The 60,471-nt window shown below is 47.0% G+C and overlaps 3 protein-coding genes and 1 pseudogene across 6 annotated transcripts; 2 read left to right on the top strand and 2 right to left on the bottom strand.

Annotated features, from left to right (window-relative positions):
- Positions 1-16,366: 16,366 nt before the first annotated feature.
- Positions 16,367-22,244, bottom strand: LOC147967522 (plasma membrane ATPase 2-like). Of its 3 annotated transcripts, none has more exons than XM_087525325.1 (12): positions 21,651-22,244; positions 21,521-21,553; positions 21,356-21,437; positions 21,199-21,268; positions 20,885-21,111; positions 20,571-20,797; positions 20,323-20,483; positions 19,212-19,303; positions 18,725-19,100; positions 18,092-18,404; positions 16,889-17,624; positions 16,367-16,810 (listed from the first exon to the last, which is right to left on the bottom strand). In XM_087525325.1, exons 1-5 carry the CDS (start codon positions 21,831-21,833, stop codon positions 20,973-20,975), a joined length of 507 nt encoding a protein of 168 aa, XP_087381451.1. In that variant the 5' UTR covers positions 21,834-22,244; the 3' UTR covers positions 16,367-16,810; positions 16,889-17,624; positions 18,092-18,404; positions 18,725-19,100; positions 19,212-19,303; positions 20,323-20,483; positions 20,571-20,797; positions 20,885-20,972. The 3 variants fall into 3 exon arrangements, with proteins under 3 accessions (XP_087381451.1, XP_087381452.1, XP_087381453.1); XM_087525326.1 differs by having other exon boundaries at positions 19,217-19,303; XM_087525327.1 differs by lacking the exon at positions 21,521-21,553.
- Positions 22,245-22,792: 548 nt separating this feature from the next.
- On the bottom strand, positions 22,793-30,751 carry LOC125506994 (ABC transporter G family member 48). 2 transcript variants are annotated; one of them, XM_048671699.2, is made up of 19 exons: positions 30,190-30,751; positions 28,704-28,786; positions 28,471-28,555; positions 28,076-28,366; positions 27,903-27,993; positions 26,898-27,798; positions 26,660-26,820; positions 26,464-26,567; positions 26,168-26,333; positions 26,008-26,076; positions 25,825-25,925; positions 25,375-25,707; positions 24,965-25,255; positions 24,789-24,872; positions 24,531-24,664; positions 24,135-24,362; positions 23,870-24,041; positions 23,470-23,724; positions 22,793-23,380 (listed from the first exon to the last, which is right to left on the bottom strand). In XM_048671699.2, the coding sequence occupies exons 1-19, from the start codon at positions 30,676-30,678 to the stop codon at positions 23,111-23,113; spliced, it is 4,308 nt and encodes a 1,435-aa protein (XP_048527656.2). In that variant the 5' UTR covers positions 30,679-30,751; the 3' UTR covers positions 22,793-23,110. The 2 variants fall into 2 exon arrangements, with proteins under 2 accessions (XP_048527656.2, XP_048527657.2); XM_048671700.2 differs by lacking the exon at positions 30,190-30,751 and adding an exon at positions 29,032-29,408.
- An 11,357-nt stretch (positions 30,752-42,108) lies between these two features.
- LOC147967521 (uncharacterized) lies at positions 42,109-46,293 on the top strand (annotated as a pseudogene).
- Positions 46,294-56,532: 10,239 nt separating this feature from the next.
- LOC147967520 (uncharacterized) lies at positions 56,533-57,897 on the top strand. The gene is made up of 2 exons (XM_087523169.1): positions 56,533-56,945; positions 57,477-57,897. Exons 1-2 carry the CDS (start codon positions 56,533-56,535, stop codon positions 57,895-57,897), a joined length of 834 nt encoding a protein of 277 aa, XP_087379295.1.
- The last annotated feature ends 2,574 nt before the right edge of the window (positions 57,898-60,471 follow it).

Genomic DNA, 60,471 nt, shown 5'->3' with positions numbered 1-60,471 from the left:
GCATGCACGTATGGTGAACCGTTATGTGATGAAGTCGGAGCATGATTTATTTATTGATTGCCTTCCTTATGAGTGGCGGTCGAGGACGAGCGATGGTCTTTTCCTACCAATCTATCCCCCTAGGAGCATGCGCGTAGTACTTTGTTTTAATAACTAATAGATTTTTGCAATAAGTATGTGAGTTCTTTATGACTAATGTTGAGTCCATGGATTATATGCACTCTCACCCTTCCATCATTGCTAGCCTCTCTAGTACCGCGCAACTTTCGCCGGTACCATAAAACCACCATATACCTTCCTCAAAACAGTCACCATACCTACCTATTATGGCATTTCCATAGCCATTTCGAGATATATTGCCATGCAACTTTTCACCGTTCCATTTACTATGACACGCTCCATCATTGTCATATTGCTTTGCATGATCATGCAGTGACATCGTATTTGTGGCAAAGCCACCATTCATAATTCTTCCATACATGTCACTCTTGAGTCATTGCACATCCCAGTACACCGCCGGAGGCATTCATATAGAGTCATATTTTGTTCTAACTATCGAGTTGTAATTCTTGAGTTCACTAGTGCAGAACAGGGCAATAGCACCGGTTCGTAAGGCCCTTTAGTGCCGGTTTCGGAACCGGCACTAACATTTCGGCACTAAAGGCCCCCCCTTTAGTACCGGTTCAGCACGAACCGGTGCTAAACGGCAACCACGTGGCACGAGCCAGCTCCGGGGGCCGGGAGACCTTTAGTACCGGTTGGTAACACCAACCGGTACTAAAATGTTTGGGGGATTTTTGGTTTTATGATTTCTTTTTCATTTAATTTTGTGTTTTCCATTTTAATTCTTTTTCGTTTGCTGGTATTTTACGGTACTACACATTGTACACGTTATGCATATATATATATATAAATAGAATTTCTAGTAGAACCAATCATATATATATATATCATCAATGTCTCACAAACCACCATATTAATTTACACATACACACATGTATAGCTATATACAATTTCTCCTACATATGCATGTTGCCTTCGGAGCCAGTGGCATTAGCCTAATTGGTGCCTTCGGAGCACGATGACAATTGGAAGTGGTTCATGACATGTTCGATGGGGGCGGTAGCGGGTAATAGTATTCTCCCTTCGGATTTATGACCTGGTCGAGCAAAAATCCCGCTATTTCCTCTTGAAGTGCTTCTACGCGCTCCGTTTCTAGGAGCTTGTCCCGCACCTCTTTGAACTGTTAAGAAGGAGATCAATATGCATGTGTATTAGTTGTGTGACTAGATATTGATAATGGTGTAAAAATTGTGAATAGTGTTCTGACAAGCGTACCCATTCCTGTCTTTGAGATCTGCTCCTTTCGGACGCCATCATGCGAATGTTCTCGCAAACGCAGTATGCACACAGATTAGTCCCCTGCGCCTGCTTCAGGGCCTTTATTACGAGAATGGAATTTAATTTGATCAGATAATAATTAATCAAGCATGATAATTAAAGAGATGGCAGCTAGCTAGCTAGCTAGTACTACTTAATTACTTACCTTGGATCGAAACCATTTCAGCTGTGGTTTCCATTCGCCTTCCGTGACGCTGATGAACCTTGCCCAAGCCCTGCCCGCCGACAAAGAAAATGAATAAAGGGGTTATTAAATAGTTCATATCATGAAATGACGAACTAAATAGGCCGAGATATATAGTTAATAATGATTGAAATTACCTGTTGACTATCCCATACAAGATGTTGTAGTCACTATTTGCTTTGAGTAGCGAGTCCAGTATTTCAACTGTTCCGGCGTCAACTTTAATGATACACAAGATCCAGTGAAATCTGCATGCACACACGTTTGCATGTCTTAATTAAGCGGGCATATGTAAGCAAAAACATGTAGCTAGCTAGTAGGCAAAACAGAGAATTTGTAGTACAAGAAAGTGTGACTCACTCGAAGTTGTAAGGAAGTAGTATATCTTCATTGTATTTGAGGCACTTCAAAAACTCTAGCATGTTGTCCTCTACCTGCTTTTCATAATACTTGCTCATTTTCCATGTGTATTGATTAACCGTGTTTGGGTCAATGAACCCAATGCCATAGCGTCCACCTTTTCTCATTTCATACATCTTCATCCTGCATAATACCACAAAAAAGAATATAGTGAGGATAATTACAGGTAATGATTGATCAAAAGGATCACTACAGCTAGCTTGAGACTTAAATTACAGAAAGAAATCACTTACAGACAATAGCAACTGACGATAGATTTGTCGAGTGCGTCTTGATTGTATAACTGAAACAGTTCAGAATACTCAACGGCCACAGCTTTCTCATGGTAGTAATGATCCTTCTTGACATACACCATGAGGGACTCTCGATCGGATCTCTTGGTAATGTCCATGTACCATTGATGCAATTCATACATTCTCGTTGGGAGCTTCTTGACATCTTCTGGCTTGACTAAAGGTTGGCCTCGGACATATTTCCATTTTATTTCCTCCTCTGTAATCACAGGCATGTCCTCGATCTCGAGGAGTTGTCCAACAGTGATCTTGAGTTCTTCAGCCTGCATTATATGCTCCTGGGTTATTACCACATCGCCCACCTCGGGAACGTAAACTGTTTGGCCACAATAATATTGGGCGCGTGTACTGTCACGTGTTGTCGGCACAACAAGCGGGGGGGTCGATTGCGCCGCCTGTTCTCCCAGCTGGGCAACGGTTTTCCCGCATTTTTCGACAGTTGCTTGTTGTTTGCTCGAGCTCGAGCTCGCCTCCTTCTGTAGACGTTGTCGATGTAACTTCCTGATGTGGCGCTCATAGTCTGTGTCAACAGGCTTAGGAGCTGGTGGTTGAGCCATACGAATGAAGTGGTCAACTACTTTCAGAGGCACTTTCTCCCTTGGCGGCGGTGGCGGTTTCGGTCCAAAATGGGCGTCGACTTCTGCCCGCACTATGGCATTGGTTTGCTCCTCGGTCCTGTCGTAAGCCCTCACAGGAAGAGGAGTAGTGAGGTTTGGACCATATTTATATCGCTTGCCTCCGCCTGTACTTCCTGTACTATGACCTTGACTGGTACCGCTACGCACCATAGCTGCGGGGTGTCTCTTCTGCGATTGCTGAGGCGGCGGAGACGGCTGACGGGGCTGAGTTGGACGAGGAGGAGTGGCCTGAAGCTGTGCCGGACTTGGAGGAGGAGTGGACGTCTGACGCTGTGTCGGACTTGGAGGAGGAGTGGCTTGACACTTTGCCGGACTTGGAGGAGGAGGAGTGGCCTCACGCGTTGGTGGACTTGGAGGAGCGGGAGTCTGCTGACTCGGTGGCGGACTTCGACGAGGAGTCGGGTGACGCGGTGTCGGTGGCCTTCGAAAAATGATGCAATCCTTTCTCCATAGGATGATACGATGTTTGGCATCTCCGAGTGTGTGCTCCTCATCACCTCCAGGAATTTCAAGCTCTAGCCCCGAATATTGGTCCACCACCTCATCAACCAAGACACGAGCATAGCCCGCTGGAATCGGGTTGCAATGGAAGGTTGCCTCGGGGGAATTTGAAAAAGCAACGGTGTCCGCCACCTTCATGGATATGTTCTTCATTTTGAAGTGTAGCTCGCAGTTAGTGTTCTCCGTGATGTCATCCACGGGGTATCTATCCAGCACTACTGCGTCGCCCGGGGCGGAACCCACGCTGCTTCTCGGCATGGATGGGGCGGTGGTATCCAATGCGAGATCATCCGCTAGCTGCTGCAGCTACTGAGACCCCCTTTGCTGGCTAAGTGAGTCGATCTGCTCCTGCTGCCGCTGGAATTTAGCTGCCAATTCCGCTTGACTTGCTTCTAGGCCTTGAAGGCGTTCATAGTCAACCTTCCTTTGCTCCTCCTCCATCTTCCTCTTCTTCTCCTCCGCAATCTTCTTTCTCGCACGGGTTCTGTAGTCGGCGTTCCAGTCCGAAAACCCCTCATACCACGGAATAGCGCCCTTGCCTCGTGTTCTTCCCAGGTGTTCAGGATTTCCCAGGGCACGCGTAAGCTCGTCGTTCTCTCTGTTGGGCTGGAACACCCCCGATCGAGCCTCTTCTATTGCAACAAGTAGCGCATCGTCGGCTCCGTTCAGACATGCCTTCGTCGAAACATTGCCTGTCTTCGGGTCCAACTCCCCCTCATGCGCATAGAACCAAGTCCTGCACCTGGGGGGCCAGCTCTTACTAACCGGAGTGACACCTGCATCCTCCATCTCTTTCTCAGACTTATCCCACTTAGGCATTGCCACCGCGTAGCCACCTGGCCCCAGCTTATGGAACTTATCCTTTTTTTCGGCATTCTTCTTATTTATTCTCGACCGTTCCTTAGCTAATTCTGAATCCTTGAATTTCACGAAATCGTCCCAATGAGCACTTTGATTCTCTAGTATCCCCTCGAACACTGGAGTCTTCCTTCCTCCCTTGACGTACTTCTCCCACGTCATTCTCTTGTGGTTCTTGAATGCAACCGCCATCTTCCTAAAAGCAGCGTCCTTGACTTTCCGCACGTCTGCTTCTGTGAAATTATCTGGTAAGGTGAAATGTTCCATGAGAGTATCCCAAAGCAGATTTTTTTGATTCTCGTCGACAAAAGTAACATCTGGACGTGGATTTGCTGGCTTTCTCCATTCTTGAAGGGAGATCGGGAGCTGGTCCTTCACAATAACTCCGCACTGACGAACAAACTTGTCCGCAATCTTCTTAGGCGCTAATGGTTCGCCATTAGGTCTGATTGCCTCGATATTGTACTTTACGCCCTCCTTCAACTTTTTGTTCGGGCCTCGTTTCGTCCTTTTGCCTGAAGATTTGCTCGATCCGGATGGCTGAAAGAAGAAAGATCGATTCGTTAATATATCTTCAACTCATTTAAAACATGCGATGATCACCAGATTCCTGCTTATATAAATATATATACCTCGCCGGTGTTTGTTGTTTCAGGATCAACATGTTCTTCGTCGTAGTTCATGACTTCATCTTCTCGGTCGTCGCGATCGAATATCATATCACCCTCTCCGGTGTTGTTTAGAAATTCGGAGCCGTCAAAATCTTCTTCATTCTGATCATCATCTGGCCCGCGTATGATATCGAGCATGGTCTGTTCTCTCTCTCTGTCGGTATTGTCCGCCATAGCTTTTATTTAACTATGCCAAAAGAAATATAAAACAATTTAGTATAATCTCGAATAATAGATATAATATCGAATACATCGTCTCGAATAATAGATATAATCTCGAATACATCATCTTGAATAATAGATATAATATTGAATACATCACTAGCTAGCTAGCTAGCAAGCTAATAAAGATCAAATAGTACATAGTAATCTAGGCCACTCGCGGTTCCTGAGGTGCGGGCGGTGGACACCCAAAGAGAAGGAACCATCACTGGATCATAGCTCGGGTGATCTCCCCAAAGAACCTACCAGGTATTGGAGAACCTGACGTCCATAGCAGCCATGTAGCGATGGACGTGATCGTCCTCCTCCGTGACACGGCGACGTACCACCTCCGGCGGGGCCGGCTCCCTCCGCACCGAAAGTGGCCCACGTGAATGCCACCAAAGGAGATGAGGGTCGACGACGGGACCCGGGGCCGGGTTCCTCACCAAGCGTCGCGCCCCTGAAGGTAGCACCTCCCAGTGCCAGCCCGGCGGAGCCCAGTCCCGGACATGGGTCCTCTGAAGCAGGACGTCGTCGCGGACGTGTCGACGGCGAGGATGCGGGCCGGGCATCGTCGACAACAAAATACTATATGCCGCAAAAGTAAAGTAACATTTTTTAAATGATGGATTGTGATGATTTCATATATGCAAATTCTAAATTTTATAACTAAAAATATAAGAAACTAAAAAAACATCGATCATCGTCTAACAATTTGAAATTAATCTGATTCATCTAGCTAGCTAAAACTAACATTTCCAAAATTTCTAACATTTCTATATAACTAACATTTCTATAACATTTGACATTATATATATTATAACTAACATTTCTACATACTATTTGACATTAATCTAATCTAATTAATTAATTCATCTAAAACTTTGTATGAAAAATAGAAAAACAGAAAAAACTAAAAGCTAAAAACAGAAAAATTGTGTGTGTGTGCGCGTCTAGTGTGTGTGTAGTGTGTGTGTGTGTGTGTGCATGTAGTGTGTGTGTGCGCGCGCGCGTGTGTGTGCGCTACGGTCGGCGCCGGTGCCGGCGCCGGTGTGCACTATGATCGATTGGAGGGAGGAGAGGGGCCGGGGGAGGGGCTCACAGCGCGCGCGGGCAAGGTCGAGGCGACGGCGAGGGCGAGGGCGAGGTCGATCCAAAGGCGACGGCGACGGCGAAGCGAGGGGATCGGCGACCGGGACGGCGACGGGGGTGCCGCGGAGTCGACGGGGACGACGCGACGAGGACGGGGGCGTTGCGGAGTCGACGGGGCGGCGCGACGGGGGCGGCGACGGCGCGGGACGGGGCGGCGATAGAGAGAAGTGGGAGATGAGAAACTGAAAATTTTCGAAGTGTTTCTTATATAGGGGACACCTTTAGTACCGGTTGGAGCCACCAACCGGTACTAAAGGCCTGTTTTGGCCAGGCCAAGCGGGGGGGGGGGGGGGGGGAGCACCCCCCTTTAGTACCGTTTCCTGGCTCCAACCAGTGCTAAAGGCCCCCCCTTTAGTACCGGTTGGTGCCACGACCCGGTACTAAAGGGGGTGCGCTGCCAGGCGAGGGGCGCAGAAGTTTAGTCCCACCTCGCTAGCCGAAGGGCGCTCACACCTGCTTATAAGCCCCGCCGCCGCTGCTGTCTCGAGCTCCTCTCTAAAGCAGGCCTTCTGGGCCTACCTCTGCTACTCTGCCCTGTGGGGCCTATTGGGCTTGCGAGCCTGCATCCTGGCCCAACAACAGGTTGGGTTTCTAGTCGTATGCAGGCCGCTGTGGCCCGGTAGGTGGACTTTTTTCATTTAGTTTTTTCTTTTCTGCTTTATTTATTTTGTTTTATTTATTTTTAGTTGTTTTTTGCTGTATTTAGAGTTTCTTTGTGAATATTTTTGATAGTTTTTAGAAACTTTCAGTTAGTGCCGGTAGTTTTTAAATTTGAATAGTTTAAATTTTGAATTATTTGAAATTTGTGTGAATCACTAGTTTGTGAATAACTTAACTTTAAAAATACATTTTCCAGTGATTCTTTTTTCTTATGTTTAGTATTAGTGTGTTTTATCATTATATTCAATTTGGTAATGCTTAAGTTATTTAAAAATGAAATGCCTTTGTAACGGATGAGTTTTCGTCCGAAACCCTGATACTTCGAAACAGATTGTCCATTTTGTACACGAAGTGTATCCAGTTTTTGCGGTAACCCTCTCTACTTTTTTGCACATGCTATGTGGGTGCAATTATGATACCATGCCAACTTTCATCCTTTTCTGAGTTCATTTGAAATGCTTTTCAATTTCAGGGTCATTTAGCTGAAAAAATCAATAAATGCATGAAAGAATTTGCTTGCACATAAAATTTCTTCGCGTTTCAAATGCCAAAACACATAACTAGCTACCCTAACTATTACAGAGATTCCCTCCTGGGTGTGAAACACAGAAGAAAGTGATGATAGCTAAGCCGATCACATCCCAGATCTTTGGGTGTGAAACTTTTTCTTCGCGTGTGTCCCTTTGCGTCGTAGCCATGGAAAATCTTCATCATTTAACGGGATGCTCGGGTCAATATTCACTGTGAATGGAGCAATTTCATTAAACTTTTCATAATCTTCTGACTTGTCTGTCTTGTCATCCACTCCCACGATGTTTCTCTTCCCAGAAAGAACTATGTGCCGCTTTGACTCATCGTACGATGCATTCGCTTCCTTATCTTTTCTTTTTCTTGGCTTGGTAGACATGTCCTTCGCATAGAAAACCTGTGCCACATCATTGGCTAGGACGAATGGTTCGTCTGCATACGCAAGATTGTTGAGATCCACTGTTGTCATTCCGTACTACGGGTCTTCCGTTACCCCGCCTCGTGTCATATTGACCCATTTGCACCGAAACAAAGGGACCTTCAAACCACGTCGATAGTCAAGTTCCCATATGTCCTGTATATAACCATAATATGTTTCCTTTCCCGTCTTGGTTTCTGCATCAAAGCGGACACCACTATTTTGGTTGGTGCTCTTCTTATCTTGGGCGATCGTGTAAAATGTATTACCATTTATCTCGTACCCTTTGAAAGTCATTATATTCGAAGATGGTAAATGGGACAGCAAGTACATGTCATCTTCAATAGAGGTGTCATGCATGGTACGTGCTTGCAACCAGCTGGCGAAACTCCTGGTTTGTTCACGTGTAATCCAGTCATCAGACCGCTCCGGGTGTTTGGAGCGTAGCAAATTCTTGTGTTCATCCATATACGGAGCCACCAAGGCGGAATTCTGTAGAACTGTGTAGTGTGCTTCAGTGAGAGAATGTCCGTCCATACATATTATTTGTTCCCCTCCTAGCGTGCCTTTTCCATCCAGTCTGCCCTTATGCCGCGATTCAGGAACACCAATCGGCTTAAGGTCAGGAATAAAGTCAATACAAAACTCAATGACCTCCTCATTTTGACGGCCCTTGGAGATGCTTCCTTCTGGCCTAGCACGGTTATGAACATATTTCTTTAAGACTCCCATGAACCTCTCAAAGGGGAACATATTGTGTAGAAATACAGGACCCAAAACGTTAATCTCTTCGCATAGGTGAACTAGGACGTGCGTCATGATGTTGAAGAAGGATGGTGGGAACACCAACTCGAAACTGACAAGACATTGCACCAAATCATTCTGTAACCTTGGTATGATTTCTGGATCGATTACCTTCTGAGAGATTGCATTGAGAAATGCACATAGCTTCACAATGGCTAATCGAACGTTTTCCGGTAGAAGCCCCCTCAATGCAACCGGAAGCAGTTGCGTCATAATCACGTGGCAGTCATGAGACTTTAGGTTCTGGAACTTTTTCTCTGCCATGTTTATTATTCCCTTTATATTCGACGAGAAGCCAGACGGTACCTTAATACTGAGCAGGCATTCAAAGAAGATTTCCTTCTCTTCTTTGGTAAGAGCGTAGCTTGCATGACCCTGATGTATGCCATCTTTTCCGTGCATACGTTGCTGGTCCTCCCGTGCCTCAGGTGTATCTTTTGTCTTCCCATACACGCCCAAGAAGCCAAGCAGGGTCACACAAAGATTCTTCATCACGTGCATCACGTCGATTGCAGAGCGGACCTCGAGGTCTTTCCAATAGGGCAGGTCCCAAAATATAGATTTCTTCTTCCACATGGGTGCGCGTCCGTCAGCGTCATTCGGAATAGGTTGTCCACCAGGACCCTTTCCAAAGACCACCTTTAAATCCTTGACCATATCATGTACATCAGCACCAGTATGGTGGCGAGGCTTCGTCCGGTGATCTGCCTCACCTTTGAAATGCTTGCCTTTCTTTCTTACGGGATGCCTGCTCGAAAGAAATCGACGATGTCCCAGGTACACATTCTTCTTACAATTAGCCAAATATATACTGTCGGTATCGTCCAAATAGTGCGTGCATGCGCGGTATCCCTTGTTTGTCTGTCCTGAAAGGTTACTGAGAGCAGGCCAATCATTGATGGTCACGAACAACAACGCCTTTAGGTCAAATTCTTCCCCCATGTGCTCATCCCACTCACGTACACCTGTTCCATTCCGCAGTTGTAAGAGTTCTTCAACTAATGGCCTTAGGTACACATCAATGTCGTTGCCAGGTTGCTTAGGGCCTTGGATGAGCACTGGCATCATAATGAACTTCCGCTTCATGCACAACCAAGGAGGAAGGTTATACAAACATAGAGTCACAGGCCAGGTGCTATGGTTGCTGCTCTGCTCCCCAAAAGGATTAATGCCATCTGCGCTTAGACCAAACCATACGCTCCTTGCGTCATCTGCAAACTCCTTCCCGTACTTTCTTTCGATTTTTCTCCACTGCGACCCGTCAGCGGGTACTCTCAACTTTCCGTCTTTCTTACGGTCTTCTCTGTGCCATCGCATCGCCTTGGCATGCTCTTTGTTTTGGAACAAACGTTTCAACTGTGGTATTATAGGAGCATACCACATCACCTTGGCAGGAATCTTCTTCCTGGGGCGCCGGCCCTCGACATCACCAGGGTCATCGCGGCAGATCTTATAGCGCAATGCACCACATACCGGGCAAGCGTTCAAATCCTCGTACTCACCGCGGTAGAGGATGCAATCATTAGGGCATGCATGTATCTTCTGCACCTCTAACCCTAGAGGGCAGACAACCTTCTTTGCTTCGTACATACTCTCGGACAATTCGTTGTCCTTTGGAAGCATATCCTTTATCATTACCAGCAACTTTCCAAATCCCTTGTCAGATATACCATTCTCTGCCTTCCATTGCAGCAATTCTAGTGTGGTGCCCAGCTTTTTCTTGTCACCTACGCAATTCGGGTACAACAATTTTTTGTGATCCTCTAACATGCGCTGCAACTTCTTCTTCTCCAAATCACTTGCGCAGTTTCTCTTTGCATCGGCAATGGCCCGACCTAGATCATCAACGGGCTCATCTGATGCCTCTTCTTCAGCTTCTTCCCGCATTGCCGGCTCAGCTTCTTCCCGCATTACCGGCTCAGCTTCTTCCCCCATTGTTGTATCATCGTATTCAGGGAACCCATGGCCAGGATAGCTGTCGTCGTCCTCTTCTTCTTCATTGTCTTCCATCATAACCCCTCTTTCTCCGTGCTTGGTCCAAACATTATAATGGGGCATGAAACCGGTCTTAAACAGGTGGACGTGAATGGTTCTTGACGTAGAGTAATTGTGACCATTCTTACAGCGAGCACATGGACAAGGCATAAAACCATCCGCCCGCTTGTTTACCTCAGCCGCAAGCAGAAAAGTACGCACGCCCTCAACGAACTGGGGAGAGCATCGGTCATCGTACATCCATTGCCGGCTCATCTTCATTACACAACACCGAATAGACCAAATTAATACAAGTTCATACAACACTTAAATGCAACAAACAAATAACTCTCTAGCTAAAGCATTTAAATGCAACAACAAATACGATCAAGATCGCAACTAAGGTAATAATGGATCCAACAGCATAATGATACCAAGCCTCAGTATCGATGGCATATTTTCTAATCTTTCTAATCTTCAAGCGCATTTTCTCCATCTTGATCTTGTGATCATCGACGACATCGGCAACATGCAACTCCAATTCCATCTTCTCCCCCTCAATTCTTTTCAATTTTTCTTTCAAGTACTCGTTTTCTCTTTCAACTAAATTTAACCTCTCGGCAATAGGGTCGGTTGGAATTTCAGGTTCAGATACCTCCTAGAAAAATTTTCTATGTCAACTTGATGGGCATAATTTGTCATAAACACGAAATGCAACTAGTTTTAAAAGAGAATATACATACCACATCCGAATCATAACAAGGACTAGGGCCGACGGGGACGGATATCAAAACCATGGCACTATATGTATAACAAACAACGTACGGGTAAGATAATTATACGAGTAACTATATATCCAAATCACACACATCAATTTTTATATAAAATTTCATGAACAAGAGGCTCACCACAAGGTGGTGCCGGCGACGGGACGGTGCGGGCGATCGACGGTGGCTACGATGGAGATTTAGAAGGCACTAAGTAAACCACACCTACATATGCAAACTAAGTGTTATTTTTGACCTCAAATTGCATATAAATCAAATACTAGCACATATATATATATATCCTCCCAAATTACTAAACTCACAAATTAATCACTATATAAACCAATGCAAGAGCTAATCTAGCAATGAGAGATGAAAGGCCAAAGTTGCTAACCTTTGTGATCATTTGAATGGATGAGGGCCTTCAAATCTTGACAAATTTTGGGCAAATTTTGTGATGAACTCGAGAGGAAGAAGGGAAGAACATAGGAGAGGGCCGGAGAGGGGAAAGGGGGAAGAACAGAGTGCTGGTGGACGAAGGGTTTATATAGGACGACCTTTAGTACCGGTTCGTGGCACGAACCGGTACTAAAGGTGCTGGAGGGGCCCCACTCTGATAACATCCTGCCACCACTCTCATTAGTACCGGTTCGTGGCACGAACCGGTGCTAAAGGTTCACCACGAACCGGTACTAATGAAAGCGGCCCGGCTAGCCGTTGGAACCGGCACTAATGTATACATTAGTGCCGGCTCAAATACAAACCGGCACTAATGTGCTTCACGATTGACCCTTTTTCTACTAGTGGTTGTAAGTAAATAAAAGTGTGATGATCATCATTATTAGAGCATTGTCCCAATGAGGAAAGGATGATGGAGACTATGATTCCCCCATAAGTCGGGATGAGACTCCGGACGAAAAAAAGAGAAAAAAAAAGAGGCCATAAAAAAGGAGAAAAGGCCGAAATAAAAAAATAAAAAAAGAGAGAAAAAGAGATAAAGGGGCAATGCTACTATCATTTTACCACACTTGTGCTTCAAAGTAATACCATGATCTTCATGATAGAGAGTCTCCTATACTGTCACTTTCATATACTAGCTAGTGGGAATCTTTCATTATAGAACTTGGATTGTATATTCCAATGATGGGCTTCCTCAAAATGCCCTAGGTCTTCATGAGCAAGCGAGTTGGATGCACACCCACTAGTTTCTTTTGTTGAGCTTTCATACATTTATAGCTCTAGTGCATCCATTGCATGTCAATCCCTACTCACTCACATTGATATCTATTGATGGGCATCTCCATAGCCCGTTGATACGCCTAGTTGATGTGAGACTATCTTCCCCTTTTTGTCTTCTCCACAACCACCATTCTATTCCACCATAGTGCTATATCCATGGCTCACGCTCATGTATTGCGTGAAGATTGAAAAAGTTTGAGAACACCAAAAGTATGAAACAATTGCTTGGCTTGTCATCGGGGTTGTGCATGATTTAAATATGTTGTGTGGTGAAGATGGAGCATAGCCAGACTATATGATTTTGTAGGGATAGCTTTCTTTGGCCATGTTATTTTGAGAAGACATGATTGCTTTGTTAGTATGCTTGAAGTATTATTATGTCAATATTAAACTTTTGTCTTGAATCTTATGGATCTGAATATTCTTGCCACAATAAACAGAACTACATGGATAAATATGTTAGGTAGCATTCCACATCAAAAATTCTGTTTTTATCATTTACCTACTCGAGGACGAGCAGGAATTAATCTTGGGGATTCTGATACGTCTCCAACGTATCTATAATTTTTTATTGTTCCATGCTATTATATTATCTGTTTTGGATGTTTATGGGCTTTATTATATACTTTTATATATTTTTTTGGGACTAACCTATTAACCCAGAGCCTAGTGCCAGTTTCTGTTTTTTCCTTGTTTTAGAGTATCGCAGAAAAGGAAAATCAAACGGAGTCCAATTGACCTGAAACTTCACGGAACTTATTTTTGGACCAGAAGAAGCCCACGGAGTATCGGAGTTGGACCAGGAGAGTCCCGGGCTGCCCACGAGGGTGGAGGGCGCGCCCCTCTGCCTCGTGGACAGCCGGAGGTCCACCGACGTACTTCTTCCTCCCATATATACCCATATACCCTAAAAACTTCGGGGAGCACAATAGATCGGGAGTTCCGCCGCCAGAAGCCTCCGTAGCCACCGAAAACCAATCTAGACCCGTTCTGGCACCCTACCGGAGGGGGAATCCCTCTCCGGTGGCCATCTTCATCATCCCGGTGCTCTCCATGACAAGGAGGGAGTAGTTCTCCCTCGGGGCTGAGGGTATGTATCAGTAGCTATGTGTTTGATCTCTCTCTCTCTCGTGTTCTTGAGGTGGTACGATCTTGATGTATCGCGAGCTTTGCTATTATAGTTGGATCTTATGATGTTTCTCCTCCTCTACTCTCTTGTAATGGATTGAGTTTTCCCTTTGAAGTTATCTTATCTTGATGTATGTCTTGCGTGGGATACCCGTGGTGACAATGTGGTATTCTATTGATCCACTTGATGTATGTTTTGGTGATCAACTTGCGGGTTCCGCCCATGAACCTATGCATAGGGGTTGGCACACGTTTTCGTCTTGACTCTCCGGTAGAATCTTTGGGGCACTCTTTGAAGTACTTTGTGTTGGTTTGAATAGATGAATATGAGATTGTGTGATGCATATCGTATAATCATACCCACAGATACTTGAGGTGACATTGGAGTATCTAGGTGACATTAGGGTTTTGGTTGATTTGTGTCTTAAGGTGTTATTCTAGTACGAACTCTAGGGTTGTTTGTGACACTTATAGGAATAGCCCAATGGATTGATTGGAAAGAATAACTTTGAGGTGGTTTCGTACAGTACCATAATCTCTTCGTTCGTTCTCCGCTATTAGTGACTTTGGAGTGACTCTTTGTTGCATGTTGAGGGATAGTTATGTGATCCAATTATGTTATTATTGTTGAGAGAATTTGCACTAGTGAAAATATGAACCCTGGGCCTTGTTTCAACACATTGCAATACCGTTTGTGCTCACTTTTATCATTAGTTACCTTGCTGTTTTTATATTTACAGATTACAAAAATCTTTATCTACCATCTATATACCACTTGTATCACCATCTCTTCGCCAAACTAGTGCACCTACACAATTTACCATTGTATTGGGTGTGTTGGGGACACAAGAGACTCTTTGTTATTTGGTTGCAGGGTTGCTTGAGAAAGACCATCTTCATCCTACGCCTCCTACGGATTGATAAACCTTAGGTCATCCACTTGAGGGAAATTTGCTACTGTCCTACAAACCTCTGCACTTGGAGGCCCAACAACGTCTACAAGAAGAAGGTTGTGTAGTTGACATCAGCGAGGCGGCGCCCCTCCGGCGTGTGGCGGCCGATCTGGACGAGCCTGGCCAGATCCGTGGTGTGTTGGACGCACGCCGGCCCTGCGCATTGGTCCTGTGATGCTGGAGCAGGCGCCTCCGTCCATGATAGATGCGGGATAAAGGGGCTGATCTGGTCACTGTAGGCTCGCCGTGGGCGGGGTGGACCACGACTCCATGGCTTCTACGACTAGGTTCTGCGGCGGTGGCGGTGCGAGACTGCATGGACGAGCTTCTATGGGCATGAGTGAAGGTGTGCGGCGATATGGACGAAAGTCATGCACGACCAGAGGCCGGTGGCGATGGCGCCTCTGGGTGTCATTTTCCTCCTTGGAGGCGTCACCTGAGGTGTGTCGACATCTTCCTCGTGCTCGGATGGTGGTTTGTCTCCGGGCGAAATCCTAGGTCCGGTGTTGGATCGGCGTGATGGCGGCGTGTTTGACGTCGTTCCTCTGTTGGGAGCATCACATTTGGAGACATTTCCTGGAAGCTCTTTGCGGCGCTCCTCCGGTGCTCGCCGATGTTCAAGGTGAAGCTCCAGGCGCAATGTACGAAATCATCGATGAGTCCAAGACGAAGCTCTTCCTGGGATCGACCAAGTCCCGCCATCTACCCCTGCTTCCAGGGTGGATGGTGCATTGGTGAGGGAAGTTGCAGTGGGAGCTGCTGCTGTCTTCGGAGGTGGTCGGCGTTGTTCGAGACGCGGTGGTGATGCTTAGCTTCGGACAGGTGCTTCGGTTGTGTAGTCATGTTGTTTGTGGTGGGTGTAGCTCTATGCAGCTATTAGGGCCACAATTTTTCCTTTCTCTTTTGATCCTCGGATCTTCACCATGTTGTTCTTCCGCTGCTTTCTGCTAAATCTGAATCAAGCCAGCAATTTGCTGGATCTTTCAAAAAAAAAAGTTCTCGATCACTCTCTCAAAGTTCTCTCTATCACTCTCATTTCCACCTTTCAAAAAAAGGAAAAAAACTTACATCTCCCATGTGTCTCACTTTTCAGTTAGCGGCGGTGATGTCCGGCCACTCTCTGATGTTAGTGGCACGACGTAACAACTAAGTGTCGATTGTGTCATCGTTTTCGCATGCACCAACGTGGTCGCCTCGCCTAGGTTGCACCATCTTAGGATGAGTAGGCAGGCTCTCTCCCTCTGCGTTGAAGTCCCTACCTGAACCGTTGCACTCTCACTTCAATAGCACAACCCCGACGCCATGGTCCTCTCCCTCAAACGACACCCTCCCCCCTACCGTTGTTATAAACTAGGTGTTGGGGCGCGCCCGTGGCGCGCCTCTTGAGAGAGAGCTGGGCGGGCGCGCCTCTTGAGAGGGAGCTGGGCAGTGCCAGCTAGTGGTCGACCCTTTAACACACTTTTATGTTTTGATTAGCATGTGTGATGATTGTGTTAATTAAGAAATTGAGATTTCAAGCAGAGAATAACAGCAGAAATAAATACATATATGCATAGAAGCTCCATTATGGACCTTAACATGAATAATCTGACTGAGAACAGTGCAGTTTACATAAACAAAGGCATAGGTTTGACATCTTCATAAGCATTGGATAGCAGGGTCGAAAAGTAAATTATAGGTTCATCACGGGATAGGTCATAATTAGGAGTACTTAGTGCTAGATTATAGTGACACAAGATTTGCGGTGTATTCAATGGTGCATTAGAGGAGCTGGACGGTGAGAACCAGGCGGTACTTTGAAGTGACCCTGAAACGAAAAGCGCAGATGTCTCCTTCGCGAATGTTGGCACGGCGACGAAACTCAGACCAGTTGGTGGTTATAGTGGCCCTCTTGTCAGTTCCTACCATAACGCGACATTCGGTGCACAGACGGCCATTTGCAAGTCTGACCATGAGTGTATCATTGTTTGGATCAATGTAGTCCAGCAGGTTCTCTTTAGTAGTGTACCTGAAAATACTGATACAAGAAAAAGTGATTTACATGGACACAGATTGTTGTGTGATATGGAAGATAAGAGTGTGTTTTTGAGGTTACCATGCGCTGGCCTGGCTTGGTAAATGTTTTGTTGATTGTGCACACATAGTACTTGATGTCAAATGTTTTGTTGATTGTGCACACGTAGTACTTGATGTCTGGCTCTTTGTGCCAGAACATAGCAAAGAGAGCGTCTATGTGGCGTTCAGAGAGCTTCACGCCATTACCCAGTAACAGTGGTCTTCAAGCTCACCAAAGTACTGGATGCCACCAGGTGCTCCCGCATTCAATTCAATGTAGGTGAGAAGCAAGTATCGCTTGCAACAGCCGTAAATGTCATAGTTTGTTTGGGAAAAGAAATTACAGTTATATAACAATATAGGCGGGGTTTAGGGGCTGTTTGGATTGAACCCAGACCAGCCCTACAAAAACGATGGCGTGTAAGAATTTTGGTGAAGAAAACTGTCGCCTGTCGTGTGCTAGTATAGAATCACAAAGGTTGGCTAAAAAATTGGCAGCCATTGGAAAATTCGGCTGCAATCAAAACGGTTGCCCACACTGTGGTCAACAACAACAAAATTATTGGTGAAATTTAGACCTTACATTGAATATTTGAAACAAACAACAAGCCTAACTCGGGCAGGAAACCCCTAAGCAAGAGAATCTGCCTCAAAACCAATACTACGTTTTTCTGTAGGCGAGAACATACCTGAACAACCTAAATAAACTGAAGTGCCACTCTCTTGCATTATCTACATCTTCCCCGATTGCTCCTAAATCTTAAAAACCCATGGCCCTGGTGTAGATATGTAACCCATCATTTAGTAACCATCAAACTTAATAGTAATATTTATGATATATGTAAAAAGGGATCAATGACATCGTTGAAGCTCTAGCAAGTTAAAGTTTCAACTAAACCTATTCAGAATTAATTAACTGTAGAAAAAACAGATTAGCGAGGAAGCATGAATCATGTCTAAGAGATCGGAAAATGGCATCGATAATCTGCCCACATAAATCATGCTACCTGTACCATGGGAAGGAACAGAAACAAACTGAGAAGCTGAGTGCACCTCTAAGAGATAGAAAAATGGCATCGATAATTCAGCTTTACAGCACTCGGCATACCAAAAAACAGCACCATTGAATTGTCAAGGTAATCAATGGTAGAGTTAAATTACCCTATTGAAACTCCATTTTGTTGGCCTAGTTCCCTGAATTTCATTTGCTGACACATATAGCCAAACAATTAGGATAAGATACCTTATTTGAGTTTTATGCCAATGGTTCCAGCCACGGAAAGCATTTGTCAATCTGTTGTCCAATGATTGGCGATCAAATTGATCCAATGTGTGCAGATTCTTCATGAGACCCAATTCAATTGGAAAAACAGAGTTAGTCAGTAAATAATTGACATGGCTCGCCCTCACCTCCATGGGATCCATTTGTAGTACCATCTAGAGTAAAAGCTAGAGGAATAACATGAAAGCTTCAGGTTGTATCGCTCCCCTTCAAAGAAGAGCCAAATAATAGCAGTGGAAAACTTTCAGTCTCTTTGACCACTCTAAAAGCTACTCTGCATGAGGAAAAAAGCAATGCTATTAGTAAGAAATGGTAACTCATCCTCAGGTTTGGCAGAGGAAACTATAACACATGTCTATCAACTCACATTATTCAGGTGACAAATCCAAAAACAGCAAATAAGGCAATACTTAATAAATATACTTCATAAGACTTGGTTTCCATCAAGTGAAGAACCATAGACAGAGGTAAAGCAACTTATAACATCAGTCTAAAAAATTCCACACGTTTGTACTGATATTCAAAGAGATGCTTAGCACCCAAGCAACTCGCTGAGGAAGTCGATGTCGAAACATCAAAGGTTAACAGATGGACCTGGAAAGGCCGTCACTGCTACAATTTTGCTGGGCACCTCCTACATGGTCACAGATGGGTCTTTTCCCGAGGCAAGTCTGGACCATATTTTGATGGCATCACAAATACATCTTCCACTCATTTTCATCGGCTGACTGCAGGTGACGACACATGAATTAAAATTAAATTTAATATGTGCTACTAACTCGTAAGCACATCGAATGCTTATCAAGCAAATAGAGACAAATCAAAAGAATGGCTCCTGAGGAAGTCATATAGAATGTGCCTTCCTGTTATAACAGGGGTGCTCATGTCCATCGTTTCACCGCGAAATCCATCCTTCCGAAGTTCCCAGTAATAAGATTGGTTGTCATTCCATTTGTTCAGACCTTATGTTCTGAAAGGAATCATACCATCAAAAACTTCCACTCAGTTTAAGCATTTAACTATACCACAAAATACTTAAATGAATTCCTAGCACAGCAAAGGGAGGAAACATATCAATTACCTTACCAAATAAGCAAGACGCCAGCACGTCGAATAATTGCGATAATCCATAGATATCAAATCCCGTTCTTGCAGGCATTACTATCCCAACAACTGCAACAGAAGATCAGGCATTATTGCTCACAAAGTATCAAAACAGATCGCTCTTACTCAGTGCATGTTCTTAACTACTTCATTATAGCAGTTGGCTGGAACGGGACGATCACGAGAATGGGAACTGCGGGGAGTAGTTCTTCAACATACAAAATCACATAGGCTCATCCAGTTAAATTGATGACCTTGTGTCATTACAATGTGATAAAGATAGATCTGATTGTACTACAGAATTCATGGTATAAAACGTCCAGCTAATTACTTTCAAAAAAGAAGAGGAAAGAGAAAGCACAATTTCAGAATATTAGAAGGTTTCAGTGTTTAAATTCTTATTAGGACAATTTGGGCAATAGCTTTACTATTTGATTCAATTTCCGGTGCAATTTCTGAGAAAAGAAACAAAAATCTAAGTCATCATATGAAGGAGACATAAAAACACCTGATGAGTGTGAATGAACCGATACAGGTAGGAATCCAAGAACAACACACAAACACCCATGCATACACATAAATACACAATGAACCGTACCTCTATACCAAAATATAAGACATAGTACTACCTCTATACCAAAATATAAGACATTTTTACAGTTGAATTAAAACTGTATTTCACGTCTTGTATTTTGGTATGGAGGGAGTAGTAGAACAGAACAGAGCCCTTGTGTAGTCACAGGTAAAACTGACTCGCTGGGTATCTCTCTGAAAACAAATTACTGGCTTTATGTGCAAGTGAAGTAAAACCAAATCCATCGGATGGAAATATGTTACAGCTGAAAGAAAATGAAAAAAGGCATCCATTTCCATCAATGTGCGTACCCTGCCTTCAATTAAATTCTTGATTGATGTCGAACATGACCATCAGGTTTTTATTCACGGTGCAATCGACCAATAATACATATATAAATGATTGGCTGAAATAACAATGTGTGTGTCTCTCAGTCTGAAAGCAAAATTTCTCTCTTTCTCCCGAAGTACAGATCAACAGAGATGTTCATCGGTTCAGCCTTGGATGTGCTAACCTCAAAGAATGTGGTTCTGGTGACTGCCCAGTAGAAGAGCACCGTGGCCAGCGCGAGGTAGGCGCCGATGACGACCCCGGTGGCGAATATCTCGTTCAGCTTCCAACTGTCCGGGCTCCGCGACGGCGTCACCCGGTCCTTGGATATCGCCATGATCGTCCCTGATCAAAGCATTTCGGTCAGGCTATGTGTTTCAGTATGGTCTGAAACTTGGCACCAAAGTTCAGAGGTGCTACTACATTAATTACCATCGTTGAGTATGGCTGTCCGGGCTCCGCGACGGCGTCACCCGGTCCTTGGATATCGCCATGATCGTCCCTGATCAAAGCATTTCGGTCAGGCTATGTGTTTCAGTATGGTCTGAAACTTGGCACCAAAGTTCAGAGGTGCTACTACATTAATTACCATCGTTGAGTATGGCTGTCCGGGCTCCGCGACGGCGTCACCCGGTCCTTGGATATCGCCATGATCGTCCCTGATCAAAGCATTTCGGTCAGGCTATGTGTTTCAGTATGGTCTGAAACTTGGCACCAAAGTTCAGAGGTGCTACTACATTAATTACCATCGTTGAGTATGGCTGTCCGGGCTCCGCGACGGCGTCACCCGGTCCTTGGATATCGCCATGATCGTCCCTGATCAAAGCATTTCGGTCAGGCTATGTGTTTCAGTATGGTCTGAAACTTGGCACCAAAGTTCAGAGGTGCTACTACATTAATTACCATCGTTGAGTATGGCTGTCCGGGCTCCGCGACGGCGTCACCCGGTCCTTGGATATCGCCATGATCGTCCCTGATCAAAGCATTTCGGTCAGGCTATGTGTTTCAGTATGGTCTGAAACTTGGCACCAAAGTTCAGAGGTGCTACTACATTAATTACCATCGTTGAGTATGGCTGTCCGGGCTCCGCGACGGCGTCACCCGGTCCTTGGATATCGCCATGATCGTCCCTGATCAAAGCATTTCGGTCAGGCTATGTGTTTCAGTATGGTCTGAAACTTGGCACCAAAGTTCAGAGGTGCTACTACATTAATTACCATCGTTGAGTATGGCTATGATGAGCACCATGAATGGCGGAAAGTCGTACTCCCATATCGACACCAGAAGAACAAACCCAACCTGCATCCATTCGAGTCAGAGAGGAAAGAAGATCACTGGAATTTCTACTACCAGGTTAAATTGATTTGCTGCTGCATTCTTACAACTATCCGTATGGTGATGCACACGGCATAAATCTGCACCGGCAAGGTAGTAGAAATCATCACAAGCAAATCCCAGTAACTGAACTGAATATTTGTAGCGTTGGCAATGGCGTCGAGGACCCAGACTCACCGTGTAGTTCTTCATGCGCTGGAAGATGGCGCAGCTGGTGAGGACGGCGCAGACGATGACGCCGAGGCCGGGCTCCGTCAGCACGATGTCGGTGGCGGCCCGGGCGGCGTCCGTCGCGTCCGACACCGCGATGCCAATGTGGGCCTTCTTCAGCGCCGGCGCGTCGTTCACGCCGTCGCCCATCGTCCCGCACACGTGGCCGTTCGCCTGCAGGAGCCGCACTATCTCATGCTTGTGCTCCGGGAACCCGTCCGCGCTCTCTACCAGCTCCTCCACCGGCGCCGCCGCCGTCGCCGCCGCGGCGGCTGCCGAACAGCGCCGCCGAAGAGGGCTCTGTGTCGTCCACGGCGATCGGCGCTCTCCTCCGGCGAGGCCACACTGCAGCCGGCCGCTGCAGCTTCTCTTCGTCTTGTCCGGCCACTACAACCGCGGCGATGAGATCTGCGACGACCGGCGAGGAGAGACGCAGAGGAGGAGGCCGGCAGCTCGGGGAAAAGGAGGGGTCGGAGCAGATGCAGAGGCAGAACGAGGGAGAAGAATCGAGGAAAGGAGAGGAGAGGAAGCGGCGGCGGCGGTATCGTCGAGAGATGGGGTCGTGCGGAGACCCGGGGCTAGGTCTTGCCAAGTGCTTTCGATTACGTACCCGTCTCGTGTTTTTTTTTCATCGCTGGCACAGTAAAGAAAAGGTTACTCGCCCTTGTAGCGACTGTTAAAAAAGGGTTTAATGTGGGGGTCGATCTATTTTTTTTTATTTTTTTTGAGGATGGGGGTCGATCTATTTGGAAGAAGGCCTCGAATGGTAATGCACCAGGACCAGGCCAATGACTATGTGTAAGCTCCGGCGGAAACGCTTTTTATATTATGGGACAGAGAATGATAAAAACGTTTTTATATTATGGGACGGAGGGAGTAGTATTTTTGTATCAGTTCTTGAAGTCTTTTTTCTATCATCGTAATCCCATCTTTGTGAGAGGGTAGTTATCTGGGATGCAAAACGACTCTTCTTGCCACTTGTTGTTTTAGCAAAGATCGAGCTGAATGAATGGTTCGCTTGATCGATTATACTCTACATTACATTCCTAGTTGGCGGGATATTACCCCTAAGATGAGACACATGTACCTGCCTGCCTTTGAAAACAATCAAATCAAATCATGTGATTGAATTGAATTGACCCACATGAATAAATCTCTGAATCCCGTGAAGGAATTAACAGAGACCAATGATAAATCCGCTTCCAGTGAGATGAAAAGTTTTTACACAAGGGTCACAGTATATTTATTAGACAAAAAATGAACCAAATTACACTTTGACAACAACCGACAGACCAAAAATGAACGTTAAAAAATAGGGCCGGCATATCACTACAAACTCTAAATAGCAGAGTTTATGCAACAATGCCTACGTATGTATCCTACTATACAGATATACACACAAACTATGGATTGGGACGCCTGCATTCCTAACGTTTCTGGAAGTTCAACACCTTGATGGAGTAGGCAAACACCAAGAAGAAGCCGATGACGTACGCGAAATGCGCGAGCACGACATACCCAAGGAAATCATGCTTAATGCCCATACCGTCCTCCAAGAATTGCTTCACCACCACGAGGCTCCCACCGGTGACCGACACTGGGCTGGTGTTATCGCCAAACTGCGACCCGATGACGCCATATATGGTCCAGGACACGGGGTTTGCCCAGTAGTACCACCTCCACCAAATTGGTATTAACTGCATGCAACAACAACCAACATCACGACCTCACCTCGGTCAACGAATCCAGTTAGTTAATTGACACGTGACACAGATGGCTCACTTACCGGTCTCATAACGAGGAATCCAGAAAAAAGGTTCCACAGGGGGAGTACAAAGGCTATGATTATGTTTGCGAGCATGGCAGATGAGCTCAACGCCACCAGCATCATGCCAAACAATGTGAAGTAGTTGAAGCAGGAAATTATGAAGAAGAGGAAATAGAAGAACTTTGCAGCTTTCCATTCATATCCAATCATCGAATAGATGATCAACGTGTATTCAATCCCCTGCACGATGTTGTACATCACCTCCACGCATGTCTGCATGAATCAAAAAAAATTGCACAATCTTGAGAATCATACCAACTTTGGAATTTTTGCCCTTTCATCTAGACAAGCTCAATGAATCTAAACAATGAATGAATTTTCAATGAAAATGGGCATGAAGTTAATATCAACAAATTACCTGAGCGAATGCATAGGCTAATGGAGAGTACATCCCTGCCGCCTTTTCACGGTAGAAAACTGTTCGCTCAATTGCCACAACAGGCTGAACTGTGATACAGTTGGCAGACCCAAGGAAAAAGACCGCAGCATAAGTGGCTCCAAGTAGATTGGCTAAATCTTTTTGCGAGTTTCTGCACACAAGAAAGAAAAGCATTAGTGCCTCCACAGAAGCTAATACATAATCATTCAACAATCCCAACTACAGAAAAAGGATAGGACCATACATTTTTGTCCCCTTCTGCCAAAACACCGTGCCAAATACAAGGGCATAGATCAACGTCATAAGGAAGCGCATGGCGTTGTGAGCTGGATTCTTCCAATAAGATTTGTATTGCTTCCAGAAGTTTGCAACACATTGGTTGTAGAAATTCTGAGAATACTTTGTAGGAAATGAGAGATCCTCGTAACCTGGCGGGGGAACGCTTAATTCCTTAATAAGTTCTTGGTTTTTCCTGCTCATATTTGAGAAATAGGAACTCAATGTTGACATAAGAAATGAAAACAACTGCAATTCTGGCACTCCATTTCAAGATAATGTGTACTTGTTTTAAAGGAATCAACAGCCAATGGATAAAATTAGTGAAAGGCTGCCTCAAGATTCAACAAATGAGGCTACTTACCTATAAAGGTCAGAATTAGCATAAATGTCAGCAAAATTTATGTTCAGGCGAGCTTCGGCTGAAGGGGAGCTAACTTCCAGCATCCATGTTGCAGGATTATATCCTTCTGTGATCTTTTCAACACCTGGAATTGCCTGCAATGCAATGACAACCTTTTCAGTTAGGTCTTTCACTTTTCCAAGTTAAATCTTCAATCACTTTTTCTAAGCCTGTAAAATCTTGCTGCCACACGTCAAGATGTAAACTAAGGAAACTAACCTCAAAATATTCAACTATTTTATGAGAGTGGTGACCAAGTTCACCAGCATAAATAACCCGTCCGCCTCTTTTCATAAGCAGAAGCTATAGAAGGAACCAACAGTGAGTTATTTGCATTTCTAAAAGTTGTAAAAATATAATGCATGTGTGTGTGTGTGTGTAGAGAGAGAGAGTACCTCATCAAAAGACTCGAATATATCGATGCTGGGTTGATGAATTGTGCAAACCACAGTTCGCCCAGTGTTAACTGTATTTCTCACCGCCCGCATTACAATCGCCGCGGCTCTAGCATCAAGACCAGAAGTTGGCTCATCCATGAATATGATTGAAGGATTTGCTACCAGCTCCACGGCAATTGTCAGTCTCTTTCTTTGTTCAGTGGATAACCCGTCCACTCCAGGAAGACCAACCATAGCATTACGCAACACATCAAGCTCTACAAGAGTCATGACTTCCTCCACAAATATCTGCAAGGGCGAAGATTAGTCCGAAACAATTACTGTTTAAAGTTCAAACATAAAGAACACCGCATCTTTACTTGAATCTGAAACATGGCTGGACTATATATATATATATATATATATACCTTTCTCGTTTTCTCGTCAACATCTGAGGAAAGACGCAGCCAGGCAGAGTAGAGAATGGATTCATAGACAGTAACATTTGGTGAATGGATATCAGTCTGTTCACAATAGCCACTGATGCGGGCAAAAGTTTCTTGTTTTTTAGGGTAACCAGAGAGGGTGATACTTCCTTCAATAGACCCACTAGTTTTCCTTCCTGCCAGGACATCCATTAGAGTGGTTTTCCCAGCTCCACTCACACCAACTAATGCTGTCAGAACACCTGGCCTAAAAGCACCACTGATATCGGAGAGCAACTGGAGACGACTTTCGGCGAATCCTTGTTCTCTCATTTCCTGAAACACAAGTTGAGAAATTTTTTGTTAGACCACATCTGCAGATAATGTTATTTACATGATGAGTTTATGCCCTCCTAAAACGATATGTGTGAGTAGAAAGATAGGTAGGCTTACTGCAGGCATGTCCACGTAATAGTTAACATGGTTGAAAGAAAGTGAAAGAGGCTGGAAAGGCAAGGTGATTTGTGACCGAGTTGGCCGATTTGTGGCTTCATCTGCACAAATTGTTAACTAATTAGCATTATTGTTAACAGCTTCAAGTGGCTTGATAAATAGTACAAAGACTTAAGAACTCACCTATAGGCATTGAAGTGTTTGTCTCATTCTCATTCTCCTCGTCTGAAACTGTATTTGAGCTGCTGCCAACTGGATAAGAACAAATCAGTAAGTACCTTGCTCACTAAGGCATCAAACAATAAGTAAACAAACCAGAAGAAAAGAAAAGAATGCTACTCACAGCTCAAATACGTAAGTGCCAGAAGGTACAATATGTTGAACAGAATAGCGAATCCTACAATGGCTCCGATGGAAACCCAAAATCCCGAGTCTCCAGTAAACAATCCTCTGGATTTAAGAATAGCCTCGCCTACTGTTCGTGCAGTGATAGATGTATCATTGTTTGGCTGTAGTAAAAATGAAAAGGTCCAGCATTAGTTGATATGTCGTCACCTTGACACCACTAGGATATAATGATCCCTTGCCATCCAGCTTAGAAGAAACTAAAAGAAAAACAGGGTTCTAAGAAAAACTTACATTGGCCCACCTACTGGAAAGGAATTCATTGACTGATATCGCGTTCTGACTGTACATCATAGGAGATGACCAGTAAGCCCAGATCCACCATGGTTGGATGTCACCTGTTCACGTTAAAAATCAGGATGGAGAAGGTTTACTTTCATCCATGCAAATGAGATTTATCGTGCCAAGCTTTTCATGACAGGGTGCTTACCTCTAGGTATGACAAATCCTCCAAATAGAAAAATAATAAGGATCACAAACATCCCCAAGGTATTGGCCACAACCATTGATTTCAAAACAGCACCAAGAAATCGGAATAAACCCATTGCCATTTGGTGAGTAAGGAAGAAAGCTAAAAGCTGACGAAAGAACCTGCAATGAGCACATAGATGAATAATGGACTAACGAAATCAAAGCTTAAATGCAAAAGTTAATATATGGATGTATACCTTCCTGCAGCAGGTGCAAAGCCCATTACGTAGTACGTGAGTATGACCCATACCGAGGACTCCACAAGCGAAACGGGAACTTTCGAGATGATGTTTACCAGTCCAAAGGTCCATGGAGGAAAGAACAAGAAATCTCTCTGTTTGTAGAACGTAGGAAGCATTTTAATAGTAAACTGTAGCTCAGCAAACCCATTGAACAAGACGATGATTAGACTGAAAGTCAGAGCACCAAAGAATTTGGCGCTGTCAGAAATCTGCCCATATGGCATCTTTGTTCTGAAGAACACAGTCATGGCCACGAGCCCAAGGATGAGCAACTGGGTAACCTTGAAGATGTAGATGAAGGAGTTGCGCTTCATCAACAACAGCTCTCTCGACATCACTGTCTTGAATGACTCCCAGCTGGATTGCCCATACTTACTGGTGGTCAGCGCAGCAGGATGAGTTTTGGACTTGTCGAAAGGAATTTGCAGCTCCTTGAGCATCTGCTGGCCTATGTGGAATGACTTGAATCGTTCGGCAAACTCTGGGACAGACACGTGACGATACTGCTCCTGGTCAAGGTACCAGTACTGTTGCTGGTCTTTCTTGGAAGTGACCTCTTGAAGGAAGTCAGCAACTCCTTTCCTTTCAGGGCACCTAAAACCAGCAGCTTCGAAGAATTCCAAGATGTTGTCGCGTGGCCCATGGTACACTATGTACCCTTCTGATAGCAGAATAATGTCATCAAACAGGTTGTAGGTCTCTGGCGGTGGTTGCAGGAGGGAGATCATCACGGTCTCATTCATCACATGGACCAATTGCCCTATGTATTTCACAATCTGAAATGTGCTAGAGCTGTCCAAACCAGTGGAAATTTCATCCATGAACAAAGCTCTTGCAGGTCCTGTTAACATCTCCCCTGCAATCGATACAAGTAACAAATCACACAAGCGTAATAGGAATTAAGTAAGAAAATCCTTTCAACAATGAATGGAAGGGCTGAATCTAGGTATGCAAGCATACCAGTTGTTACTCGCTTCTTTTGGCCGCCTGAAATTCCTCTGATCATGTCGTCACCAATGGGCATATCGGCACAAATATCAAGCCCAAGCACCTGAGAGCGTGGTTGTTGTGAGACTTAAATGGGCGAAATTTTGCTAGAGAATTGCATGTAATTGACAGTATAGGATAGTCACCTTGAGAGTAAGATCGGTAACAATATTACTCTCCTGTCCTTGCACGGCAGTAGCTTTCATATAAGCATCGATCTCGGGATCTGGCTTTATGCCAGCTTCACGCTCCCTGGCAGCGAGCTCAGAGAGCATGTCATATCTGGCACCGACGCCTAAGCAGCGCCTGGAGAAATCGAGCGTCTCTCTTACGGTCATCTCTGCATTGTGGAGATCGTACTGACTAACATACACACTGGTCCTCTCAGGGTAGAACTCCTCAAATGTATGACCACAGTAAGTGATGTTGCCAGATACCTGGGTGTGTTGCAGAATCCATATGATGGTGGTTATTTATTTTTGTACGAGGACAGAATGCATAAGCAGAATAAATAAATAAATAAAACAAGATGAGTTGAAACCTTGAGGCTTTTGTCAAGCTTGCCAGTGAGGGCACGCATAAGTGTGCTCTTTCCCGAGGATGGAGGTCCGAGAAGAAGGGTCATCCTGAAAAGCGACAAGAATGATGAGCTGATTTTGTTGCTGATTCGGACTATATACTGCAAAGTGATTTTGAGTAAAGTGCTTTTGTGATAGAGAAACAGTAGCAGTGCATAGGAAGAGTAACGGTGTGAGGATTAATTATAGCATATACCTTGATGGTTTGATGATGCCATTGACGTTTTGGAGTATGTGGATGGTCTTCTTGTTGGAGGAAGCAAGGCGGCCGACAAGACCCTGCAGGCATCAATCATATATATCGTGTTTGTGTAAGCACTAAGCAAATGCAAATCATCATTCTACTACTAGTAGTACTAGTAACTAAATCCATATCCATGCATGCACGATGCTTATTATAGTAGAGAAGTAGGAGTAGATGAATGAGACCAAATGCGAATGATCGATGATACTGCAGGGCAAGCCATGATGGATAGGAGTATTATAAGGAAGAAATCGTCAACTCCGGTTGCAAGGTCACAGACATTTGGTGGGACACCTCAAGGACGCCATTGGCTTGGCCGCGAGCTCACAGACATTTCGTCGAACACTTTCAGGGGCACCACTGGAGAAGGCAGCAATTGGAGCCTTGTTGAGACGAGACTCGGCGCTGCCCTCTGGAGTAGAGTAGAAGCGATGGATGGACGCTAATGCCATGATCGATCTGTGGCTAGACATGCCAGGCCAGGCTGGATTTTGGTCTCCCCTGCCGCCGCCGCCGCCGCCGCGCGGGGAGGGCCAGAGTTGGCCGCCCCTTGTCACCAGGACAGGACGCCGTCGAGGAGTGGGAGATGATGCTGCTGTACCCACCGCCGCCGCCACGAGGGAGTTCTCCATGGTCTCTCTCTCTCTCTCTCTTCTTGGGTAGAGGGGAGGGGAACAGAGAGAGGGAGGAAGAAGAAAGATGACGTGGCAGGATGAAGTCGTGCGAATCTGGGTGACGTGGCAGGTTCACTGGCCACGCCAGCACACGTTCTCTCTATCTATTGGTACGAATCTGGTGACGTGGCATGTATTATGGTCACAACAATCCACGGTGGGGTTAGGTTCCTCTGCTCTAGCGCATCATGCAGTATGGTCATTGTCGTGTGGACCCTCTCATGCGTCATTTACACTACAACACGATACAATAGTGCAGAGGATCACAACCGTTAATACTACACACATGCGCAAAACTGACGGGCACGGACGCTATCGCCTGTCCTTCACTAATCCCCTCCCCCCGATTTTAAATGGTGGGCCCGCCTCACTCTATCAAATCTAAGCCAATCATATCCTAACCATCCTGTAAAACCAAGTAAATCCTCCGTGTATTGTGTAGCATCTCTCGGATCATAATCATCCATGGACCATGGGTGTCCAAGAGAGAAGGTGAAAACCAAGTGTTTTTTCTTCTTTCTTTCTTTCTTTTTTTCAGATGAAAAGTTTCAAGTTTAACTCATGCGTGTATGCGTTTAAACAAACATATTTTCTGTGAGGGTTAAATAAACTTTTTGAAAACAAACAAAAATAGAAATTTGAGACTATGACCTCAATCAAATTGACATATATACACAATAAATAAAATAAGTACTTATATTCCCAACAGTATTTTAGCAGTGGGGGTGCGGTGACACCAAAAGAAGGAGGAATTAAGTTGAAACCTGGAGGAAGTTTGTGGCCGAGTTCCAGAGCGTGGGCAGCGCCCGGCTGCCGACGAAGGCGTCCACCTGGACGGAGAGCCCCTGGTACCGGACCTCGATCGCCGGCAGGTCGATGCCCACCCGGTCCACGCGGTCCCTCAGTCTCCTAAGGAAGCGCTCGCTGTCGTCCTGGAAGACGCGCTCCAGCAGCGCCCTGCCGGCCTCGCCGCTGGCCAGGCGGTTGATGTCCACCAAGCCCTCCATCTCCGTATTCTCGTGGCCGTCGACGGCGGCACCGCCATGGACGACGGCGCGGCGCATGCGGTCGTAGGTGGGCAGCTTCTCGAGCGCGGCCCAGCGCAGGTTCTCCTCGTCATCGTGGTGGCCCTGCTGCGAGGCGGCGCGGCCGAAGGGGTCCGCCGCCTGGCTGTGGATGGAGAAGGAGCGGCGGGAGCCCCAGGAGGCCGCGCTGGCACTGCGGCGGCTGCCCCTGCCCGAGGCCAGCTCCATGGAGATGCAGACGGTCTCTCTCTTTCTGTGTCTGTCTGTCTGTCCGTGACCTTTAATTTTCTAGCAGTAGGAAGCAAAGCAAAGCATATATAGGGAAGGGAAGGAAGCTGCATCATCGAGCACTGCTTGCTGGTTTCGTTTGGTTTCCACATGAAATGAAATGAAATGGAAGAAACTTCCGACGATGGCTACGACTAGTCAGCACATGTGCATGTGATGCAGAGAATAGCACTGCTCCCAAACGTAGTATTATTCAGCATTGATCATCAGTTAAGCATGAGTTTGGCAGGTCAAACGACTTATTTCCAGCCATCGGGCACCTAGAAGGAGACCGGGAACTAAGATAGTATTAAACTATTATTAATCTGCCTAACGAAACGACCCACGGAGTAGGATTGGATTCATCGATCGATTCTTCTTTCAGAGCCGCCAACATGCAGACGCAGGACTAGTCTTCTATCTTCTCTTCCACGGCAGTGCTGGTCAATCCACGGACCAAGCAGGAACATCCCACCTTCTAGTAGTAGTAGCTAGCCGTGCTGCTTGCTTCCAAGGTTCCTTCTAGTTTCCTTCCCTTTCCCCCTTCCTTCTCAGTGCACACGGTTTTTCTCTTCTTTTCCTGTGCGATTATTTTTATCTATTCATTAAATATCATGGCAGCCTTAAAGGCCCCGGGACCGGATGGTTTTCCGACGCCCTTTTATCAAAGAAATTGGGCAGTTTTGAAGGAGAAAGTTGTGGCAGTGGTAAGGTTATTCTTTGCTACCGGAAATATGCCTGCTGAAACAAATTCTACTTCAATTGTTCTGATTCCAAAGTCTGATCAGCCGGAGTCCCTGAAAGACTTTAGACCCATAAGTTTGTGTTCAGTGCTTTACAAAATCGTAGCTAAATGTCTAGTGAATAGATTGCGGCCAATTCTTGGGGATATCATATCGCCGAACCAAAGTGCGTTTGTTCCTGGACGTATGATTACGGATAATGCACTCGTGGCATTTGAATGCTTCCATACTATTGAACATAGTAAGAAGGAGACGGAGACCTTCTGTGCTTACAAGCTAGACCTTTCAAAGGCATATGACAGGGTTGACTGGGATTTTCTCAGAAGTACGATGCAGAGTTTGGGTTTCGCTCAACGGTGGATAGACTGGATAATGTCTTGTGTCATCTCGGTGAGCTATTCCGTGAAATTCAATGGAACCCTACTTGATTCGTTCACCCCAACCAGAGGTCTTCGCCAAGGTGATCCATTATCTCCGTTCCTTTTTTTATTTGTTGTTGACGGTCTTTCTTCCCCCTGCAACGAGAAGCTCGCCATGGAACTGTTACACCAATCAAGGTCTGTAGAAGGGCGCCTGGTATATCACATTTACTATTCCCTGATGACTCATTGTTGTTTTTCAAAGCTGAGCCTGGCCAAGCAACTAGAGTTAAGCAGGTTTTGGAAATTTATGCAATGGGTACCGGGCAGTTTATCAATCCATAAAAGTGCTCAATCCTTTTTAGCCCGGCATGTCCAGTAGCGGTACAAGAGAATATTAAGCAAATTTTACACATATCCCAAGTTACATTTGAGGCAAGATATTTGGGCCACCCAACTCCAGAAGGTCGCTCGGTAAACTGAAAACTTTGGAAGAGAAACTTGCAAAAGCACTTATGGAGTGGGGCGAGAATCACTTGTCAATGGGTGGAAAGGAAAGTAAGATAAAAGCCATTGCTCAAGCTCTTCCAGTTTACATAATGAGTGTCTTTAAAGTCCCTGCCCGACTGTGTGATGACCTCACTAAAATGATACGTCGGTTCTGGTGGGGTGCTGAAAAAGGGAAACGAAAAACACACTGGATTGGATGGGATATCATGCTGCGTCCCAAGGCGAGAGGTGGTATGGGTTTCAAGGATCTTAGACTATTCAACCAAGCGCTTCTTGCGCGTCAAGCCTGGCGTTTGATCCAATACCCAGACAGTTTATGCGCACAAGTCTTACGAGCCAAGTATTACCCTGAGGGTGTCATTACTGATACCGTGTTTACAGGTAACGGATCAACAACTTGGCAGGCTATTGAGCATGAACTCGAGCTGGTCAAACAAGGGTACATATGGCGAGTAGGGAACGGGGCAAGTATCCGTGTTTGGAGAGAGATCTGGATCCCTAGAGGACCGACCTGTAGGCCGATCACTCCCAAGCGTAGATGCAGACTTAAATGGGTTGCAGATTTTTTTGGTGGCTGATGGGGCATGGAATGTTCCATTACTCAGGCAACATTTTTTTCAGGTTGACGTAGATGAGATTCTGAAAGTCAAGGCCTCGAGAAGAATGAATGATGACTGTATTGCCTGGTACCCGGATAAGCATGGATTTTTCTCAGTCAAGTCGGCTTATAACATGGCTCGTGATAGAGTTATGGATGTGCAGGGTGTAGGTGAATCAAGTGTTCGACCAGATGGGTCAAGACCGGCGTGGAAAATGTTATGGAGTTGTGGCGCTCCTCCAAAGGTGTGTGTGTTTGCATGGAAGGCAGCAAGGGGAGCGTTGGCTACAAAGGAAAATAAACGACCTAGACAATAGGAGCATGATGGGATTTGTACCATATGCGGTCAGGAAACAGAGTCAAATTTTCATGCGCTAGTTCGATGCCCACATGCCCGTAACTTATGGACTGCCATGAGATCGGTATACCTTCCAGCTGATGATCTTCTCAAAGGTACAGAACCAGAATGATTGCTATTGTGTATTCAGCAGCTCAATGAGACACAAAGGATGTTGTTCCTCATGTTATTATGGCGTATATGGCATGTCCGTAATGAACTTACCCATAACAAGCCAATCATCCCGGTTGAGGCCTCGAAGAAATTCCTATGCAGCCATATGGAATCGTTGCTACTGATTAAACAATACCAGGAGGTGGATGTGTTGAAGGGTAAATAGGCTGTTATTTTCTCAGGCCAGGCAAGTCATAAGGGAGCTAGGACGACACCAGTGGAGATTGTAAACTGGATTCCCCCATCATGTGGTGTTGCCAAGCTAAACATCGACGGATCCTTCGTCCAAGCGGACGGAACGGCGGGCGCTAGTATGATACTCAGAGACCACAAAGGTATGGTAATTTATGCAGCTTGCAGGTCGCTCTTGAACTGCTCGGGTGCTCTTGAGGCTGAGCTTGCAGCGTGTGACGAGGGCCTACGACTGGCACTACACTGGACTCAACTACCGCTTCAGGTGGAAACGGATTGCTCCGAAATCATCAAGCTGCTTAACTCTAGTCCTACAGATCGCTCTAGTAACATGTATCAGGTGATTGAGATCGCTGAGATGGCGAAGGAACGACCTGTACATTTCCGGAAAATTTGTAGATCACAAAATAATGCTGCTCATGCTATGGCTGCTCTAGGTCGTAGTCACCAACGCACTGCTTGTTGGTTAGCAAACTCCCCAAAAGGAGATTAGTATTATTATTTCAAACGATTGTAAGGCCCTGGTTGATTAAATGATATGCTTTTCCCCGAAAAAAAATATCATGGCAGCATGAGCCGTTGGGATCCACCGTGCCTCCATGACCTTAAGGCCATGGAAGACGAGGCAGAGCGACGGCTGTGCCGGCGAGATGCGGGGATTGCCTAGTCGTGGCCACAACCACACCACGGCCGACGGGGGTGGATTCAAGGTAGAATGCAGCATTGCGGCATCAAGGACATGGAAATTAGGCTCCCAGCGACCGCATTCCAGCCTAGCCCTACAACGGCAGCGACAGCAAGGGCGGGCCTAGGCACGCGGTACCAAATCCGACACTGCCTTTTCGCTTTCCACTTCCACAACTCCTCTTTTCCCATATCGTACTTGACCCACACAATTGGGCGAAGGGATCCGACCCAAATTTGAACATGAGGGTGAGCTCCTCCGGCTGTACCATTGATGAGGAAGTGTGGGATGGATTGACAATGGGTGAGAGGGAAAAGGGAGGCGCTAGAGAGGTATAAGCGTGAGAGGGGAGGGTGTCAACCTTTTATAGGCTGCCACAGGCACCATTACGAGGCAATTGGTGAGGCGGTTGACGGCGGACATTAAGGGGCTCATCTCCCAGATGCTCACGCGGCTACGCCTAGCCTTCTCACATAAAAGCAAGGAGACGATGGCACGTGGCAGCCATTTGACGGGCCACCACCGGATTGAGGGGGCGGTCGTCGGATTAATGGTCGGATGTCGTAGCATTGCTTGTGAGGGGTCGGGCTGCTTCTATAGGAAATATGAGCAATTTACCATATGATTTAATCCACAGAAATACTAGATAAAACTGCAAAGATGAAACAAGTCATGCAATCTAACAGAGAGAAGGCAAATAGCATCTGAAGATGTGAGGTAGAACAAAACATATCTAGAACAGATACTAGAAAAAGAAACTGTAGGAGGATCTCAAACAGAAAGAACATGAACACGTACTGAGCTGCGGCAGTAGCATTGGCGTTGGTGTTGACGTTGTCGCCCATGTCGTCGAAGAGGTTGTCGACGGCGGGAAAGAAGTCATCGTTGGGGAAGTGGTCGTCAGCGTCCTGGCGTCCATGGCGTTCGTGATGAAGAGGCCAGTAGTCGCGCAGAGCGCTCCTCAAAAACCTTATCACCCTTCTCACATACAAAACTCAAAAAGGTGCGGTTAGGCAGCCTACTGTCCCGACCTGCGGTGCATGCCACAAGCCGGGATGGGGGAGATCGTAGCAATAGCTTAGTGCTTAGGGATTCAGTGGCGTGAAGCAAGTGATGTCTGGTGTGTCTCTCTGAAGAGGAGCGACCTCTTTTTGATTGGAATAGGAGGAGGAGGAGGTGAACTGGCAGCAATAAAAGACGAAATGAAAAGATAGGAGATAAAACGAACATCCAGCAGCCGAAGGGTGCAGTGTTTGTATTCAATCTCCATTACAGCAAAAACATTTCAGCTCTGATGGGTTCACCTACTATGGGTAGGGTTAAGAAGTAGACATCTTGGATTAACCTAGTGGGGCATCCCGGTGCAGAGCAACTGGTTTACCTTGTGTTGCCAGCTCAGAGATCAAGTCTTTTGCCGACACACACCAACTTGAAACAAAAACAACCGCTTTATTAATATCCTATAGGTACAAAGGTTCGGTGGTTACATAAGATAGCGAGGCCAAGCGGCACATTCAATGCGGCTACACTTTGCACATTATATTGAAGACATCTCAAGAGCCTTGATACTAGCTGAAGAAACTACTCGGACGACGTGATAGTGGAATTCCATCCCAAAGGGACACTATTGTGACACGACCTAGATTGCGAAGTACGGATCAGCATCAAATCCATGCACGGCTTCTCCTGCATCTAGCTTGACATGCCAAGTGAATACTTTGAATGTACTCGCAAGCTCACAACAACCAAAGCAACCATGACAAATAATAGCATGGCATTTATAGGTTAAAGACATGATATGAACATGATGCTACTATCACTAGAATGAGGGGGGCTCGATGTTTAAGGTCTCATGGACCAACTTACTCATGTTAGTGGTTATCACATAACCACCTTGGAGGATTGATCTTTGTCACAACCGTGATCATCACATGACCACATAAAGATCAATCAACTTCTCATGTGAGGCCATGGTTCTTTAGTATGCACCATTTTATTATTACTGTTGACCCATAGTGCGACCTGCTACGAAGTGTGTCCATATTCGAGTATGTGGCTATTCAAATAGATTTTTACACTCTGTAAAGGTAGCGCACTGTACCCACACCATGGAACTCCTGACCTCGTACTTTAGTACATATTCCCATTCGGGTGGACCAGCGATGTTGCAACAAAACCAATCTATTGCATGACACTCTCCTGGCCACTCCGACATACACCCGCCTGGGTCATGCCATGGGTGTCCCTGATGTCACTGCGTGACAACCTGCCACCGCCATGGCCAAACGAAATTGTCCCAAACGGGGGCCTTGGTACCACTAAAACTTGGGCTCACAAGGCTATAGCCGCCTATTGGGCCAGGCTAGAACGCACATATAACCTTCCATCATTGGAGGTACCAGCAAGAGGCATGATAGTAGACCAAATTAGGGCCTCCCCATCCAGGCAAATCTGCACTAGTGAGCTCGATTTGGTGGCACTATGACTCGATCAACAGGTTTGTTCAAGTTCAATTATTAGCAAGTTTAACTTGAATGATGATGATCGGAGCCATATCAAAATAACTTGATGGAATGCATATGAGAGCATAATATCAATCCTAGCATGTATGGGTAATACAAAGATTTAACATATTAATCTTAGCATTAACAATGAATGAATTTGTCTACTGGATGCAAATGAGCATGGCATAGTGATGAACATGGATTCACAAAGCATTTGCAAAAAGGATTAATGACTAACTATTATTCAAATATTCAAGTAGCAACCCTGGCAATTGCCATGCCATCATGCAAGTGGATAATATGGCTTGCCTTAGTCTAGAGGAGTGTCACAAACTCACAATACTCCTCGTCTTCTTCCACAAAGTTATTTTCTTTTGAAGATAATGTAAATAACAAAAAGCAAATGCCACATAAAGAATTTCTGCTGCCAGAAATTCTAGACAACAAGGAAAAATCTAAAGTTTTACCTGCAACGCGCGCGCGCATGATTCTTGAGGATTGCAACGCTGGCGTACCAGGTGCTCACCTCGCGCGGATAAGAGAGCTTGGCGTTGTAGCCGTCGAAGATCTCCTGCAGCGCCTGGTCCCATTCGAGGCCAAATGCCATGGCGCGATGGAGGTTTTCTTTGGTTTCTTGTGGGAGGGACGTAGTTGGATGAAGAGGAGTGATGGAGAGGCTGTGGAGTGGTGGTTATCTGTGCAAATGATGAATGTGAATGAATGCACTATATGTGTGGATACTTAGTTTTCTAGAACTGCCGCTTCATTTTCTTTATAACAATCGAACGAGCAGAGCCCGACCAAGCAGGCCAGTATAAATAGAAATGATCGAATACGCCCAGCCCAGCCCAGTAAACAGAAACGTACTAACACGCCGGCCCAACCCTGCAGCCAGCTTTGTTCGAGCGCAAAAAATGGCCGTTAGCAGCACACCATCATCGTGGTCGGCCCACACGTGATCGACCACGTCAAAACAAGCTCAGAAAATGGTTTAGTGTTTTTTCCCACTGTTAAGTTTTTGATGCGGCACAAATGTCACATTTTCTAAAATAATGATTTCCGTAAATTGTAGCACGAAAGTGGTAGTTTTGTACATTTTACTCTTCCGAACATGCACCTCTATCATGCCATACCATTCCATTCCCAAGAAGCGCCCCACATTCTTTAGTAGATATGAGCAGCCTTATCAACGACAGTGCCTGTTCAACTCCTCTCCAGCTTCCCCTCTTATGTTACCCTACTCTCTCTTGCACACATGACTTCTTTGTACATGTAACCGATTCTGAGGGCATCTCAAAAGTGGACCCACAAACCGCCCGCATTCGTCCGGACCATGCTGTCCTAACCGAGGAAGCCATACAACGCAATCTTTATCGGTCCGCGGCATGGTCCGGACACGATTTCTCTCATAAATTAGAGACAAAAATGGGGGAGGTTTGCCGGAGTCCGGACACCCGAAACGTCTCTTTCCGGCACCCTCCGGCCACCCAATCCCCTCCCGGTCTTATTTCCTTCAACTCCGCCCCTTCTACCCCTTCCTTTGCATCGGCACTCTCCACCTCCGCGGCCGCTGGTGTACATCTCCGGCCGCCACAGAAGCATTGCCGGACGTCCGCAACCAGCACGGACGTGCCTGCTCTCCTTTACGACCGAGCTTTCCACCCTGGAGCCGTTTGTAGCCAGGTACACCCTGCCGCTTGTCGACGACCTCCATGGCGGACACCACGCCCGGTAGGTGTTCGTGAAATGCTATTGAGCTTATTTTGAAATGTCATGTCTTTTTTCAGAATATGAAGGATGGTCAGCTACTCGACCAGGGAGGATCAGTTGTTGTGCGATGCGGGGCTGGCCGTATCTGCAGATTTTGTAGGCAGGAGTAGAGGGGAGCACCTTCTGGGAGCAAGTGCATGAAAAATTTCATGCACGAAAGCACATTGCGCCCTACGATATGTACATCATTAATGCACACAACACGAGGTCGTTGTCGTATCGTTGACATGCTATTCAGATCAGGGTCGGCAAGTTTTGCGACGTGGTTGATCAGCTCGAGATAAGGTGGCCATTGGACGCACTAGAGGATGAGATAGTACGTTTTTTCCTCTTCCTCAACTTGTTGATTGATTCACGAAGTCAATGTTGGTCTACATGTTATATGTAGCCCAAACGCGCCGTCATGTTGTATCATAGGAGAGAGGGACAACCATTTATGTGCACATATTGTTGGATGAATCTGAAGGGGGAGTATGTCAGACAACATGATCCGTTTATGAAAGACTTGTTGGACATCCAGGATTTAGTCGAATTTGAGACCTTATTGTACTAGACTAAGTTTGTATGGTATATATGAATAATTTGTGCTATTTTCTATCTGAACTTTGATGAATATCGGCCCGTTTGCATGAATTCGTCTGGTTTGTTAAAATACGGGTTGAAATGTTCGTGGACAGATGTGGAAGGAAATTTGTAGGTTGCCGATTACTTTCCAACCAGACGCGTGAGTATACAAGCAACCCGTGATCAACTCATGAACAGAAGACAACACGGCCGTAGCAAGCTAGCTAGCTAGCTGTTTGATCGATCCCCTTGAAGCTAGCACGTAACGCTAGCACTTGTCCAAGACACGCACGTACGCGCCTGGATGCAGATCGATTGATCTCGCCATCGGCGAAACACAAGCACGCCGGGCACCGGATAGGATGGCCACGGGAGGTTCCCGTTATTTTCTATTGATTGATTGGCACTTATCATCTGGGTTGATTTTTCGGTAATTACAGCCATCGGGTTTAGCTATATTTATGCTGGTACAAAGCTAGCGATCCTAAGCCTATTCGTCGTGTCTGGGAAGGATATGTTGAAAGACAATTGCAACGAATTCTTCCCGAACACGACGACGTGGATATTCCAAACAATCAGTGAGTCGTTTGTGAATCAGAGAAAAACAAGTTGCCGAGCATATCAGCACGCCAAACCGTCAGCAGTTATAGAATCCAAAGAAGCTAAGACACTTATTTTTTTTTTCGGGTGAAAGAAGCTAAGACACTTGAAAAGGATGCTACTGGGAACTTCACAACAGCTCCCATGCCTATGAGTACCCGAGGAGAGGAGGAAATATATGACATGCTATTTGGGTTGGAGGAGATATTGCACGAGAGCATATACATTGGACGAAGTATGATACTGTAACTGGGGTTAAGGATGTCCATTCAGCATCTCCTGTCGTTGGGTGGAATGAGGTAAGAGTGAATACTCCCGCTGAAATAAGGTGGATGATCGATTCGGGACTCCTGGCACGCATGTGCAATACAAGTCACTTGCCTTATGTTTCAAAATGTTGGAAGGGAAAACATCCACAGTACTAAGAGCTTCCTAACACCTCCGTTAAACTCCCGGCCCAGTCCTACATGCTTGATGACTAGGCAAATACTGCACTGCACGCCAATGATGCCAGATTTTCTCAGAAGAATAAGGCTACGAACTACGTGCAATCCACTGTTGGGAACACATTTTGTCAGCAAAATAAAGCTACGAGCAATCGCTAGTATTAGCACAAAGAATAAAGCATGGCCCAGTTTAAATCGATGTAATAGCGTAATCGCAGTAACCAGATACCAAGTCGATTACTAGTTACAGAGAAGCTCTATCCCATGATGCCTACTTTATCAATAATGCCTAGATTAGTAACAATAGTCTCTGCAACTATAGCAATTGTAGCCATATGAAATTGTGTGTGACAGAAGCAGAGCAGATCACATTGTTGGGGATACAAGAGCAATCTCTGCAAAAAAAAAGCGAGATTATTCAACTCCTGACACAACAAGTTTGAGAAGCGATGCAACTCTGCTTGAAGATCAGCCGTTCTTGGGCACCTCTGAATTCAGCCTAGTCCGCGCTAGGGTTCCTCCGCTGCCAACGGCCTCCCTCGCCCCTACCGCCGGCGCCGGCCACCGGCGCGCGCGTCCCTAGGCCCGTGCGTCCCCCGGCCCGCCTCCCTCTCCCCCTCCCCTGCGCCCCCGTCGCCCCCCTCCCGAGGCGGCGGAGCGCTCCTGCCCTCCTACCTGTCTCGACCCCCTCCTCTCCTTCTACCTCCACCGCCGCCAGCAGCGGCCTCCGGCATGCCCGGGTGGCACCGGCGGCGGCGGATGTTCCTTCCCCGCACGCTTGGAGGGGAGTCGTGGCTCCCTCCTGCCCGGCGGCGAAGCTCTGCAGGCCTCGGGTGCTCTCGATGCGGCGGCGTGGACGTTGGCTGCGGGGCGGCGCGGTGGGCAGCTAGCCGGCGGCGCCCGCTCGGCCCAGATATGGGCCCTTTCGGGTCCCATCTGGGCTGGGGTGGTCCTGTGGGTCGGGGCGCGATGGCGCTGCTCCCTGGTGGTGAGGCTTGGCTGCCGTGATTGCGGTGGTGATGGCTCCGGTGGCCGGCGTGCTGTAGCGTGGTTGCAGGGACTGTCCGGACACGTTGGGGTCCGGCCAGGCCAGTGGCAGCCTGGCAGGTCCCTGTTGCTATATCTGGTCCGCTTCGCGCGGCGGTGGAGGTGGTTCCCTCCTGTTGGCTGCGTTGCGGTTATCATTGAGTCCGGTGTCTCCTCGTCCTACCTCCAGGTCTCGTGTTGGTGGCTTCAGTGAGACGGTGAAGATGGTGTGGTGTCCGTGGTGGCACAGGCTGGTGGGCGGCATGTTAGGCGACACGCTTCCGATTGTTTGGGGTGGCGGTGATAGTTTCAGGGTGGGAGAAATCTCTGCTGGCTCATTCGCCACTGGCACGGCTGCGCCCGTGGGCCCTCCTAAGGGGCATCAGTGATACCCCTTCCCCATTGCCATCCATGTACCGGGGGAAACCCTAGGACTTATCCGAGCAGCAGCGGCGGCGTTGTCGCATCCTTCATGAAGGTGTTGCTTAGTACGTGAGGCTTCAGAGTGCTCGGCGGGTGGTGGTACTTCTCCGGAGGGTGCAGCGGGTGTCGGCCATCCCAAAAGGAGGGGAATTCAAATGAAAACGTAGTGGAAAGCGTTATTGGATAGGTTATTCAAGGTCTGCTGATAGGGTATGATCGGGCATTGCTAAGTTCTAAAAATTGGTCGAGACCGCCCGCTATGAGAGAGGGCGAGGCGGAGACTAGGCCGCCCGAGGCAGCCGGAATCCCACCGGCGTTGCCTCGATCCTTACCGGATGGAAGCGCAGGGGAGTTGCATCTGGCGCATCCGCGATCCCCCGGCATCCTAGAGGCGGGGACTTTGGAAAGAAAAGGAGGATTGACGAGATCCGACGGCGCGCGGGAAGATCGGCCGCACGACATGATTGGTCTAGGACAGGGAAGATGGGTACAATGGCAGGTGATCTTCTCCGACGAGACGGATCCGAGTGTTTGGATCGACGGACGGCTTCGATTCACACCGCACTCGCGATGGCTGGTTCTTCTCGATTTGGAGAACGATATCCTCGCCGGCGACTATCTACCGGAAGGCGACACGATTGAGGTAGGTTTGAATTTCAAACTTGATGCTTTTGACATCGTTGTTGGCGAGCGTGTGCAGCTGGATTTGCGAACGAAGACACCGGCGGTGATTGATCTGATGGAACCAGCGATACATGCACGACCGGGTGGACATTCAAAAATTTCAAATCACATGTTGGCGACTAGGGGCGGGCCGCCTCTCCTCTCCGGCGATGGCCAGCAAGTTGGAGGCAGGTTCTGGGCATTGGCAGACGCCGAGGAGGAGGATGCGGACGGGGATGCGGACGGCGATCAGCCATCGCCGCCGACGCCAACTCCCTCCGACCACGTTAATGACTGGTTCAGTGCCGGTTATTCGGAAGAGGAGGTCGCATCATCCATCCGCGGAGTCTTGCCCCTTCATGATCCGGCAAGGAACGGGCTTCTCGAGGGCGACGAACGGGAGATGGTTCGACGCATAGTTCATCGAAGATTGTCGACGGCGGCGATCAAACCTTGGAAGGGTCCTTTGCCGAAGGTTAGTCTCCCTGATCTCACTGTTTTCGATCTTATTAGGCCGGAGTCTTGGATCGTGGTTAATCGCAAGAAAAAAAGTCGCCGGAATCCGGCCAGATCAGCGCCGGCGGTGCGTGCGGCCGTCTCGCCGGTTCCTCCGGGTCTCGGGATCGCTGCATCCCGTAAACAGCGTTTGAACTCGATCTTAGGCCTTTAGGGGCCGAGTGAGTGCGAGCTTGGGCTGAGTTCGGTTGGGCCGGAGTTAGCTAGGTATGAGGCCCATGCTAACCCGGTGCCAAATCAGCAGGAGCTGGGTGGGGATCTGGGCATCGCGGCTGGGCTGGTCGGGCTAGTCTCACCTGGGTATGTGGGCCAGGTGGAGCTGGTTTTGACTGTGGCTGTGGACGACGGGGCGTCGGGTCCATCCTTTCGTCGTCCCTCGACTCCGCCGGCTACGGTTCTGCGTCGACGTAGCCAGAACCTGCGTACGGCAAGGAGTGGGAGAGCGCGGCGCATTCCGCCGCTCGGGCTGATGACGGGTCACGGGGGTGCTCCGCCGCCAGGGAAGAACGCTGGGGCCGGCCGGGTCCAATCCGCGACGCCGCAGGGGGCCGGTGCTGGCCGTGGTGCCGTGCCGTCGCCAGCCTCCGGGGTTGGGATTGGCCGGGGGCTGCCACCTGCTCCCAACCTTCCTGCTGGCAGAGGGGTACCTGCGAGTGGCTCGGCTATGGGCCGGAGTGGAGGGGGCACCAGACCCAGACCACCGATCCCGGTCCCTGCAGGGTCGCGGCCCCCGGCGCCGGCTGCGGCTGGGGTGGCCATGGCGGGCCGTGGCGGTCAGGTTCCTCGGCCGCCCACCCCGGTTCCTGTGGGTCTCCGGCCTCCCGCGCCGGGGGCTGTTGGCCGTGGCGGTGCGGCGCCGAGGACACCTGCAACCGGGCTATCAATCGGGCAGATACCTAGGCCAGTTCTGCCGCCTCACGTCATTGCGAAGCCACCGCCGAATAGGGTCGGGCTGGTGCAAACGCAACAACCTCCGCCACCTCAAGCTTCTGCCGCGCCCAAGGGACAGTGGGGTGATGATGGTATCGATACATATGGCGCTGGTAAACACCGTGGATCCTCGTCCGCGGGCGGTGGTCGGGGCTACGCTTGGCAGAGCAATGACACGGTCGAGCGACCGTTCTTGGGGCCCCCAGGAGGCTTTGTTGAGGGGGCATCTGGCCCGGGGCACCAACAGCAGGGTGGATATCATGGCCACCGAGGTGGCCAACGGGGCCGGGGTGGTCGATACCGTCCAAGACGGCCACCGCCGCCTGCTACTGACCAGATGGTGGTTGACGAGGTCGTTGAGGAGCCGGTTCTGTCTGGGCACGCTATGGAGGTGGTTTCGGCGCTTGCCTTGGCTGAAATTCCTGGAAAGGAGTCCGGGTCGACAGAGATAGTGGAGGGGTCTGACAAGACTGAGTCTAAGAGGGCGGCCAAGTGGGCGCGTAAGAAATAGCATATGTTGTGCTATAGATGTGGTGGCAAGGGACATTTTATAGCGGAGTGTGTGGCTGAGCTGTGTGGCACTTGTGGTAAACCGGCGCACGAATTGGGGGACTGCCCGATGTTGAGGGATCAGGCACCATCACTCATGATGTATGGAGTGTACTGTGCGGAGCTTACTTTTTTTGAGTCTCCAACGGAGATGGACGCTCCTGATGAGTCTTTGAGTTTGACGACTGGGTTGGTCAAAATTGCCAGAGGTGAGGTGTCGGAGGCACAGATTGTTCAAAGGCTCAAAGAGTTAGCTCCTGGGGACTTCCAGTGGGAGTTGGTTACCATGGAGGATAAACTATTTCGGGTTGAGTTCCCATCCATTGACGATCTTCAGAGGCTTCTGAGCTTCGGGATGTGCAAGGTGCCGGGTACTGAGGGGGTGCTTGAGTTTCACGAGTGGAAGAGGATTGAGCCTACGGGCATACCTCTAACTCAGGTGTGGTTGCGGTTTTCTGGGGCTCCCTCCAAGCCGTTGCAGGATGCCCGGGTCATGGCCAGCTTGGGTATTATGGTGGGCAGACCGGAGAGATTGGATATGGACTTCACCAGGGCCCACGGGATTGCCCGTATTCTGGTTAGTGCGCTGAACATCGAGTATGTGCCTGAGGTGGTAAAGTGGGCATATCGAGGTCACATCTATAACCTTGTCATTGAGTTCGAGGATGAGAGTCTATTTGCTGAGGTGGCCACCGAGACGGACACTGATATGCACGAGGGGGATGATGGTTCTGCTCTAAAGGAGGCACCAGCAGCTGACAGTGGGCGAGAGTTGTCCAAAGCACCGGGTGTTGACTCTCAGACATCTGCGGATGGTGTTGCACCAACTTCCGCGGTACCCATGACTGCTCTTAGATTCGGGTCTTCCGAGCTGGCATCTGCACCTCCGAGACTTTGGAGTGAGCGGGTGGAGTCTAATGATGTGTTCGAGCACATGTTACCGACTCTGGAGTACGAGGAGTCTGTGGTTCCTTTTCTGGGTGCGTCGCCGATCTCGGCTAGGGCTGGGGCGGAGGAGGTTGCTCTCGCTGGCGGGGGTTCAGAGATGGTGATTTCGGAGTCCTACACTGCGGTCGTCGTACCTCCGGTTCAGCAGGCGGTGCGTTCTATCGATGGGGGTGTGGGGCAGGCGGCCTCGGCCCTCTCATCGGGCCTTGCGGATGACGAGTTTCGGGAGGTGCAGCTTGATACTTCGGGAGGGAGGCCGAGGTTGCTAGGCACGGCTCCTTCCTCCCCTTTTGCCAGGCCGGTTTCGGTGGCGCCGGCGTCGCTTTCCGGAGAGGGCTCGGGGCAGATGGTCCCGGGGCCTTCTTCTCCAGGAGCGCCTACGGAGGCCTGCTTGCCTTCGGCGCCGGCCACGTTGCCTGGCCGGTGGGCCGGGGTGGATGGAGAGCTAGGGCAGGAGGCCCTGGTTCAACCTTCCTCCGGCTTGGTGGTCTCAAGTGCTGCTACTCGGGAGGAGGTGATTGCGTTCAGGGGCATTCCGGATCCGGTCTCCGAGGGGCGGCGGTTGAGTAGCCGCCTCCAGGACCATCCGGAAGTGGACGACATTCAGCAGTGGTGCGCTATGAGGGCGGCCAAGCTTCGTGACGTGGAGGTCACTACTGGTATGTCTGTCAATACCTCTAATTCTATTCTGCATTTTAGCAATGATGAGATTATTAATAATGCAAATCAACTAGGTATTTCACTAGGTAGTAATGATAGTGATATCTCAACCTCGGTTAATGATATGCTGGATTTAGAGGCCGAACGGGCGCTTGAGATGATTCGTAACTTAGCGGTGGTAAAACCTATGAATGATTCTGAGATCGACGCTCTAGGGGTCAGGGCACTCGATAATCTTTGTGCGGATCTGACTCAACTGTCTCCTGAGCCTGAGGAGGAGGTTGAGCGGGTAGATAATGTGGAAATGCGCACCTCTATGGTTGGTTGTGAGGACCAACTGCAGAGTTTTAATGCTCCTAAACGCAAATGGAAGCGGTAGATTTACCCAGATTCCGTAGTGCGTAGGAGCGCTCGGATCCGAACAGCTAAAAAATTCCATGACGAGATATGAAAGGAATCTTTTGGAATAGCAAAGGTCTGAAAGACTTGGCTAAAAGAAGGTTTCTTGCTGAGGCTTCTATTGAGCATAAGTTGGACTTTATCGCTTTGTCGGAAACGGGTAGAGCCAACTTCTTGCCACAATTTCTTAATACTCTTTTGAGGGGTATTGATTTTGATTGGCATTGTCTACCACCGCGAGGATGATCGGGTGGGATTTTACTCGGGGTTAGATGTGACTCGTAGAAGTCCGAAGCGTGGTCATGGGAGATTTCGCTGTTAAGTTTAGGGTGCGGTCGAAGTCAGATGGGTTTAACTGGGCTTTGGTAGCGGTTTATGGTGCCGCACAACCTAAGCATAAACCGGATTTCTTGGCTGGTCTGGTTAGGATTTGCGGTTCTGAACAACTTCCTATCCTGGTGGGGGTGATTTTAATATCATCAGAAGGAGTGATGAGAAGAATAATGACAATTTTGACGGCCGATGGTCCTTCATGTTTAACACAATCATTGAAAGCCTAGATCTGCGTGAGATAGAGCTTTCGGGCAGAAAGTTTACCTGGGCTAACGCCTTGCCAAATCCGACGTTTGAAAAGCTGGATCAAGTCCTGGCTAGCGTCGAATGGGAGCAGAAATTTCCATATGTTACCGTCCAGGCGCTTACTCGTGGTATTTCTAGAGGGGCTACCCATTTGGGAAATAAATATGTTTTCTCCTTCGAGCTTGCTTGGTTTGAGAGAGAAGGCTTCTTGGATCTCGTAGCCAGAGAATGGGCTAAGGATGCAGGAGGTCGGTCTGCGCTTGAGCGTTGGCAGAATAAAATTAGGCATTTGAGAAGTTTCCTACGTGGGTGGGCTAAGCATCTCAGTGGGATTTATAAGGCCGAAAAGGAACAGCTCCTTTTGCTTATTCAGTCCCTTGATGTAAAGGCCGAGACCATGATTCTGCCAGCCTCGGAGCTTCATGCAAAGCTAGAGGCGGAAATGAGGCTGAAAGAGCTCCTTCGTGAGGAAGAACTAAAGTGGGCGCTTTGGGCTAAGGTCACTAGAGTTGTTCAGGGGGATGCAAACACACAATTTTTTCACCTGATCGCCAATGGTAAGCATAGAAAAAAGAGGATCTTTCAGCTTGAACAAGACGAGGAAACGATTCTTGGTCAGGAAAACTTAAAGCAATAATCACTGAGTTCTACAAGCAGCTGTTTGGGCCTCCAGAGGACAACTATGTGTCGCTGGATGAGTCTAGGATTGAGGATGTGCCTCAAATTACGGATGTTGAGAATGATATTTTAGTCGCTCCTTTTTCTGAGAAAGAGGTATTTGAGGCCATTTCACAGATGAAGAATAATAAGGCTCCTGGCCCGGATGGTTTCCCAGCAGAGTTCTATAAGAAGTGTTGGCATATTATTAAAGCAGATCTCTTGCCTTTGTTCAACGATTTATTCTTGGGCCAGCTTCATCTTTTTAAGCTGAATTTTGGAACTATAACCTTACTTCCAAAGAAGACAGAGGCTGTGTGGATTGAGCAATTCTGGCCTATCTGTCTGCTTAATGTTAGTTTCAAAAAATTTACCAAGGTCGGGACGAATAGGCTCACACAGATTGCGCATACTGTGGTGCATCCTACTCAGTCTGCTTTCATGCCGGATAGGAACATCCTCGAAGGAGTTGTGGTCCTGCATGAAATGCTCCATGAGATCCACACGAAAAAACTTGATGGTGTTGTTTTCAAAGTGGATTTCGAGAAAGCGTACGACAAAGTCAAATGGCCTTTCCTACAACAGGCACTCCGAATGAAGGGTTTTGATGAAGCTTGGAGAAGACAAGTGGAATCCTTCACGCAAAAAGGGAGTGTTGAAATTAAAGTGAATGACGATATAGGCCATTATTTCCAGACACACAAGGGCCTGAGACAAGGTGATCCAATGTCTCCCATTCTCTTCAATATTGTCGCAGACATGTTGGCAATCCTGATAGGTAGGGCAAAGGAGGCCGGTCAAGTAGGTGGCTTGGTGCCGCATCTTGTTGATGGTGGCGTGTCCATCCCGCAGTACGCTGATGATACAATTATCTTTATGGAGCATGACTTGGCAAAAGCAAGAAATATGAAGCTGGTGTTGTGCCTTTTCGAGCAATTGACTGGCCTGAAGATTAACTTCCATAAGAGTGAGTTGTTCTGTTTTGGGAGAGCCAAAGAGGAACAAGATGCTTATAAGCAATTGTTTGGTTGCGAAGTGGGATCACTTCCGTTCACTTACCTGGGTATCCCCATTCATCATCGTAAGCTGACAAACAGCGAATGGAAATGTATTGAGGATCAGTTTGAGAAGAAACTGAGCTGCTGGAAGGGCAAACTCATGTCGTATGGAGGCCGACTGATTCTCATTAATTCGGTGCTCACGAGTCCGCGTATGTTCCTTTTGTCCTTTTTTGAAGTTCCAGTTGGAGTCAGGAAAAGACTGGACTTCTATCGGTCCCGTTTCTTCTGGCAGAGTGATGAACTTAACAGGAAGTACCGTTTAGCCAAATGGGACGTCATCTGCCGACCGAAAGACCAAGGGGGTCTGGGTGTTGAGAATCTTGAGGTTAAGAACAGATGCCTCCTCAGTAAGTGGCTTTATAAGTTAGCAGCTGAGACAGATGCAACTTGGGCGCAGATTCTGCGCAATAAGTATCTGCACTCAAAGACTTTGTCGTAGGTGACAGTCAGGCCGACTGACTCGCTGTTCTGGAAAGGGCTAATGAGAGTCAAAGCTACTTTCTTTAATAGATCAAGGTTTATTGTTGGTGATGGTAATAGTACTCGCTTCTGGGAGGATACTTGGCTGGGGGAAGCGCCGCTGGCGCTTCAGTATCCCTCGTTATATCGTATTGTGCAGCGGCGCGATGCTCTGGTTGCAACGAGTTTGCAGTCCACCCCCCTTAATATTCAGTTTAGGAGGGTGCTTGTTGGAGTACGGTGGGAAGCTTGGCTTCATCTGGTGAGTAGACTGATGGAGGTTCAGCTTACTCACCAGTTCGATCAGTTGTGCTGGAAGCTTACTACTTCTGGGAAATTCACAATCAAGTCGATGTACCTTGACATCATCAATTCTAGTGTTATTCCTAGTTCCATACATGTTTGGAAAGTTAAGGTTCCGCTAAAAATCAAAGTGTTTATGTGGTTTGTACATAAACAAGTTATCTTAACGAAAGATAATTTGGTTAAGCGCAACTAGACAGGCTCTACTAGGTGTAGTTTCTGTGATCGGGATGAAAATATCAAGCACCTCTTCTTTGATTGCCCGTTGGCGAGGGTTCTGTGGCGCTCGATGCAAATTGCCTTTAACATAACTCCTCCGAGTTCGGTCGGGTCGTTATTTGGAACGTGGCTTGTTGAGATAGAGTCCGAAACAGCTAGACAAATTCGCGTAGGAGTATGTGCGTTGTTATGGGCTGCCGGGGAGTCACCCTTTCTCGAAAAAAAAATCTTCGCTTAGTTAAGCTGCCGGTGTCAACATTTGTTTCTTTTTTTTCTTTTTCTTTTGGGCTCATTTATGCTGTGCCTCCAGCAAGCTCGTTTTATTTGATCATTGCTTTATAATCTAAAATGGGGGAGACCCTTTTTCGTGAACAACTTTGAGAAGCATAGCGAACCCCAGCTCGGCTGAGTCTCCTGATGGCGGGGAGGAGCACCCCAGTAGCAACGGACTGAGATGGCAAGCTGAGCTCATGGACACAGCCGCATGGAGAGGGAGCCATGTGGCGCTAGACGAGGCGGGGGCCTTCGTGGCTTCCCTCAGGGGAGCGTGAAGCATCAGGCGGTGGAGGAGCACAGTGAGGCGAAGCGCGGAGAGCTACCCAACAGGGGACATGTGATGCTCCCAAAAATATGGTCAAAGTGTTCAAAATGTGCTCAAAATTCAGTTACTGAATGTTGAATGTTGCGTATTGTGATTATTAAGAAGTATAGGATAGACTAATTTATTTTCAACTTGTCCTGTACTCCAGGTTGATCGTACTCCTATATATATATCCACAAGGCTCAAGCAATAAACATCGATTTCACCAATCTCCCTCTCTATGCATCTCCATGGTATCAGAGTGACCACGGCGTCACTCGCATGGCTACACCACCCTACGCTTTCGGCTACATCGACTACGCCACAAAGAGCTACCACCTCGCTTGAGCAACCCCATAGGTTTTCACTCCAAACACGACTTCCCGATGCATCGATCATTGCAGCTGTGGAGGATGTCCATCGACTTACCTTGTGATTCTTTTCTAGTCTTACCGTTTGCGTCGCTACCGTTGTGACCGCGGGGGATGTTGAGGAATGATTATTAGGAAGTAGGACAGACTTGGATTTATTTCTACCTTGTATTGTACTCCCAAGTTAATTATGTACTCCTATATATATGCTTACGAGGCTGAAGCAATGAATATCGATTCCACCAATCTCTCTCTCTATCCTTATACACTGAAGCTAATTTTATTTTATTTTTATAATTTCAAACAAAAGGCTCTACATCTCAGCTCATTGAAGACAATTTAATAAGCTTAAATTGTTTGAAGCATTCTCAAATTTGAATTACGGAAGCTACCTTTTGGTTCTAAACATTGATATGACACAAATTTTGCAAGGACAAAAACAGGCACTGCAAGCTCGTAATCGTATTGGAAAGGAGAGAAACACTATCGTTCATGAAGAAAATTACTGGGACACACAGAGAGAGAGAGAGAGAGCAATGTGAATAGCACAATCTTTTTATGTCAGAAAAACTTGATTATTGAAATATTTTCAATCTCTAGGATTCTTCTCATTTCATACCAATTCAGTGGTAGCACATCACGAATTAGCAAGACCGTTGAAACCAATTTGTCCTACCAATTCTTAACCAGAACTTTCCCTATACATTGTTAATAAAAAAAGGATTACACGCCAAGAGAGGAGCGGAAAATTCCCACTTTACACATGAGAAGATTTATATCTTTTCTTATCGTGCTACCTAAAAACGGTACTGTAACCACGCGCAGATGCACTGGCAGAGCGTCAGAGGGACCCTTCCATTCCTGGCTTGGGCTTCTTAGGATGGTTGCATGGCAAATGTCGATGGTTTGGTTCATTGTTAGTCAAATGACATGTTCTTGTTTATGGATGACGCTGTTGTCGTATCCCCTGGTGTGGAAGATACAGAATAGCTAGATGTGCCCAAGAAAATGTACTTAATGAATTGTCATGGGGGCTTCTTATCTAACCAGAAAACAACATTGTCGAACTCCGCCGGGATGTTATTCGGAACCTCCCAACACCTACCATGCCTATTTGAGACCGAGAAGCTAAGCAACTACAAAACAAGGTCTGAAAATTTTAGTGGATGTGAAAGAGATGTTGTATGAGAGCAAAGGCATTGGACGGAGTCTGATATATAGTAAGGTGGGTGGGTTGTCCCGACATCCGTCATTTGAAATAGTTAGGTAAAAAGAGGTAAATGAGTGAGTAAAGTTGGTCGACTAGATAAGGGGACTCGCGGTGTGCATGTGCAATACAAGTTAGACACGCTTTGTGTTCCAAAGTGTTGGTAGAGAAAACATGCACATTGTTAGGAGCTTCATGAGTAGTTGAGATATAAAGTGAAACAAAGATGTTTATAAAATTGATATATTAATGTATGTATCCTTATACCTTGGGTTGCACGCAGAGACTAGGAACTTTCTTTTTTGTTTGGAAAATGATTAATGTATAGATATGTGTATGTAAATTATAGAGTTAAATGTGTTTATTTTACTGCCGGATTTCACCTTTGTCAGCCCTGTGGTATGGATCATTATTGACCTAGGTCATCGATGTTATATATAACTCTTGTATGCCGCCGCACGGGATACGTTGATCAGTTGTAAATCCCTAGCGTTGTGACCTCTCCCGATATAGTGAAGTTTGGATGCTGGCGCCTGTGGATTTTCCCCCTTCTTGTTGGAGGGGTCTTCCACGTCAAATTCTTGTGTCTCCCAGTGTTGATTTTGTTCTTCGTCGTTCCATTTGCCTGTCGTATCTCTAACAGGTTCAGCCTGTGGGTGCCACTTTCCGCTTGAGGACCTCAGCACGGTTGTGTTCATCATGCCAGGGCTCTGGGTGAAAACATTAGTATGTCTCAGACTCGGCAGTAGCCACACTTTGTACTGTTACACTTTTGGTGGCGGTGTTGTGGAGCTCATGTGACCTAAGAGCATCTCCAGCCGTTGCGCCCCCAAGACGCGCCGAAAACCGCCGCTTGGGGGCGAGCCGGCACTATTTTAGGCTTGGTTGCTAGTGCGTTCCCAACCACCGCCCCCCAGGTCGCCCCCAGGCTCCGATATCGGCCCAGTATCGACGCTTTCAGCCCATTTTCGGCGCTGGATTGGCCCATTTTCCGGCGCAAAACGGCCCACGCTCGACGTGTTTCGGCGCTCATTCAAATAAAATCATCAATAAAATCATCACAAATAATAAAAACACTCATATTTCATTGCACGTCCAGCTAGGCGTTGCCCTCGAGCCTCCATAGGTGCTCCACTAGATCCTGCTGCAGCTGATGATGCACCTGTGGGTCTCGGATCTCCTGGAGCATGTTGAGGAAGGCCATCCATGTTGCAGGGAGCTGGTGATCCACTTGGGCAAGAGGACCCTGCCTGTAATATGGTTCAGTGTCAAACACTAGCTCTGCCTGCTCGCTCTCAATGATCATGTTGTGCAAAATGACACAACAAGTCATGATCTCCCACATTTGATCTTGTCGACCAAGTCTTAGCGGGGTACCGGACAACAGCAAATCAAGATTGGAGCACGCCAAATGCTCGCTCGACATCCTTCCTGCAAGCCTCCCGAACCTTCGAAGAGTGGGAGTTCTTGCCTCCTGGCACATGGCTTGAGATAGTCTTCACAAATGTTGACCATCTTGGATAGATGCCATCTGCTAGGTAGTACCCCTTGTTGTATTGGTGCCCATTGATCTCGAAGTTCACCGGAGGAGAATGGCCCTCAACGAGCTTGGCAAAAACAGGGGATCACTGCAGCACGTTGATGTCATTGTGAGTTCCTGGCATACCAAAGAAAGTGTGCCAAATCAAGAGGTCCTATGTGGCCACTGCCTCAAGTATCACACTGCAAGCTCCTTTGGCACCTTTGTACATCCCCTGCCAAGCAAACAGGCAGTTCTTCCATGCCCAATGCATGCAGTCGATGCTTCCAAGCATACCAGGAAATCCTCTTGCTTCATTCCGTGCCAGGATCCGAGCAGTGTCTTCAGCATTGGGTGATCGCAAGTACCTCGGTCCAAACACTGCCACCACAGCCCTGCAGAACTTGTAGGTGCACTCAATGATCGTGGACTCGGCCATGCGCCCATAGTCGTCGAGTGAATCACCTGGAGCCCCGTATGCAAGCATTCTCATAGCTGTCGTGCACTTCTGGATTGAGGTGAATCCAAGTGTGCCGGTGCAATCCTTCTTGCACCTGAAGTAGTTGTTGTACTCCCTGAGTTCATTGACTATCCTGAGGAAAAGCTTTCGTCCCATCCGATAACGGCGCCAGAAAACTTTGTCGCCGTGCAGTGGAGCGTCGGCGAAGTAGTCGGAGTAGAGCATGCAATAGCCTTCGAGCCGATGACGGTTCTTTGCTTTCCGTCGCCCTGGCGCCGAGCTGCCTCGCCTCGACTTTGCATCGCCGGGAAGCAAGCCGGCCAGGGCGGCGAGGACCATGAGGTGTTCTTCATCCTGGGCTGCGGCGTCGGCTTCCTCCTCGAGCAACGCCGTGAGCACCTCCTCGTCGCCGAAGTCCATCGCGGTCGGGGCAGGCAAAGCACCGAACACGTAGCGGGCATCGTGCCTCGGCGGGCGCCAGAGCGGCGAGGGAAACTCGGGGAAAGTGGGAGGAGAGGGCGTCGGGGGGATCTTTGTTTGTTTCACGGCGAGGAATGGCGAGATAGCGTCGGCGGCGGCGGAGAGGTGGCTGGCGACGCCGGGATCGGCAAGGTGTCGGGGAAGGAGAGGGGAAAACAGGGTGAATCAGTGTGACATTTCCCTAACAGTGGGGACCTGGGCGATTTTCCCTTCCACCGGCGCCCCCAAGCGCCCCCCAGTGCGCCGGGTTCGGCCTGGGCGCGCCGGGTCAGAAAACGGGCCGATCCGGTGGATTTCGGCATCTTGGGGGCGCGACTGGGCCGTTTTTTCAGCGCCGGCGCTAAAAAAAGCGGCCTGGGGGGCGTCTTGGGGGCGCGGCTGGAGATGCTCTAAGGTCGGGGCCGGCATTGTCTTCTAGACCTTCAGCATTCTTGCTTGGCGGCATGATCATGGCCTTTTTGTGCCCTTGTGCATTTTTTCGAAGTGATTTATGTGGTATTTTTATCTTTTGATATCGCTGTGCCAGTAGCTGTTAAGGCCTTGATGAATCACTATTCACATGCAGGTCCCCGACTCTTGCATGCAGGTCCCCGACTCTTGCATGCAGGTCCCAAATTATCTTGTACATGGTGACCCACATGTGCCAAACATTTCTATGAAAGAAAATTTTAAAAAAAAATATTTTACAATGCCCCCTTGAGGCATGGACCGATGTTTTCAGCAGTCAGTCTAGAGGGCATTATAAATTTAAAAAAATTCAAAAAAATTCAAAAAAATACAAAAACTTGGAAACCTAGTATTGTTTGTGGAAGAGATCATGTGTGCCAAAATTGAGGTGATTTGGAGGTGGTCGAAAAAATGCCGGCATTCCGGAGGGACCATTTTGTCTAACTTAAGCCAGTTTTTGAAAAAAGGTGAATTTTTCCACCACCTCCAAATCACCCAAATTTTCTTTTACATGGTGACCCACATGTGCCAAACATGTCTATAAAAGAAAATTGTGAAAAAAATTATTTTACAATGCCCCCTTGAGGCATAGACCGATATTTTCAGCAGTCAGTCTAGAGGGCATTATAAATTCAAAAAAATTCAAAAAAATACAAAAACTTGGAAACCTAGTTTTGTTTGTGGAAGAGATCATCTGTGCCAAAATTAAGGTGATTTGGAGGTGGTCGAAAAAATGCCCGCATTCCGGAGGGACCATTTGGTCTAACTTAAGCCAGTTTTTGAAAAAAGATGAATTTTTCCACCACCTCCAAATCACCCAAATTTTCTTGTACATGGTGACCCACATGTGCCAAACATGTCTATGAAAGAAAATTTTGAAAAAATTAATTTTACAATGCCCCCTTGAGGCATAGACCGATGTTTTCAGCAGTCAGTCTAGAGGGCATTATAAATTCAAAAAAATACAAAAACTTGGAAACCTAGTTTTGTTTGTGGAAGAGATCATCTGTGCCAAAATTGAGGTGATTTGGAGGTGGTCGAAAAAAATGCCCGCATTCCGGAGGGACCATTTGGTCTTAACTTAAGCCAGTTTTTGGAAAAAGGTGAATTTTTCAACCACCTCCAAATCACCCAAATTTTCTTGTACATGGTGACCCACATGTGCCAAACATGTCTATGAAAGAAAATTTTGAAAAAATTAATTTTACAATGCCCCTTTGAAGCATAGACCGATGTTTTCAGCAGTCAGTCTAGAGGGCATTATAAATTCAAAAAAATTCAAAAAAATACAAAAACTTGGAAAATGCAGCATTAAATCAGGGTGTGTACAACTCTAGCTTGTTCTTGCCAACACTACTAGGAAAAGGCATGCTAGTGGCGCACCGATTTTGCCTTCTACTGGTGCGCCACTGGATGTTGTTTTGGCTGATGTTGTTTTGGTGCTGTTTTGGTGCCATTTTGGATGGCTGCAGTGACTGTTTTGGTGCCATTTTTGATCTCCTAATATGGTTGCAGTGATCATTAATTTTAGCGCAAAATATGGCTGTTATTTTTTTGTTTTGTTTCAAAAACAGGAGAAACCTAAGGGCCCACGTCTTCCCTCCAGAGTTTTCGAGGGCCAAAGGGCAGAACGTTTGAGTTTTGGAGACAACTCCCCACGTCTCCCCTCCACTGGCAACTCCCCACGTCTCCCCTCCACTGGCAACTCCCCACGACCACGATGCAGGTAACTCCCCTCCTATTCCATTGCCGCTCCATATTCCTCCCTCTGCCTCCCTCCTCATTCCATTGCCGCTCCATCTTCCTCCCTCTGCCTCCCTCTGCCTCCACCATCAAGCAACTCCCCTCTGCCTCCACCATCGCTGGCCAGGAGGGCAATGGCGGAGGAATCATGGAGCAACTCCCCTCCGTCTGCCAAGAGAATGGCGGAGGCATCATGGAGCAACTCCCCTCCGTCTGCCAAGCATCACCGTGGTGAGGCGTCTGGCAAGGAGCCGCTGGTGGTCGACGATGACGTTCCGGTCCCCGGGCAGAAGCAGGACTACACCGTGCCGCTCATGGTTGATATCCACCTGAAGGAGAAGCTGGATGTCGTATGCACTAGCAATCCAGACGAAGCCGACAAGAGGATCCGCGACATGAGGAGGAGGCTCGGCGGCATGGTTTCTCGGTCGATCGGCGTTGATGTCGAGTATACCAGGGAAGACGAACCTCCGCAAATGGCTGCAGTTCTGCAGTTATGCGTGGAGGATCTCGTCCTGGTATACCACATCACCGCGGCAACCAAATGGTAAAAACATCCAGTTCTGATGTTTCTGAAGTTCTGAAGTTTCTGTCTAATTAGTAGTTTCTGAAGTTTCTGAAGTAGATGCAATAGTTCTAAAGTTCTGAAGTAGATGCAATACTATTTCTGAAGTTCTAAAGTTTCTGAAGTTCTGAAGTTTCTGTCTAATTAGTAGTTTCAGAAGTTTCTGAAGTAGATGCAATAGTTCTGAAGTTCTGAAGTAGATGCAATACTAGTTCTGAAGTTCTGAAGTTTCTGTCTAATTAGTAGTTTCTGAAGTTTCTGAAGTAGATGCAATAGTTCTGAAGTTCTGAAGTAGATGCAATACTAGTTCTGAAGTTCTGAAGTTTCTGTCTAATTAGTAGTTTCTGAAGTTTCTGAAGTAGATGCAATAGTTCTGAAATTCTGAAGTAGATGCAATACTAGTTCTGAAGTTCTGAAGTAGATGCAATACTAGTTCTGAAGTTTCTGTCTAATTAGTAGTTTCTGAAGTTTTTGAAGTAGATGAATTTGATGCACCAGATTATTTTGATGCAGGCCCAAGGAACTCCGTCCGCTCCTGCAAGAGAAGAAGCTGTACACCTTTGTTGTCTTATCCATTGGAGGTGACAAGGAGAAGCTGAAGTTGTCTGGTTTGGAGATCAACCCCGACAAGTACGTTGACATGCGGCGCAAATGGAGAGTTCCAAACAATGGAAAGAAGCGGCAGTCTTTGGCTGAGTTTGCAGCTAGCCTCATCCACCCATCCTACAAGGAAATGAAGGGGAAGATCAACAAGAAATTGGACCACAAACGATGGGGGGACAGCCCACTGCCAAACAACCTCATCGAGTACGCAGCGAAAGATGCGTACGTCACCTACGAGGCATGGAAGAAAATCGAAACCGTCAAAGAAGGTTTGGAGCAATGGCAAGAGGCGGAGGATCATTGGGATGACCCCTACTACTGGGGATATTGAGTTGTTTGTTGTATTATGTGTCTCAGTTTGTAGTTATGTGGTTGAACAAGTTTGCTTTTGTTATGTTGAACAACTTTGCTTTTGTAATGATGAACAAGTTTGCTTTTGTTAAGTTGAACAAGTTTGCTTTTGTAATGATGAACAAGTTTGCTTTTTTTTATGTAGTTATGTGATTGTTATGATGCTGGTGCAGAACACTTATGGTTGTGATGTGATGCTACTGCTATATAGTAGTGGCGCACCACATGACAGGTGCGCCATTAGTGTCCATTCCATCTATAGCCTTTTTCCTAGTAGTGCAAAATGCAGCATGATGGACTGGCTGCAATGGAAATAATGGTGACAAATGCAAAAAAAATGAAATATGACAAAAAAAGCCCGCCTACTTGCCGCTTAAAGTTCACAATTCAACAGCCTGCATATGACTAGTAACCCAATCATTTACTGGGCCAGGATGCAGAGGCCCGTCAGATTGTGATAACATGTAGCAAGTAGGCCCACAGGACAGGGACGGAGACGGTTAGGCAATGTGCTGCCCGCTTTAGAAAGGAACTTGAGAGGGAAAGCTCAGCCCGCTATATAAACCGGTGCTAGCTCCGCTCGCTTGGCGAGGTGGGACTAAACTCCCTGCACCCCTGGGATGTGCCCGGTGCGACGCTCGCTTGGGCCTAATTCGGATGGGCCGTCCCACGCCAACCTCACCCGATGGGTCGCTGGATGGACCGTTGGGCCATCTCGTTGTCTGCGCCTGAGGCATGCATGCATGGGAATGGCGGCGACGTGGGTTTGCATGCGCGGGTGGCGGACGTGAACTTTATCTATCTGAACTATGTTATGATTTCTACCCGAAAACAAGCTCGCGTGCGACGCGCTCCCGTGCGACGCACGCCTCTCGCGTGATACACGATTCCGATGCGACTGTGTGCCAAGTTTTATAGATGGAAACTTCTTTAGATGCAATGCCATCTCAAAAACAACTCAGAAACAACTGTATGATTGATCATAAAACACATGCATTGTTGTTCAATGTCTCATGAATAAATTGTACCATAATTGCGAACATAGTGTGAAACAGAAAAAATGTTTGTTTGCAATAAAATAATCCTGGTTTGAAGCTTAAACTGGTTGAAAAACAGTTGAGCCTACTCCATATTGTCTTCTGCACTGCCAAAATTTAGTGATCTCTTGCGTTGCGTCGTTGGAGATTGCGTCGGGCTTGGCGACGACCCATGTGCTTCAATCTTTTTCTCTTTAACATCAATGTAACCATACAACTTAAGTTGTTCTTGGTCTTTCTCTGCCAACTCTCTAGCAAGACCCTCCATTTCTTGGATTCTCACTTCCTGTAGAAAACCATAGGAATTGTATTAGGAAGAAATCAAAAAAGACATAGTCATAAACTAGATGCATGTAACATGTAAAATTCAGACTCTGAACTCCATGAATTATCATTGCGACAAGACCAAGGAAGATTCTCTTGTAAGTGTTCTCTTGCTGCCTCTTTTGATCCGCATGGAACATGAGCTCCCAAAGTACCGCAACCCTATGTATAACTCGTCGTACCCTAGGTGGACTCGATTCAGTTCTGCATTGACGAAGTTGTCAAGAAAGGGTTGATATCACCAGCTAAGAACATCAATTTTGCTGAAGAACATCAATTTTGCTGAATGGACCAAAAAACGCTATGAGAACATACCACAACAAACCGATGGGTACGCATGGCATCATAAATTATTATTTGCGTACACGAATAAGATTACTGATCTTTAACTAAACATCGCAGGACTTCCTGTGCGGTTTGGACATTGCAGTACATGTTGTCATGGAACGGGGATGAAATGACCGATATTTTTAACCAGGTAATTGAATGCCGAATTTAAATTTGTACTTTGTTTAGCTTGAAAGCTATGCTGACGTCAGTGTCGGTTATCCAATATAGGCAAGGATAGATATTTTCAGGTGGAAAATATGTACAGCCTTACTGCATTCAAATTGCAATGCGCTTCGTCTCAAATCATATAAGTTCCCCATAACGGTTAGCACTACATGAAGAATATATCATTTATTTCATAAGTCTCATGATTAGAACTAACGCAGCACTCTCTCTTATACAGAAGGAGGTGTACGATGCCCAGCAAGCAGTTCTACCTGATGTTTCAGAAGAGGACGTACAATTAGTCAACAATCCTGATGGTTCCAACGAACCTGACACATCCAACTCCCAGAAGGATACCGGTGCACCCAACTCCCCCAAAAATGGTGCACCCAACTCCCCCAAAAGGAAGAGATCACGTGGACGCCCGAGAAAACTAGTCGATCCCGAGCAAGCAGCAAAAACAAAGAGTCTTAAAGAACTGAAACTTAAATTTGACAGCAAGACCATAGCCAACCAAGTGTCTTTGTTACCATCACGGTCACGCAGAGAGCATAAACCAGCACCAACTTTATTGATCCCATTCAAACACAAATAGGTAGCATCAATTGATCATCAATTGATACATGCTCATGCTCATGCTCTACTTCTAGCATCATTTGATACACGTTTAGTTCTTATCAGAAAGTGGAAATAGGTAC

This window comes from Triticum urartu, chromosome 5A (assembly GCF_056163025.1).
Source record: "Triticum urartu cultivar PI428250 chromosome 5A, HENAU_Tu73, whole genome shotgun sequence".
NCBI classification, from domain to species: domain Eukaryota; kingdom Viridiplantae; phylum Streptophyta; class Magnoliopsida; order Poales; family Poaceae; genus Triticum; species Triticum urartu.
The sequence above is the reverse complement of the archived record's forward strand: the minus strand, read 5'-3'. Positions and strand labels throughout refer to the sequence as shown.

Coding starts and splice junctions, on each gene's coding strand:
- LOC147967522 (XM_087525325.1), bottom strand. CDS start 21,833: ATGGGCGACGGCGTGAACGACGCGCCGGCGCTGAAGAAGGCCCACATT. Junction 21,554..21,650: donor AGCGCATGAAGAACTACACG/GTGAGTCTGGGT, acceptor TTGCCGGTGCAG/ATTTATGCCGTGTGCATCAC. Junction 21,112..21,198: donor GACAGCCATACTCAACGATG/GTAATTAATGTA, acceptor TGCTTTGATCAG/GGACGATCATGGCGATATCC.
- LOC125506994 (XM_048671699.2), bottom strand. CDS start 30,678: ATGGAGCTGGCCTCGGGCAGGGGCAGCCGCCGCAGTGCCAGCGCGGCC. Junction 26,568..26,659: donor AGGATTTGTCATACCTAGAG/GTAAGCACCCTG, acceptor TAACGTGAACAG/GTGACATCCAACCATGGTGG. Junction 23,381..23,469: donor GATTCCTCGTTATGAGACCG/GTAAGTGAGCCA, acceptor TGTTGCATGCAG/TTAATACCAATTTGGTGGAG.
- LOC147967520 (XM_087523169.1), top strand. CDS start 56,533: ATGGCGGAGGAATCATGGAGCAACTCCCCTCCGTCTGCCAAGAGAATG. Junction 56,946..57,476: donor ATCACCGCGGCAACCAAATG/GTAAAAACATCC, acceptor ATTTTGATGCAG/GCCCAAGGAACTCCGTCCGC.